Genomic DNA, 53,379 nt, shown 5'->3' with positions numbered 1-53,379 from the left:
GATGGAGCAATTTGTAAGGTTGGTATTCCACTCCTCCATAAAAGTTGGGTTCTCTAGGGCAAAAGAGGGATATTTCTTCATACGGAGTCCTCTTGGGACTTTGTTTTCAGAAATATATAAGTCTAGGAATTCTATGTCCCACCATAAATTCGTTTCCTTATATTTCAATTTTTCTAAGCTTGAAAATGCAATATCTAGGTTGTCTTCCCTTATGGATTCTAAAACTTCACTGTGTCCTTTCAGTGCAGTTGCCATAATTTGCTTTCTCTTTTGCTCATTTATTACCCCCGTGGGAACTAATGTAGTAGCCATAATTCCAGGCTAGTAAAGCAAATACGGTCTGTACTGAACTGAAGAGTAAATAAGTAATAGTACAATAAACAAGTAAGTTAGTATAAAGATCAGTATAAACAAATCTGTAAAAGCAGGTATACTTAAATATGCAGATCTACTAATTGCTAGCTTGTGTCTGAACACTAAGGACAATATTCAACAAATAATCATCAAAACAGAAGTGTGTTCAGAGCGAAAATCCCCAAGTGCTCTAAACGTGTATCGAAGCACATAAACATGGGGGATACAGGTCCCAATAATCTGTGTATCAATATTATGGACCTCGGTCAGTTAAGAAAGTCACTCAAATTGGTACAGAGTCCATTGTCCCATGGAAAAGGTGTAATCCCGTTCAAAGTGTTAAAGTATGTCCCAGAGCCTAATAGTCACGGGTGGAAATGCCAGTTCACAATGTAATTGGATCAACTCTTACCCTCCACTATGTTGGTGGGGTGCCCGGGAACACTTCCGTACTTCTCCTCGGATGGGTCGATGAAACCCCTCCCAGGGGGTGCAGTCTGTGTATCCCTTCTCGGCGTGCTTCAGAGAGATCCAGCGTAGAGACGTATCCTTGCTGCGTCACCCGTGACGTTACTTAGGCTGAACCAACTGGTATTTCCTGGGGGGGAGGTATAAGCCAGAGGGACAGGGAGCCGGTTCTGTATCCCAAGAGTGGCTAAAGCAGGTAGCTGGTGCAAAGAAGCGGTAAGCCCAACCGCTAAGGAAACATAAAGTCAAGAGAAAATATGCACCAATGAGGCGTAGTATCTGCTGCAGTAAAAAATGTTTATTGTACAATCCGAAAGTAATGTACAGACAAAGTCACAGTGGAAAACGCCTGACGCGTTTCGCGCATGCGTAGATGCGCTTCATCGGAGGCTAATTAGAATCAGAATGTGACAGCTTTTTAAACAAACATTCTACCAATCATATGTGAGTTTGAATATGAGCCAATGGTGTGATTGCCCGGTGTAGCTGATATAAGTATAAATCAGTTCAATAGTGAGCAGAATAAGTTATTTTTGTTTATTACCGCAAATTATAGCCGCACTGGGAATTCAGACCTTAAGGAATTCTTCTTCCTGGCTCCTATTTGACATACTTATATGCATATTAGATATTCAATATATTAACAAAAAATATATATACATTCTAAGATATCCGTAGTGACAGATAATGAATCTCTAAGTGAAATTAACATATAGGCTAAAAGCATATGTTGAACAATTGTGTATAGTATAAATACTTATACTTAACATAAAACACTTGATGTCTTAGATGGTTACTACATAATTTCAGCCTAAGAAATGACTAGTCACTGTTAATAAAACAACACGAAAAAAATATAAAGGATATCATGTCATAAAAAGTAAATAAAACTAAATACATGTGCATCGCTCATATTCATAATAAAAAATCAACAAAATACAAATAATATTCAAATGACTCACTAATTGGACATTCTATTCCTACTTTGAATCATATAATGCCCTGAAAGATGACGAAGCCCTTGTCCTATGTGGTTAGGGCAAAATTTATTCTGGTTAAGCCATTTATTATTGCCCATTAGTCTAATAGATTGAAACTTAGTCTAATGTCGATATCTAAGGTCAGCTAAACAAGGGGTCATGGGTAGTCATCTCATGTGAGTGTATGATCAGTAATAGAAGCTAATAAATAAAAAAATATAAAAATGATTATAGGGAATGGATAAAAAAGAAATGAATAATTAAAGATAAAGCAAAGTGGTCTAGGGAAAAGAATGGAGGAATAAAGCATATAGAATATGTCTTAAAAAATGAGGTTTAAAGTAAGACTCAGAATGGAGTTTAAAGATCAATTTCAGACTTCAATCTTCAAAGGGAGGACCCTTCACTGGCATTGAGAGAATTATAAATAATGCGAGAGGAGGGGACAAGACAGCCAAACTACTCAAAAGAGAAGTGTTTTGGATACTCAAATTAGACACTAGATACCCTCACGGTATAAATAGGAGATTAGATGTAGACCTATTTGTATAAGTAATACCTGAGAATACCACCATAAACACAAATATAGAATACATAATACACCACCTATCATATAATGTCATTTAATGATATTACCTATTGGATATAGTCTTGCTAGTTCAATTAAATCTTAGTGACCATAATCTCATCTCTATGACCCCCTTATTTCCACTCAATATAAGCTGAAAACACACAACACATTGATACAACATATTACAACCTAGGGTCCTCCCTTTGAAGATTGAAGTCTGAAATTGATCTTTAAACTCCATTCTGAGTCTTACTTTAAACCTCATTTTTTAAGACATATTCTATATGCTTTATTCCTCCATTCTTTTCCCTAGACCACTTTGCTTTATCTTTAATTATTCATTTCTTTTTTATCCATTCCCTATAATCATTTTTATATTTTTTTATTTATTAGCTTCTATTACTGATCATACACTCACATGAGATGACTACCCATGACCCCTTGTTTAGCTGACCTTAGATATCGACATTAGACTAAGTTTCAATCTATTAGACTAATGGGCAATAATAAATGGCTTAACCAGAATAAATTTTGCCCTAACCACATAGGACAAGGGCTTCGTCATCTTTCAGGGCATTATATGATTCAAAGTAGGAATAGAATGTCCAATTAGTGAGTCATTTGAATATTATTTGTATTTTGTTGATTTTTTATTATGAATATGAGCGATGCACATGTATTTAGTTTTATTTACTTTTTATGACATGATATCCTTTATATTTTTTTCGTGTTGTTTTATTAACAGTGACTAGTCATTTCTTAGGCTGAAATTATGTAGTAACCATCTAAGACATCAAGTGTTTTATGTTAAGTATAAGTATTTATACTATACACAATTGTTCAACATATGCTTTTAGCCTATATGTTAATTTCACTTAGAGATTCATTATCTGTCACTACGGATATCTTAGAATGTATATATATTTTTTGTTAATATATTGAATATCTAATATGCATATAAGTATGTCAAATAGGAGCCAGGAAGAAGAATTCCTTAAGGTCTGAATTCCCAGTGCGGCTATAATTTGCGGTAATAAACAAAAATAACTTATTCTGCTCACTATTGAACTGATTTATGCTTATATCAGCTACACCGGGCAATCACACCATTGGCTCATATTCAAACTCACATATGATTGGTAGAATGTTTGTTTAAAAAGCTGTCACATTCTGATTCTAATTAGCCTCCGATGAAGCGCATCTACGCATGCGCGAAACGCGTCAGGCGTTTTCCACTGTGACTTTGTCTGTACATTACTTTCGGATTGTACAATAAACATTTTTTACTGCAGCAGATACTACGCCTCATTGGTGCATATTTTCTCTTGACTTTATAATAATCTGTATAGTAAACAGTAAGGAGTGAACAGTCCATGAGGAATGTTGAGGGAGCAATGCAATAAGAACAGTGGCTGAATACAGGTGTGTGAAAGTGAGAACTGAATGAATGTATAGTCCGTGTCAGACAGCACCGTTCCCAGTCACACACCCCCATATGATCCTTCTTAACGAGGCATGTCAGACATGCAACCTCCTGCTTTGGCTTTTACACTGCCTACATCCACCTTCACTCAGTCAGACCAACAGCAATGTTTCTAGGTTTATGTTCTTTGAATCCACAGCCCATTAAAATGTGTTGAGCTTGTAGGGAAATTAGATATCTTTATTTTATTACTTTCTGTACACACACATGCTTCTTTATATTATTTCTGACTGTATAGAATAGCCTAATACTATGGCCTTGATGAAAAACGATTCTCCTGCTTGCAGATAAATTGTAGTGCAGAACTCACTGAATGCTAAAAGAAAAAGGGTGGAACTTGCCAGCCTAGACAGGCAAATTTTGCTATACTTGTCTAAGGGGTGTTTTCTGCATTTCTGTATGTGAAGCAGAGACAAGCCCAGTTCAATATAGCACACACTTACACTTTACGCTTTGTATTTTATATTACTTTACACTTCAGTTGGGGGCTTTCAGTATTATTACATTTAAAGGGACATGAAACCCATTTTTTTTTTCTTTCACAATTTAGAAAGAGCATGCAATTTTAAACAACTTTCTAATTTACTTCTATTATCTAATTTGCTTAATTCTCTTGATATCATTTGCTAAAAAGCATATCTAGATATGCTTAGTAGCTGCTGATTGGTGGCTGCACACAGATGCCTTGTGTGATTGGCTCACCCATGTGCATTGTTATTTCTTCAACAAAAGATATCTAAAGAATGAAGATAATTAGATAATAGAAGTAAATTGGAATGTTGTTTAAAATTGTATTTTCTATCTGAATCATGAAAGAAAAAAATGGTGTTTAATGTCTCTTTAAGCTTTTTGTGAATACATTTAGATTTAGATTTAGATCCAGCAGTGATTTTACAAATTATGATTATGTTTTGAAAGTTTATTTATTACTTTAGAATCATTATTTGTATATTTCTGTGTATCTCTTACAAATTAGATTGCACTTATATATTTATGCTTAAAATAATAGAAATAACAATAAAAAACAACTACATTTTAAATTAGAAACAATAATTAAAATAATTTGCCTCACCCCGGCGCAACCTACACTATTAACCCCTACTCTACCATAACCTAAAGAGCTAACCACCCGCTAACCTATTAACTCCTACAATGCCACAACCCCCAACGCAATAAGTCCCCTAACCTATTAACCCCTAATCCGTCCCAACGCAATAAGGCCCCTTACCTATTAGAAGGGCTTTTTGTAGGGCATTGCCATAAAGAGACTTAGCTCTTTTCACATAAAATACAACCCCACGCTACAATATAAGTAACCCCCCCCCCAAAAAAAAAACTTATCTAAAAATAACTAAACTAAAAAAATAACCTTATCCTAAAAAAAGATTGCCATGAAAAGGACATTTGGTTGGCCCATAAATAAATTACAGCTCTTTTGCTGCCCTAAAGTGATTTAAAGGGACAGTCTAGTCAAAATTAAACTTTTATGATTCCAACTTTTTTATTCTCAAATTTGCTTTGCTCTCTTGGTATTCTTTGTAGAAAGCTAAACCTAGGTCGGTTCATAAGCTAATTTATAAGCCGTTTAACTGCCTCTTATCTCAGCGCATTTTGTCAGTTTTTGACAGTTAGACACTGCTAGTTCATGTGTGTCATATATATATATATAACATTGTGCTCACTCCTGTGGAGTTATTTACGAGTCATCATTCATTGGCTAAAACGCAAGTCTGGCAAAAGAACTGAAATAAGGGGGCAGTCTGCAGAAGCTTAGAAAAAAGTAATCACAGAGGTAAAAAGTGTATTAATATAACAGTGTTGGTTATGCAAAACGGGGGAATGGGTAATAAAGGGATTATCTATCTTTTAAAACAATAAGCATTCTGGAGTAAACTGTCCCTTTAAGCTCTTTTTGCAATAAAAAAAATCAAAGCCCTTTTCAAAAAAAATCAGTAAAAGCATAACTTTGGGGGGTTTGGTAATGTTAGGTTTTGTTATTTTGAGTAATTTTAATGTTTGTTATTTTTTTGTAACTTAGGGGGTGCTAGTTTAGGAGTCTTGGGGGTTAGTTGTTAGGTAGTTAAGTAGAGATGGGGTAGGTTAGGGGGTATTGGGGTTATAAGGGTAAGTAGTAGGGGTATTTGCAGTGGGCTATTGGTGGTATAGATTATTATTATTATTATTATTATCGGTTATTTGTAGAGCGCCAACAGATTCCGCAGCGCTATAAACAAAGACTGAATGCAACAAAAAAGTATAGGGATCAAATGGGTAGAGGGCCTGCCAAGAGTTGCGCTGTTGTAGTCAGCTCTTAAGAAGGTGATCTACAAACATGCTAAGGGGGTTCAGGGGATAGCAATGGAGGAGAGGAACTGGTATAAAGAAAGGTTAGCGTAGGTTGTATGCATCCCTGAACAGTAGAGTCTTTAGGGAGCGCTTGAACCTTTCAAGACTAGGGGGGAGTCTTGTGGAGCAAGGCAGAGTGTTCCACAAGATGGGAGCCAGTCTGGAGAAGTCCTGTTAATGGAAGTGTGATGAGGTAACAAGAGAGGAGGAGAGTAGGAGGTCATGAGTTGCAGTAATTGAGGGGGGAAAGGATGAGAGAGTGGATAACAATCTTAGTTGTGTCTTGTGTAATGAAGTGTCTAATTTTAGAGATGTTTTTGAGGTGGAAGCGGCAGGCTTTAGCCAAGGACTGAATGTTAGGAGTGAAAGAAAGATCTGAGTCAAATGTGACCCCGAGACATTGGGCATGTGGGGTAGGGGTAATGATGGATTTGCCGACATTTATAGAGAGATTGGTGGTGAAGATTTTGTAAGAAGGGGAGAATATAAGGAGCTCAGTTTTGGAGAGATTTAGCTGAGGTAGTGAGAGGACAGGAAGAGATGTGAGAAAGACAGTTAGTGACACGGGTTAGCAAGGAAGGAGATAGGTCTGGTGCAGAGAAGTAGATTTGGGTGTCGTCGGCATACAAATGATATTGGAAACCGTGGGACTTTATTAGAGAACCTAGTGAGGATGTGTAGATTCAGAAGAGAAGGGGACCGAGGACAGATCCTTGCGGTACTCCGACAGAAAGTGGTGACGGGGAAGAGGAGGCCCCAGAGAAGACTTCACTAAAGGTACAGTTTGACAGGTAGGAAAAGAGGCACGAGAGGGTTGTGTCACAGATGCCGAAGGATTGGAGTGTTTGGAGCAAAAGAGGGTGGTCAACAGTGTCAAAGGCTGTGGACAGATCAAGGAGGATAAGCAGAGAGAAGTGGCCTTTTGATTTTGCTGTAAGTCGTTGGTAACCTTAACAATTGCTGTCTCTGTGGAGGGATGGGGACGAAATCCAGATTGCAGTGGGTCAAGGAGGGAGTTTAATGTAAGGAAGTGGGATAGGCGTGCATATACTAGTTTTTCGAGAAGCTTCGAGGCAAGAGGGAGGAGGGAAATAGGGCGGTAGTTGGATGGGGAGGTAGGATCAAGGGAAGGTTTTTTGAGGATAGGTGTGACTAGTGCATGTTTCAGAGATGAGGGAAATATACCGGTGCTGAGCGAGAGGTTGAAAATGTGTGTGAGTATAGGGGTAAGGGTAGCAGAGAGGGAGGGGAGTAGCTGTGAGGGGATAGGGTCAAGGGGACAGGTAGTGAGGTGAGAGCGCAGTATAAGTGCCGAAACTTCTTCCTCAGTAACTGGGGAGAATGAGCTAAGTTTAAGGTTATGTGGGTTGTGGTTGATTGAGAGCATTTGAGGGGGTGAGAGAATGGAATTATGTTGAGAGCTGATTTCGTTTCTGATGTTAATAGGTTAGGAAGTTTATTGCGGTGGGCTATTGGCTGTATAGGCGTTAATAGCTTAGGAAGTTTATTACGGTAGGCTATTAACGGTATAGGGGTTAATAGGTTAGTGTCAGGGGTTTTTCCCTGTTTTGTTTGCCATGTGCTGCTGGCAGCCATTTTACTCCCCTCTCTTGCTGACTCTGGTGCATACTGTGTGATGCTGCTCATTTCCTGCACTTCCTTTTATGGCCAGACTGGTGTACATCATCTATGTGAGACAGGATTCAGTCTCAGAATTGTGATGTCATCACTTATTATTTAAAGGGCCTCTGTTCAGTATGCTTTGCCCTTGCGTTGTCTCAGACCTGTTTGTGAGAGCTCCTGTGTATTACCTGGCTGTCTGACGTCCCTCCTGGTTCCTGATCCCTGTCTTGTTCCTGACTCTGCTGTTCTCCTTGTTCCTGATTCTGGCTCATCTGACTACTCGCTTTGGCTCCTGACTTGGCTCATCTGACTACCAGCTCTGGTTTTGATTCCTGGCTTGTTATTTGACTTGTGGACTTTTTATTATTTTTTGCTATTAATAAAGGTGTGATTATTTTTGCACTTCTCATCTCAGTCTGATTCCTGACTTCCAGACATTAAGCAAGGGCCATGAATCCTGATGGTGCTAATAATCCACCTTTACCTGACATAATTTCCAGGATGGATGAACAGGATCACCGCTTGGATCAATTAGCACTACCCCTGCAAACCCTGCTGACTCACACTGCACATTTGGACCAAAGTGTCCTGCAATTTATGGCTGCTCCTGTTTCCGCTGCTGCACCTAGTCCTACCAGGAGCATGTCTGGTTCTGCACCTCTACCTCAACGTTATGGAGGCAATCCTAATCAGTGCAGAGGGTTTTTGAACCAGGTGGGCATTTACTTTTAGATGTTACCTCAGGCGTTTCCCTCTGACAGAGCTAAGATGGGATTTCTCATCTCGTTACTCTCTGACACAGCACTTGCCTGGGCTAATCCCTTGTGGGAGACTAATAAACCTGTGATTTCAAATTACCCTGAATTTGTGGCCTCCTTTCGAAGGGTATTTGATGTTCCGGCTTGCTCCTCCTCTGCTGCTAAACTACTCATGTCCATTCAGCAAGGTACAAGATCTGTTGCTCAGTATGCCATTGAGTTCCGTACGCTTGCCGCAGAGGTAGGTTGGAACAATGAAGCCCTTGTTGCCGCCTTCTTTCATGGGCTTTCTGATTCGATTGAAGACGAAGTTGCTGCCAGAGATTTACCAGAAGATCTCAAGACATTGGTGTCTTTTTTTTATCCTAATTGACATCAGACTAAGTGAGAGGCCCTCTTTCAAGGAGCGCTTGCGGAAGCCTCCTGTTCCGTTGTCTCCTACGTGTTCGTTCCCACCCATGCCTCCCTCTCCTCCCATGCCTCCTCGTCCTGAATCACCAGGTACTGCTGAGCAGATACAGTTGGGATTCACGCCTCTCCGCAGCAGAGAGGGCCTTTAGGAGGAGGGAGGGGCTCTGCCTCTATTGTGGGTTACAGGGCCACCTTTTGAAGTCATGTCCCACATGGCCGGGAAACGCTCACACCTAAGGTCCTGTCGGGGGCAGGCCTTGGGTGGTTTATCCTTGTCCCCGGAAACGCTAAAGGAGAAACCTTAGGTCACGCTTGCTATTGAGGCCATTGATGGCAGGCCCCTTCAGCCCGGACTACTCTCGCTAGATTTAGAAAAAATATATTCTTTTTAATTTATATTGAAGTTTTGGGTGTGCAGCCCCTTTCTCAGACCAAACAGTGAGTATTAACAATTGTGCAGCTTAAATAAACTAAGCCCCACCCCCAATAAATTTAAAAATTGCGCCAAAAAGTGGTAACCAAGGCAACATAACAACAGTTGCTATGGTGTTTAGTATTTATGATAAAACACTTATCCAACACATAAATTTAGTGCATCCTTATAGCTTATATCCCAATCGTAGAGTGCAAAAATTTATCAACATTGTGTATTAGTGTTCTTATACATAATTTTATAATGTGCAAAATAATCATGTTGAGCAGTTAACAATCCTTATATTGAAGTAACATGATTTATACCATTAGAAACGGATCATCACATAAATAAGCCTTTTTCATCAAATATCAAGCATTTCATTCAGAGTATTAGGGTCTGTATCGTCATAGCCACACAGACCCCCCTTTTGCTGAAAGCTCAGCACAAGCCTAGCCTGTCACAGTACACAGAAAGAAAGTATGTTTACTCAGACCTCCTGCTGTTCAGACGTACACTAACCAGGACTTCTAAAGAGCAAATGTGATGTGTTTGTTCCAGAGAGCAAACATCTGTCCCAAACTGTAAGAGATAATGTCACACCTCAAAACCTTTGTTCACGGTCTCAAAAAAGAGGTAATTTCAATAGAGTTTTTGTTGTATGGTTTCCCCAGATTAAAATCTTTAAATTAATTTGGCCTAAGAAAACTATTACCTGGATCACAGGAACACCTGTGGATTGCAGCCTAGAAGTCAGCAAATGATAATTTCTTTGAAGCACAAGTTTCTAGGAAGGTAAACATTTGCAGTTAAGTGTTATTAATTCCATACTGAGTTAAATATACAAAACCCTAGACTCCTCTTCTGAGTTAAAGGTATCTAAGGAAGAAATATCTTCTTAACCTGTGTAATTTGAAAGCATAAGAGTTTGAAGATTTAAAGTTAAACCAATTGTCTATATTGTTTTCATATGAGTTAAAGAGACAGTCAACACCAGAATTTTTGTTATTTAAAAAGAAAGATAATCCCATTATTGCCTATTCCCCAGTTTTGCATAACCAACACAGATATATAAATACACTTTTTACCTCTGTGATTACCTTGTATATAAGCCACTGCAAACTGCCCCTTATTTCAGTTCTTTTGACAGTCTTGCTTTTTAGCCAATCAGTGCTCACTCCAGGGTAATTTCACATGCATGAGCTCAATGTTATCTATATGAAACACATGAACTAATGCCCACTAGTGGTCAAAATGCATTCAGATTAGAGTCAATCTTCAAGGTCTAATAAATTAGCATATGAACCTCCTAGCATTAGCTTTCAACCAAGAATACCAAAAGAACAAAGCAAAATTGGTGATAAAAATAAATTGGAAAGTTGTTTAAAATTACATTCCCTTACCATATGCATTTTCAAGGGCCAATGAGAGATAAGCTCAAACTAAAAGGGCGTACCCAGAGAATTCCATTGGTTGATTTAGAAATGAAGGCAAAATTGGTCTCAGAGAAAAAGACTATGCAAAGAAGAGAAGACACACAAAAACACACTTTGGTTTGGGGTCTGGTTTGGAATAATTCTCTGTGATTGTGATACCCTGTTTGCAAAAATACATTCACGTATGACTTTGGAAAATCTCTGATTGGAAAAGCTGAAGCTCTCTTATTGATTACTGGTAATGTATTAATGGTTGTTTTATATTTTTATAAATCAAAGGTATTCCTTAGCTATAGTTAAATTGTAGCTGTGATTTGTAAGTGTAATTTATAGTTATAATTTACATTGTAGAGACCTGTGTAGTATATAAAAATCATATATAGCATTAAGCAATTTACTATTAAGAGGGAAAGATTTTTGTATTTTGAAGTTACTGTGATATATTTTAGAAATTGCATTTATTATTGTGGCTAAGTTAGAATTATTTAATGTTATATTAAGTGGTATATGTTGAGTCGATAAATTTGTGTAAAAATCTCTGGTGGATTATTTAGTAAAGACTATTTTTGGGTAATATAGTGAATTGTATTCCGTGGAAATGAATGTGTATATGTTTGTGTGTGTATGTGTGTGTATATAAGTGTGTGTATGTGTGTGTGCATTGAGCTAGCTAGGTGTATACAGAGCTATGCTTTTCTGTACAAAGAGCTAGAATCATCTATAGTGTATGTGTATATGTGTGTGCGTATATGTGTGTGTGTGTATGAGTGTGTGTGTGTATATGTGTGTGTGTATGAGTGTGTGTGTGTGTGTATATGTGTGTGCGTATATGTGTGTGTGTGTATGAGTGTGTGTGTGTATATGTGTGTGTGTATGAGTGTGTGTATGTGTATATTTGTGTGTGTTTGTGTGTATGTATATATGTGTGTGTGTATATGTGTATGTATGAGTATATGTGTGCGTGTTTATGTGTGTTATGTTGGAAGAGTTTACAGTGATGTATCTATACGTAGTTATACAGTGAGGCACTATGGTATGGTGCTGACACTGTACACTGGCTTTATCTATGGATAGATGAGTAGAGGTGGCAACTTAAAGAGTGCTGTATCAACACTCAAAACTTATATACAATATATATTCTAGAACGGGATGTTTACACAGTGTATAGTCTAATCCATGCATTGAGCTAGCTAGGTGCATACTGCTGCATTTACATGTAATGGTGCTGGTATTGTATTCTTTGCACGTGTACACATTTCTTATTGAATATGGCTGTTATATCAATGTGTATACAGCATTGGCAATATGTAAGGTGCTAAGTGTGTATATTTGTAGTTCTGTGTCAATGTGCAGAGCCGGCTGTGTATACCAACTGCACTCCACCCTGAAATAGTCCCCCCCAGCTACCTCCACAGATGCCAACTCCTCAGCCCGCAACCTCCACCACTGGCTTACAGACTGCGCCAACACTCTCGCCCCTCTCAAGAAACCGTCCAACCGCCAACCCACCAACAAAACTAGTTGGTTCACCCTGGCCCTCCAGGACTCCAAACGCCACTGCAGGGATTGGAAAGGACTTGGATATCCAGCAAGACCCCTGCGAATAAAACAGCCTAAAAAGAAGCCATCACTACCCACCACCACCTCATCAAAACCACCAGCCATCCAAGATAGAATAAATGCCAACGTCCACAACAGCAAGGAGCTATTCACAGTCATCAAGGAATTTTACAATCCCAACAGCGACACCAACAACACCCCCCCCCCCTCCCAGGACCTCTGCGATAACCTCGCAACATACTTCCACCGCAAGATTGTCGACATCTATGACAGCTTTGCACCCCAGAACTCACCCACCACCGCCTACCCACCAACTCCCACTGATACCTCACCCAAATACACCACCGCCTATCCCCACGGACCATCTGGAGCCACCTCACCACAGAGGACACCATGAGAATAATGAGATCGATCCACTCTGGAGCACCCTCAGACCCATGCCCGCATCACATATTCAACAAAGCGGGTTACACCATCGCCCCCGAGCTCTGCAGCACCATCAACTGCTCCATCAAAACCAGCACCTTCCCGGATGATTGGAAGCACACAGAATTAAAACCCCTATTGAAAAAACCCACGGCTGACCCCAATGATCCAAAGAACTACCGCCCAATCTCTTTGCTCCCCTTTGCGGCCAAAGTCATTGAGAAGTCCATCAATGCGCAACTTGTTGACTACATTGAGGCAACCACACCCTGGACCCCTCCCAATCCAGTTTCAGGAGCAACCACAGCACCAAGACCGCCCTCCTCACCCTCACAGACGACATCCCTGACCGATGAGAGACCGCCGCCCTAATTCTCCTAGACCTCTCAGCAGCATTCAGCACTGTCTCTCACCTCACCCTCCACACCCGCCTACACGATGCCGGCATACGCGACAAAGCCCTGGAATGGATCACCTCCTTCCTCACCGGCAGAACCCCGAAAGTTAGACTACCACCCTTCACCTCCAAGCCCACAGATAAATTTGTGTAAAAATCTCTGGTGGATTATTTAGTAAAGACTATTTTTGGGTAATATAGTGAATTGTATTCCGTGGAAATGAATGTGTATATGTTTGTGTGTGTATATAAGTGTGTGTATGTGTGTGTGCATTGAGCTAGCTAGGTGTATACAGAGCTATGCTTTTCTGTACAAAGAGCTAGAATCATCTATAGTGTATGTGTATATGTGTGTGCGTATATGTGTGTGTGTGTATGAGTGTGTGTGTGTATATGTGTGTGTGTATGAGTGTGTGTGTGTATATGTGTGTGCGTATATGTGTGTGTGTGTATGAGTGTGTGTGTGTATATGTGTGTGTGTATGAGTGTGTGTATGTGTATATTTGTGTGTGTTTGTGTGTATGTATATATGTGTGTGTGTATATGTGTGTGTATGAGTATATGTGTGCGTGTTTATGTGTGTTATGTTGGAAGAGTTTACAGTGATGTATCTATACGTAGTTATACAGTGAGGCACTATGGTATGGTGCTGACACTGTACACTGGCTTTATCTATGGATAGATGAGTAGAGGTGGCAACTTAAAGAGTGCTGTATCAACACTCAAAACTTATATACAATATATATTCTAGAACGGGATGTTTACACAGTGTATAGTCTAATCCATGCATTGAGCTAGCTAGGTGCATACTGCTGCATTTACATGTAATGGTGCTGGTATTGTATTCTTTGCACGTGTACACATTTCTTATTGAATATGGCTGTTATATCAATGTGTATACAGCATTGGCAATATGTAAGGTGCTAAGTGTGTATATTTGTAGTTCTGTGTCAATGTGCAGAGCCGGCTGTGTATACCAACTGCACTCCACCCTGAAATAGTCCCCCCCAGCTACCTCCACAGATGCCAACTCCTCAGCCCGCAACCTCCACCACTGGCTTACAGACTGCGCCAACACTCTCGCCCCTCTCAAGAAACCGTCCAACCGCCAACCCACCAACAAAACTAGTTGGTTCACCCCGGCCCTCCAGGACTCCAAACGCCACTGCAGGGATTGGAAAGGACTTGGATATCCAGCAAGACCCCTGCGAATAAAACAGCCTAAAAAGAAGCCATCACTACCCACCACCACCTCATCAAAACCACCAGCCATCCAAGATAGAATAAATGCCAACGTCCACAACAGCAAGGAGCTATTCACAGTCATCAAGGAATTTTACAATCCCAACAGCGACACCAACAACACCCCCCCCCTCCCAGGACCTCTGCAATAACCTCGCAACATACTTCCACCGCAAGATTGTCGACATCTATGACAGCTTTGCACCCCAGAACTCACCCACCACCGCCTACCCACCAACTCCCACTGATACCTCACCCAAATACACCACCGCCTATCCCCACGGACCATCTGGAGCCACCTCACCACAGAGGACACCATGAGAATAATGAGATCGATCCACTCTGGAGCACCCTCAGACCCATGCCCGCATCACATATTCAACAAAGCGGGTTACACCATCGCCCCCGAGCTCTGCAGCACCATCAACTGCTCCATCAAAACCAGCACCTTCCCGGATGATTGGAAGCACACAGAATTAAAATGATCCGAAGAACTACCGCCCAATCTCTTTGCTCCCCTTTGCGGCCAAAGTCATTGAGAAGTCCATCAACGCGCAACTTGTTGACTACATTGAGGCAACCACACCCTGGACCCCTCCCAATCCAGTTTCAGGAGCAACCACAGCACCAAGACCGCCCTCCTCACCCTCACAGACGACATCCCTGACCGATGAGAGACCGCCGCCCTAATTCTCCTAGACCTCTCAGCAGCATTCAGCACTGTCTCTCACCTCACCCTCCACACCCGCCTACACGATGCCGGCATACGCGACAAAGCCCTGGAATGGATCACCTCCTTCCTCACCGGCAGAACCCCGAAAGTTAGACTACCACCCTTCACCTCCAAGCCCACAGAAATCAGCTGCGGTGTACCCCAAGGCTCTTCGCTGAGCCCCACCCTATTCAACATCTACATGGCCCCTCTCGCCACCATCGCCCGACGACACAACCTCAACATTGTCTCCTACGCCGACAACACCCAGCTAATCATCTCACTCACCAGGGACCCCACCACCGCCAAGAGAAACATCCATGAAAAGCTGACAGCAGTCGCCACGTGGATGAGATACAATTGCCTAAAGCTGAACACAGACAAGACTGAAGTCCTCCTCCTCGGTCCAACCACATCCGCCTGGAATAACTCCTGGTGGCCCACAGCCCTCGGACACCCTCCAACCCCCACCAACCATGCACGAAATCTAGGCATCATCCTGGACTCATCACTCTCCATTAACCGACAAATCAACGCCATCTCCTCTGCATGCTTCCAGACACTTCACCTGCTGCGAAAGATCTTCAAATGGATCCCAACCGAGACCAGGAAGACTGTCACCCATGCCCTCGTCTGCAGCCGACTGGACTATGGCAACGCACTCTACGCTGGCTCCACCATCAAGCACCAAAAGAGACTACAGCGCATCCAGAACGCCTCGGCCAGACTGATCCTCGACATCCCTCGTCAATGCCACTTCACCAAACACCTGCAGGATCTGCAATGGCTCCCCATCAACAAAAGAATAATCTTCAAGCTTCTCACCCATGCATTCAAGGCCCTCCACAACATCGGTCCCGAATACTTGAACCACCGCGTTACCTTCTACACCCCCGCCAGACAACTTTGATCAGCCGACCAAGCCTTCGCAAAAAATGAGCTAGCAAAACACTTGCATACTGGTGGTTTGAATTGCATGCATCTCATACCATTTTCTCCCTGAGAGAAGGGAGAGAAAAGAAGGGGAGGGTAGAAAAGGGAGGGAAAGGAAAGAAGGAAGGGAGGGAGAGAGAGAGAGAGAGAGAGAGAGAAGAGAAAAGTGGGGAGTGAAAGAAAGGATTGAAAGAAGGGAGCAAGGGAGGGAGTTGAGAGAAAGAAGGGAGGGAGGGAAAGAAGGGAGTTGAGGGAGGGAGTGAGTTGAGGGAGGAAGGGAGGGAGGGAGAAAGGGAAAGAAGGGAGAGAGGAAAGGAGGTAAAGAAGAATACACTTTGAAACAATCACTGCCCTTTAACATGCAACAATATATAGTAATTACCATCATTCAGGTAATGAAACTTTTTAAGTGTCGGTTTACTATTTACTCTGTCAGTTCATGAATGCAGAGAAAGCTAGCTATTAGTAGCTAACATACATTAGCACTGAAAGTTTATGATTAGACATCACAAGCTGATCTAACCAGTGCACAGGCACATCCAGTCAGTTAGTTACTAAGACCTGCAATAAGCACTGCGCTTGCAGACCCACCACAGCTGACAAGGGGAGGCAGCATGTCGGCACAAGGTCTTCTCCTCAAGCCTCACCTTGTAAGCATATCCCTGGGCAAGTTTCTCACCAAGAACGCTTCCACTGCAAAAATGACTGCGGCTCTAAATGAAGCAATGGTTTAAAGGAGCACTGCCTGTAAAGAGCGACCTTGACCAGCGCACGTGCCTTGTCTTCTTTGTAAAAGCCTGCACTTTATCGCTCACTGTACTGTGTGCTGGCTTTTAGAGAGAGGATAGGGCAGATGTACTGCCCCTCCCAAATCTGCTGCCCTAGACACCGGCCTTGTTGGCCTAGGCCATAATACGCCCCTGAGACTGACACAAGATGTCCTGACCCACGGAGAGAAAGAAGTCCTGGTGTGAAAGATTGTGCTCCTGTTGTGCCAGCTCTGTAGAGATGCTGCTGGTGAGGATTATGCTTCAGGAGGGGACAGAAGAGTTGACAGACCAGGGGACAGACCAGGGGATCGGCCAAGTGACAGGCCAGGTGACAGGCCAGAAGACAGACCAGGGGACAGACCTGGAAATAGACTAGTAGACGGAGCAGGGGAAAGTAACAGGGGATAGACCAATTTTGGGTGGTGGCAGTAATCTGGAAAATCTTCCATCAGGAGGAGCAAGAGCTTAGTATATATACTGAGCTTCCTTCCATTCAAATTTCCTTGATTTTTTTGTTATTCTTTAGTATATGTTCTGAGCTCTCCCCTGTTATCTGTTTCCTGAATCCACCTTTAACTTTGTAATATTATCTCCCCTTTAACCTTAACATCTACCATGCCAACACATTTAGATGACCTCAGCTGACTACTCATTTTAATATTGTTTTGCTCCACTGTGCCCCTTATCTCTTCTCTCATTTTACCTACATCTTCTCTATTTGGCACATATAAAAATCTCCAATCATTTTGATCCTTGTCTGATTTGCTGTGTGTACCTTAATTCACAATGTTAAGCTTTGTTTTATCCCATTGGTTAACAGATGGAGCTTTGCAAGTACAGAGCATAGATTTACTGAAGCAGCGCACGGGGGAGACACAAAAAGCCCATCACACTGATGAATTTGAGTATGAAGATCTGATTGTACGCAGGGGGCAGCCATTCCAAATCTGTGTTATCTTCCAGAGGGCAGTGAATAAGAGTGATCAGATTTGTGTTCTTTATTTCTGCATTAGAAATGTCTTTATTTTACATGGCACAATTTACTTGTTTTCACTGCATACCTTCAACAGCATGTCCAGAGACAAATAGGATGGGACATAGATATACTCTAGCAGAGCACAAGAAGATTTACTATAAAGTCAACTCAGCAGCCACTGACTGTAGGGTCTCACAAATATATTCACTGTTAGAGCGAGCCCTAAATGAGAAGTTGTCCTGTAATACAGAAAACATAAAAATATTTCACTTATATAGATCTTAAATTTCTTCATAGAGAAGAACAATGCTATTTTTATTTTATTTATTTTTTTAAAACATTTCCTTCTGAGTGTATTTCTATTCTAAAAACAAACAAATTGTATTATCAGCGTTTGAAAGTGATATGGTATATGACAAGGTGAATATATACGTGTACATATTTGTTTGTGTGTATGTATGTATGTGTGTATGTATGTATGTGTGTATGTATGTATGTGTGTATGTGTGTATATGTTTATGTATGTATGTGTGTATGTATGTATGTGTGTATGTGTGTATGTATGTATGTGTGTATGTATGTATGTATATGTCTATATGTGTATGTATGTGTGTATGTGTGTATGTATGTATGTGTGTATGTATGTACAGTGGGGCAAAAAGTATTTAGTCAGCCACCAATTGTGCAAGTCCTCTCACTTAAGAAGATGAGAGAGGCCTGTAATTTTCATCATAGGTATACCTCAACTATGAGATACAAAATGTGGAAACAAATCCAGACAATCACATTGTCTGATTTGGAAAGAATTTATTTGCAAATTATGGTGGAAAATAAGTATTTGGTCAATATCAAAAGGTCATCTCAATACTTTGTTATATATCCTTTGTTGACAATGACAGAGGTCAAACGTTTTCTGTAAGTCTTCACAAGGTTGTCACACACTGTTGCTGGTATGTTGGCCCATTCCTGCATGCAGATTTCCTCTAGAGCAGTGATGTTTTGGGGCTGTCGCTGAACAACACGGACTTCCAACTCCCTCCAAAGGTTTTCTATGGGGTTGAGATCTGGAGACGGGCTAGGCCACTCCAGGACCTTGAAATGCTTCTTACGAAGCCATTCCTTCGTTGCAGTATGTTTGGGATTATTGTCATGCTGAAAGACCCAGCCACGTTTCATCTTCAATGCCCTTGCTGATGGAAGGAGGTTTGCACTCAAAATCTCATGATACATGGCCCCATTCATTCTTTCATGTACACGGATCAGTCATCCTGTTCCCTTTGCAGAGAAATAGCCCCAAAGCATGATGATGACACCCCCATGCTTCATAGTAGGTATGGTGTTCTTTGGTTGCAACTCAGCATGCTCTCTCCTCCAAACACGAGTTGTGTTTCTACCAAACAGTTCTACTTTGGTTTCATCTGACCATATGACATTCTTCCAATCCGCTTCTGGATCATCCAAATGCTCTCTAACATACTTCAGACGGGCCCGGTCATGTACTGGCTTAAGCAGGGGGACACATCTGGCCCTGCAGGATCTGAGTCCCTGGCGGCGTAGTGTGTTACTGATGGTAGCCTTTGTTACGTTGCTACCAGCTCTCTGCAGGTTATTCACTAGGTCCCCCCGTGTGGTTCTGGGATGTTTGCTCACCGTTCTTGTGATAATTTTGATCCCACGGGGTGAGATCTTGTGTGGAGCCCCAGATTGAGGGAGATTATCAGTGGTCTTGTATGTCTTCCATTTTCTAATTATTGCTCCCACAGTTGATTTCTTCACACCAAGCTGCTTGCCTATTGCAGATTCAGTCTTCCCAGCCTGGTGCAGGTCTACAACTTTGTTTCTGGTGTTCTTCGACAGCTCTTTGGTCTTCACCATAGTGGAGTTTGGAGTGTGACTGTTTGAGGTTGTGGACAGGTGTCTTTTATACTGATAACAAGTTCAAACAGGTGCTATTAATACAGGTAATGAGTGGAGGACAGAGGAGCCCCTTAAAGAATAAGATACAGGTCTGTGAGAGCCAGAAATCTTGCTTGTTTGTAGGTGACCAAATACTTATTTTCCACCATAATATGCAAATAAATTCTTTCCAAATCAGACAATGTGATTGTCTGGATTTGTTTCCACATTTTGTCTCTCATAGTTGAGGTATACCTATGATAAAAATTACAGGTCTCTCTCATCTTCTTAAGTGGGAGAACTTGCTCAATTGGTGGCTGACTAAATACTTTTTTGCCCCACTGTATGTGTGCACATATACTGTATATGTACATATACATACACATATACATACATTGGAGCCCTTCCAATGACAAACACCTTGTTATATACCATATCCCTCTAAAACACTTTTTATACATTTATTTTACTAATAAACTTAATTTTACACTTAATATGTGTGTGTGTGTGTGTGTATATATATATATACAGGGAGTGCAGAATTATTAGGCAAGTTGTATTTTTGAGGATTAATTTTATTATTGAACAACAACCATGTTCTCAATGAACCCAAAAAACTCATTAATATCAAAGCTGAATAGTTTTGGAAGTAGTTTTTAGTTTGTTTTTAGTTATAGCTATTTTAGGGGGATATCTGTGTGTGCAGGTGACTATTACTGTGCATAATTATTAGGCAACTTAACAAAAAACAAAAATATACCCATTTTAATTATTTATTTTTACCAGTGAAACCAATATAACATCTCAACATTCACAAATATACATTTCTGACATTCAAAAACAAAACAAAAACAAATCAGTGACCAATATAGCCACCTTTCTTTGCAAGGACACTCAAAAGCCTGCCATCCATAGATTCTGTCAGTGTTTTGATCTGTTCACCATCAACATTGCGTGCAGCAGCAACCACAGCCTCCCAGACACTGTTCAGAGAGGTGTACTGTTTTCCCTCCTTGTAAATCTCACATTTGATGATGGACCACAGGTTCTCAATGGGGTTCAGATCAGGTGAACAAGGAGGCCATGTCATTAGATTTTCTTCTTTTAAACCCTTTCTTGCCAGCCACGCTGTGGAGTACTTGGATGTGTGTGATGGAGCATTGCCCTGCATGAAAATCATGTTTTTCTTGAAGGATGCAGACTTCTTCCTGTACCACTGCTTGAAGAAGGTGTCTTCCAGAAACTGGCAGTAGGACTGGGAGTTGAGCTTGACTCCATCCTCAACCCGAAAAGGCCCCACAAGCTCATCTTTGATGATACCAGCCCAAACCAGTACTCCACCTCCACCTTGCTGGCGTCTGAGTCGGACTGGAGCTCTCTGCCCTTTACCAATCCAGCCACGGGCCCATCCATCTGGCCCATCAAGACTCACTCTCATTTCATCAGTCCATAAAACCTTAGAAAAATCAGTCTTGAGATATTTCTTGGCCCAGTCTTGACGTTTCAGCTTGTGTGTCTTGTTCAGTGATGGTCGTCTTTCAGCCTTTCTTACCTTGGCCATGTCTCTGAGCATTGCACACCTTGTGCTTTTGGGCACTCCAGTGATGTTACAGCTCTGAAATATGGCCAAACTGGTGGCAAGTGGCATCTTGGCAGCTGCACGCTTGACTTTTCTCAGTTCATGGGCAGTTATTTTGCGCCTTGGTTTTTCCACACGCTTCTTGCGACCCTGTTGACTATTTTGAATGAAACGCTTGATTGTTCGATGATCACGCTTCAGAAGCTTTGCAATTTTAAGAGTGCTGCATCCCTCTGCAAGATATCTCACTATTTTTTACTTTTCTGAGCCTGTCAAGTCCTTCTTTTGACCCATTTTGCCAAAGGAAAGGAAGTTGCCTAATAATTATGCACACCTGATATAGGGTGTTGATGTCATTAGACCACACCCCTTCTCATTACAGAGATGCACATCACCTAATATGCTTAATTGGTAGTAGGCTTTCGAGCCTATACAGCTTGGAGTAAGACAACATGCATAAAGAGGATGATGTGGTCAAAATACTAATTTGCCTAATAATTCTGCACTCCCTGTATATAATATTGTATTTGTATATGTTTTATATGTTTTACATGTGTTTTGTTATACATTTATTCTAGCCATAACAATTTACTTAAGGTTTTGTCAGGGTTTTTTCCCTGTTGTGTTTGCCATGTGCTGCTGGCAGCCATTTTACTCACCTCTCTTCCTGTCTTGGTGCATTGTGGGGGATGCTGCTCATTGCCTGCACTTCCTTTTATGGCCAGACTGTTGTGCATCATCCATGTCAGACAGGATGCGGTCTCAGAATTGTGATGTCATCACTTATTATTTAAAGGGCCTCTGTTCAGTATGCTTTGCCCTTGCGTTGTCTCAGACCTGTTTGTGAGAGCTCCTGTGTTTTACCTGGCTGCCTGACGTCCTTCCTGGTTCCTGATCCCTGGCTTGTTCCTGACTCTGCTGTTTTCCTTGTTCCTGATTCCGGCTCATCTGACTATTCGCTTTGGCTCCTGACTTGGCTCGTCTGACTACCAGCTCTGGTTTTGACTCCTGGCTTGTTATTTGACTTGTGGACTTTTTATTATTTTTTGCTATTAATAAAGGTGTGATTATTTTTGCACTTCTCGTCTCAGTCTGATTCCTGGCACCCTGACATTACGCAAGGGCCATGAATCCTGGTGGTGCTAATAATCCACCTTTACCTGCCATCATTTCCAGGATGGATGAACAGGATCACCGCTTGGATCAATTTGCACTAGCCCTGCAAACCCTGCTGACTCGCACTGCACATTTGGACCAAAGTGTCCTGCAAGTTATGGCTGCTCCTGTTTCCGCTGCTGCACCTATGCCTACCAGGAGCATGTCCGGTTCTGCACCTCTACCTCAGCGATATGGAGGCAATCCTATTCAGTGCAGAGGGTTTTTGAACCAGGTGGGCATTTACTTTGAGATGTTACCTCAGGCGTTTCTCTCTGACAGAGCTAAGGTGGGATTTCTCATCTCGTTACTCTTTGACACAGCTCTTGCCTGGGCTAATCCCTTGTGGGAGACTAATAAACCTGTGATTTCAAATTACCCTGAATTTGTGGCCTCCTTTCGAAGGGTATTTGATGTTCCGGCTTGCTCCTCCTCTGCTGCTAAACGACTCATGTCCATTCAGCAAGGTACAAGATCTGTTGCTCAGTATGCTATTGAGTTCCGTTTGCTTGCCGCAGAGGTAGATTGGAACAATGAAGCCCTTGTTGCCGCCTTCTTTCATGGGCTCTCTGATGCGATCAAAGATGAAGTTGCTGCCAGAGATTTACCAGAGGATCTCGAGGCATTGGTGTCTTTTTTTATCCTAATTGACATCAGACTCAGAGAGAGGCCCTCTTTCAAGGAGAGCTTGCGGAAGCCTCCTGTTCTATTGTCTCATACGTGTTCGTTCCCACCCATGCCTCCCTCTCCTCCCATGCCTCCTGGTTCAGAGTCACCAGGTACTGCTGTGCCGATGCAGCTGGGATTCACGCGTCTCTCCGCGGCGGAGAGGGCCTTTAGGAGGAGGGAGGGGCTCTGCCTCTATTGTGAGTTACAGGGCCACCTTTTGAAGTCTTGTCCTACACAGCCGGGAAACGCTCACACCTAAGGTCCTGTCGGGGGCAGATCTTGGGTTGTTTATCCTCGTCCCCGGAACCACTTAAGTAGAAACCTTTGGTCACGGTTGTCCTTTCCTGGGTGGACTCATTGACAGTGCTTTTGTATCAAAGCACTCCATTCCTGTTTTGCCTCGGTCCGTTCTGCTTGCTATTGAGGCCATTGATGGCAGGCCCCTTCAGCCCGCACTCGTTACTCACAAAACTGCTCCGTTGTCCATGGCTGTTGGGGCTCTCCATTTTGAAACCCTCCAGTTCCAGGTGATAAACTCTCCGCATTTTCCAGTTGTTCTGGGTTATCCCTGGCTCCAAAAGCACAATCCCAGTCTCGACTGGCGCAGGTCCGAAATTTTGTCATGGTCCCCGCAATGTATTTCCACTTGTCTTCGGAAACCAGTTAAAGTCTTGTGCACTTCTTCGGTATCTCAATTGCCAGAGGAGTACCGAGAGTTCCTAGATGTGTTTGACAAGGTGCGTGCCGGTACGTTGCCTCCTCACCGGTCTTACGATTGTGCCATAGACCTGCAACCCAGAGCCATTCCTCCTCGGGGCCAGGTGTACCCTCTGTCTGTTGCAGAGAATTGTGCTAGGGAGGAATATGTTTCCGATGCTCTGTCGCGGGGGATCATCTGCAAATCCTGCTCTCCTGCAGGGGCTGGCTTCTTCTTTGTGAAGAAAAAGGGTGGCGAGTTAAGACCATGTATCGATTATAGGGGTCTTAATCGTCTTACCATTAAGAATGCTTACCCTATTCTGCTTATTACGGAACTCTTTGACCGCCTCAAGGGAGCTACGTTCTTTACTAAACTTGATTTGAGAGGAGCGTACAATCTCGTTAGGATTAAGGAGGGCCACAAATGGAAAACAGCATTTAACACCAGGAGCGGGCATTATGAGTATCTTGTAATGCCCTTTGGCCTATGTAATGCTCCTGCTGTTTTCCAGGAATTTATTAATGATGTCCTACGAGTTATATGTTGCAACAGTGTGTTGTGGTGTACTTAGACAATATCCTCATACACTCACCCACACTTGAGGCTCATCGTTCTGATGTTACACGGGTACTTCAGAGACTAAGTGAGAACGGCCTGTTTTGTAAACTCAAGAAATGTGAGTTCCATCAGACTCAAGTAACCTTCCTAGGTTATGTTATCTCAGTTGCAGGGTTCTCCATGGATCCTGACAAGTTATCTGCAGTACTGCAGTGGCCTCGCCCAGTTGGTCTTCGGTCTATTCAACGTTTTTTGGGGTTCGCCAATTACTATAGAAAGTTTATTAAAAACTTTTCTTCCTTGGTCAAACCTATCACAGACATGACCCGTAAAGAGAATGATCCACTCCATTGGTCACCTACTGCCATTAAGGCCTTTGATAGTCTTAAGACTGCCTTTGCTGCCGATCCAGTTCTGGCTCATCCTAACCCTGTCCTGCCTTTCGTTCTTGAGGTTGATGCGTCTGAGACTGGAGTAGGTGCCCTCTTGTCTCAACGTCCTACGCCTGACGGTTCTTTGCATCTGTGTGGTTTCTTCTCTAGGAAATTGTCTCCAGCGGAGTGCAATTATGAAATTGGCGACAGGGAATTACTGGCTATAATTTTGGCACTTAAGGAATGGAGGCATCTTCTCGAGGGTACTAGCGTGCCAGTGCTCATTCTTACTGACCACAAGAATTTAACTTATCTATCTGAAGCAAAACATTTGTCGCCCCGACAGGCCAGATGGGCGCTATTTTTGTCTCGGTTTAATTATGTGCTCTCCTACCTGCCTGGTAGTAAGAATGTTAGGGCTGATGCCCTCTCTCGACAATTTTCGCCTCTGTCCAAGGAGGAGTCTGTACCTACTCCTGTTATACCTCCTGACCATATTTTGGCTACCATACGTACTAATTTGACTTCTCCCTTGGGGGAGGAGATCCTGGCTGCACAAACCAATTCACCTCCTGAGAAACCTAGTGGTAAGTGTTTTATTCCTGACAATCTTCGAACTAAACTTTTGCACACTTACCACTATCCTAAAGCCGCAGGTCACCCAGGCAAGAACCGAATGATTTGGTCTGTCACTCGACAATTCTGATGGCCAGGTCTTCGTTCTGATGTTGCTGCGTATGTTGCCTCCTGCTCAGTTTGTGCACAGAATAAGACTCCTTGACGTCTTCCTGTGGGTCTTCTTCAACCTATTGCTAATGGTGAGCGTCCTTGGACACATCTTTCCATGGACTTCATTGTTGAGCTCCCTGTTTCCAATGGCAATACTGTTATCCTTATGGTGGTTGACCGTTTTTCTAAAATGTCACATTGCATTCCCTTGATGAAGCTGCCTACCGCTCAGGAGCTTGCTTCAATTTTTGCCCGGAAGGTCTTCCGTTTACATGGGTTACCCAAGGAGATAGTGTTGGACCGGGGTAGCCAGTTTGTCTCCAGATTTTGGCGTTCCTTTTGTGCTCAAATGGGGATCCAGCTTTCTTTCTCCTCGGCATATCACCCTCAATCCAATGGCTGCGGAATGGTCTAATCAAGCTCTGGAACAGTTCCTTCATTGCTATGTCTCAGATCACCACAATAATTGGTCTGAACTGTTACCTTAGGCAGAGTTTGCTCGTAATAGTGCTATTAATGCCTCCTCCAAGTTATCCCCGTTCATGGCGAATTATGGGTTTCAACCATCCTTGTTGCCCGATTCATTCATGTCTCAGGGTATTCGGGCTTTGGAGGAGCATCTCCGGCAACTCTGTTCCACATGGGTGCAGATTAAGTATTGCCTTCATCGTTCTATGCAGCGCCAAAAGTTCCAGGCTGATCGTAGGCGTCTCCCCGCACCTTCCTACCAGGTTGGTGAGAGAGTTTGGCTGTCCTCCCGCAACTTGAACCTTCGTGTGCCTTCCAATAAATTGGTTCCCCATTATGTTGGTCCTTTTCGAATACTCCGACGGGTTAATCCTGTGGCTTACGCTCTTGACCTTCCTCCTGCTATGCGCATCTCCAATGTTTCTCATGTCTCCCTCTTGAAACCATTGGTTTGTAATCGGTTTACCACTGTGTTGCCTCGTCCCCGTCCTATCCTTATTGACAACCATGAGGAGTATGAGGTCAGCAGCATTATTGACTCTCGTATGTCCAGGGGCCGTGTACAGTATTTGGTTCACTGGAGGGGCTACGGTCCGGAGGAGCGTTCTTGGGTTCCCTCCTCTGATGTTCATGCTCCTGCCCTCCTCCATGCCTTCCATGCCGTTCCCCCAATAAGCCTTTTGTCCTCCCGCGGGGGAGGGGTCGTTGAGGGGAGGGTACTGTCAGGGTTTTTTCCCTGTTGTGTTTGCCATGTGCTGCTGGCAGCCATTTTACTCACCTCTCTTCCTGTCTTGGTGCATTGTGGGGGATGCTGCTCATTGCCTGCACTTCCTTTTATGGCCAGACTGTTGTGCATCATCCATGTGAGACAGGATGCGGTCTCAGAATTGTGATGTCATCACTTATTATTTAAAGGGCCTCTGTTCAGTATGCTTTGCCCTTGCGTTGTCTCAGACCTGTTTGTGAGAGCTCCTGTGTTTTACCTGGCTGCCTGATGTCCTACCTGGTTCCTGATCCCTGGCTTGTTCCTGACTCTGCTGTTTTCCTTGTTCCTGATTCCGGCTCGTCTGACTATTCGCTTTGGCTCCTGACTCGGCTTGTCTGACTACCAGCTCTGGTTTTGACTCCTGGCTTGTTATTTGACTTGTGGACTTTTTATTATTTTTTGCTATTAATAAAGGTGTGATTATTTTTGCACTTCTCGTCTCAGTCTGATTCCTGGCACTCTGACAGGTCTCAAGTTGCGCTTTTTTAAGCACTCATATGTTGCACTTGAGCAACTTGTAATATGACAAATGTTTTGCACTCCACTTGTGATCTAGGCCTATGGGGCCGATTTATCAATTTCCGTATGGAGCTTGATGCCCCTTGTTTCCGGCGAGCCGAAACAGAATTTATGAAGACCGCTGCTCCATAACTTGTCCGCCTGCTCTGAGGCATCGGACAGAAATCAACCCAATCGAATACGATCGGGTTGAATGACACCCCCTGCTAACAGACGATTGGCCGCAAATCTTCAGGGGGCGGCGTTGCATCAGCAGTTCACAAGAAATGCTGGTGCAATTATAAATGCCGACAGGGTATGCTGTCGGCATTTATCGATGTGCGGCGGACATGATACACTACATTGTATCATGTCCGCTCGCACATTAATAAATATACCCCTATGTGTTAACATAAAGCTAAGCACAGCTAAGCACTCCTGAGACAGACTCCTGGCACAATTAAAGCATGGACAGAAAGCCAAAAACTGTAAATGTCCCAGGAAAACTGGGACAGTTCAAAAGTATAGCTTTATAATCATTTTGACCAATTTGTATTATTATATAGAAAAGTGTTTTCATGTTTATTATATATGGAAAAGTATTTTCTCTAAACTTACTAGTGCTGAATATTCTCTGTTATTCTGTTTTACCATGGACTTGTACTACCAGATAGTGCGCTAATCTTAGAGAGGTCCAGTGATCTTGATAGGGCACCCAGTCTAAGCAGCTAATCTAGGCCACGTAATCTAGGCCAATGTTTGTAAATTATTGATATTGACATATGACTTTCATCACGGAGTCTTTCTCTATTGTTTTCATCTATATGGCAACGCCAATTTTTAATATGTTTGTCTCTCTTGCAGGAAATTCACAGCCAGTCACATTGCCTATGGTCAGAGAATTTGATCAAGGTAATTGTGGGTGTCAGATAGCTGAGGCCAGTGGTCAAAAAGCCACTTTATGGTTAAATACTTCTGCTCAGGCTCCAGTGGGAAAGTATCAGCTTTATGTGAAAACTCAGAGTCCTGGTGGATCTTACACGCAGCCTTTGATAAAGCTCCCTGGTGAGTGAAACACGTCGATCTAAGTGACTGTGCTGCTCCTACAGATGATGACATCTGAAATCTAAACAATTCTAAACCAACTTCTGAGGTAACCCGGGTTATTTTTTGCTATTTTTGGACCTTTTATATTTGAGCTCAATCTGTCCCTGCGTGCATTAGCACTAGGTGCAGGGTGCTACATCAATTGCTAAATAACGAACTCATCTCCTAAACCACTTTTGGATATAACATATGCCCCAGCTGCAAGTTTTTTTCTGACAGCCGGAAAATACACTAATGACGTCAGACGCCAAGACACATGTGGCGTACTGACTCAGCTTGGAGATAGCCGTCGGATACCAACTCCAGAGGATCTCTTAAGAATTAAAGGCGGAGAGGAATCAGAATATACAAGTAAGCAATATAAATTGACTATACCATCACAAAAGGAAGTTTATGATCACTCCTATAGGGCATAACTCTGTTCGTAAACATAACCAATTACGGCACTTGCATAGCAACTTTGTATCATTTACCTGGATTGCTTTTGTGTTAAAGACTTTATTCCGGATATCAAATCTATCTTAAAAAAAGTTACCACCAGAGTTTATAACATAGCAATATACTGTGTCTCTGTGATATACAGTCCCTGGCAATTTGTTGATTACTACAGAGATCGTTTCATTTAATATTTTTATGTTGTTGTAATCTGGGGAGACGTCCCCTTGTGAAATTTTAAACCTTTTTATAATAAATAGATGAGATTTGCACACTTGTTTATATTTTTTTTTAAGGGATTTTTAGAACTTATTATTATATTATGTTTATTTTCATGCAACTCTGAACTTGTAAATATATATTATTAGATACCGCCACTGATATTATCACACACTTCCTTTTGTTATAAAGTTTTTTGGCTACTTAGCTTTTATTAATAATTTGCATCACCCAATGTGAATAGTTTTCACAAGTAATAAGTTTTTTAACACTAGTAACGAATTAACCATTTTTTCACATTAGTCCTTTTTTTTCACAGTGACATTTTCACGATATCACTCAGAAAAGTTTCTTTTAATTTTAAATAATCAATTACTATTTGAGTAATTCTAGCACATATAACCATAAATATTACACTCTATTCCTCTGACCACTGTTCAATGAAACAAAATATAAACAATTTTTAGGACGTCTGTTACAAAATTTTATATAAAAAATCTCTTTTTTTAAATTTCAAACTAAACGATAACTAAGAAGGAGTTAAACTTTATTTGATACCTTTAGCTTTTTTAGCGCACTTACCCCAACCCTCCTAACACTAAAACTATCCTGAAAAGAACGAAGGATCTTTTCATTTTGTAAGTTGTGTGGTATCCCCCTTGTACCAGCGCTCTACTGATACCCCTAGACTATAAATTATTGATATTGACATATGACTTTCATCACGGAGTCTTTCTCTATTGTTTTCATCTATATGGCAACGCCAATTTTTAATATGTTTGTCTCTCTTGCAGGAAATTCACAGCCAGTCACATTGCCTATGGTCAGAGAATTCGATCAGGGTAATTGGGGGTGTCAGATAGCTGAGGCCAGTGGTCAAAAAGCCACTTTATGGTTAAATACTTCTGCTCAGGCTCCAGTGGGAAAGTATCAGCTTTATGTGAAAACTCAGAGTCCTGGTGGATCTTCTACGCAGCCTGCAGATCCCAAGCTTAAGCTTTATGTTCTATTCAATGCCTGGTGCCGCAGTAAGTGTATCATAAACTCACTCTCCATGATAACTATACTTTTTTTTCCAATCTCACATCCTTTTCATTATCAGACCCTACTGTTTTCAGCCAACAAAAATAATTCTGTGAAACAAAAATGCTAAATAAATTTTGCTTTATTTGCACACTGCAAGCTCACAATATGCTTAATTCAGTTTTCAGCCCAAAAATAAATAACTATATACAATGGCAATTGTTATTTGCTGCTATCTTAAATTACTATCACCTAGATTACGAGTTTTGCGTTAAACAGGGAGCGAAATGAATGCAATAAAAGTTGCGTTATTTCACCCCCCATAGCGCTGCCATTGCGAGTTTCTGAAAAGCCTCCTTGTGCGTGCGATATGGTTGCGTTTAGCTCCATACCGCACAAAATCCAAGGGCTGCTTTGATGTGCTTATGCACGCTTTCCCCATAGACATCAATGGGGAGAGAGTGTTAGAAAAAAATCTAACACCTGAAGAGCAGAATGGCGATTGCCGTAACGCAACCTCATTGATGTCTATAGGGAAAAAAGTTACGTTTAAACACCCTAACATAAACCCCAAGTCCAAACACCCCTAAAATATAGAAAGTTATTAACCCCTAATCTGCTGCCCCAACATCGCCAACACTAAAAAAAGATATTAACCCCTATTCCGCCAATCCCCGACATCGCCGCCACCTAAAAAAAGTTATTAACCCCTATTCCGCCGCTCCCCGACATCACCGACACTATAATAAAGTTATTAACCCCAAAACATCTGGCCTCCCACATATCCGCAACTAAATAAACATATTAACCTCTAAACCTCCGGCCTCCCACATTGCCGCAACGAAATAAACCTAGCAACCCCTAAACCTCCGGGCCCCCACATCTCCGCCACTAAATAAACCTATTAACCCCTAAACTGCTGGCCCCCCACATAACAAAACACTAAATTAAACTATTAACCCTTAAACCTAACACCCCTAACTTTAAATTAAAATTACAATATACCTATCTTCAAATAAATAAAAACTTACCTGTGAAATAAAAAAAAACTAACTTTAAACTATCAATTAAAGGGACACTATACCCAAACATTTTCTTTCATGATTCAGATAGAGAATACAATCTTAAACAACATTCCAATTTACTTCTATTACCTAATTTGCTTCATTCTTTAGATATACTTTAATGAAGAAATAGCAATGCACACAGTGAACCAATCACACGAGGCATCTATGTGCAGCTACCAATCAGCAGCTACTAAGCATATCTAGATATGCTTTTCAGCAAAGAATATCAATAGAATGAAGCAAAATAGAAAATAGAAGTAAATTAGAAAGTTGTTTATAATTGTATGCTCTTTCTAAATCGTGAAAGAAACAATTTGGGTTTCATGTCCCTTTAACCTAACATAACTATTATACTAAAATTAAAAAAACTACCAATTAAAAAAAACTAAATTACACATTTAAAAAACCTAACACTACTAAAAAAAGTCTAAAATTACAAAAAATAATAAACAAAATTATCAAAAATAAAAACAATTACACCTAATCCAATAGCCCTATCAAAATAGAAAAGCCCCCCCCCCAAAAAAAAAAAACCTAGCCTACAATAAACTACCAATAGCCCTTAAAAGGGCCTTTTGTAGGGCATTGCCCTAAGTAAAACAGCTCTTTTACCTGTAAAAAAATACAAATTTTTAGGCTTTCCCCTTCAGCCTCTTTTCTCATTTATGAGGCTACTTTTATTCTTTATATTATTTCTCTATTTTAGTTTGTTTCTATGTTCTATTGCTCATTTTTTCCTTGACACAAGTTTATATCTTCTTTCTCCATACTGTCTTCTTGTCTACCCACAGTTTATGATCTTTAAGTTCCATTTCATTTCTGTGTCCCTGCCTTTTTTACCATTATTTCCTATTAATTCTGTTTATTTATTTCTTAGCAATATCTCATGTATGTCTTCCACAGTTTGACAGAGGAATCCTAGATGCAGTATTGTTTCTTTTTGACAGAGCTGGCCTCTCACCATCAGCACGAGGAGATCCCATAAGTGTCACTCAAGTCATACCTGCCATGGTGAGTATCATGACTTGGCAGATACACTACTAGATTATACTGGGATTATAATTGGTAAACCAATTTCCTCATCTTTTTCTTCACCACCATGCTTATCTTCAGTCCCTCACCCATGATGACAATCTTGCAATTTCTCCCTACTTTTGGCTTTTTAACATGTTTAGTCTCATTTTCTCTCTACCACCAGGTGAATTCCATGGATGACAATTGAGTGGTAGCAGGGAACTGGTCTGGAAAATATGCATATAGGGTGAACCCAGTTGCCTGGGTTGGTAGTGTGGACATCCTCCTCCGCTATCATCAGACTGGAGTGCCTGTCAAATATGGATAGTGTTGGATGTTTGCTGGCGCTACAACTACAGGTATGAGGAAAATAGGACGATAGAGTCATACAAAGGAAAGATAGGAGTAGAGCAGTGTTTCTCAACCGCGGTCCTCAAGTACCCCCAAAAGGCCAGGTTTTCATTATAGCTGAAGTAGTGCACAGGTGAAATAATCAGCTGATCAGTAACCATGGTAACTAACCAGTTCTCACCCATTAGCTGATTATTTCACCTATGCTCTAGTTCAGCTATAATAAAAACCTGGATTGTTAGGGGTACTTTAAGACCGCGGTTGAGAAACACTGGAGTAGAGCAATATAATAACACAAAACACTTTTGATGAAGAAATATTCTTCTTAGAGTATACCCTTTGTTCTCTCACTTCCCCAACCATATTTTCAAAATCTCTTCATTTCCACATCTAATTGATTCTTTCCTTTTTTTTTCTTCTTGTTTTTTGTCACCTGTTATTTCTCATACTGTCAAATTTTCTCCATCCAGTACTCCATTGTCTTGGGATCCCAGGACGCACCATCACAAATTTTGCTTCTGCTCATGATACTGATGGTAACTTGACATTCGATGTATACTTTGATGAGAACATGAAACCCATTGAAGAAAAGAACAGTGATTCAATCTGGTAAGAAATTCAACATGCATAGGTCTGTGTGTAAGATAGTTTACTACTTTGTGCAATTAATGTCTTCTTTTTTTTTTTGCACAATGCATGCTTTTGCTTTGGAAGTGTGTGTTTGTATATATTTATATATTTACACACACACAGTATATATAAATATATACTATATATATATATATATATATATATATATATATATATATATATATATGATGCTCAAAAAACAAAGTATTGCAGTATGATATAAGAAACATAAACTGGCCTAAAGCTGCATCTCAGAATGAATCTACACAGGCACTTGATCCAAAACCCCAAGAAGAATGAATATTGTACCCTGGTTGGTAATCACTTCACCCAGACTGGTCACTCCATCCTTAACCTCAGGATTAAAGTTCTTAAAGGGAATTTCAAAGACTCTCATGAACGAAAGACATTTGAGATGAAAATGATCACACATTTCAACACCAGAAATGAAGGACTTAATGTAGACTCTGGCTTTCTCACACACTACCATAACTTTCTATAATCTCTCATCTTATTGTCTTATATTGGTTTCTTTTTCCTTTTGTTTTTCCTCTCATCTTGCCTATTTACTTTCCTTTGTTTATTTACTCTTTCCGGCTATTCTCAGCTATTTTCTCCTTCAGACACATACTCTGCTTTTTATGACACCCCTCTCACCCTCCTCCCTCCCTTCCATTTGTTGTATGTGATGTGTATCTATATCAGATTGATCAGTATTGCTTCAGACTTGAGGAAGAGAGGAAAACTCTTGAAAGCTTGTCTTTAAAATATTATGTTAGTCCAATAAAAAAGGTATCACTTCATACTGCAATACTTTGTTTTTTGAGCATCTTAAAAAAATTGTATGTCCTTAGGAATTACCATATATGGAATGACTGCTGGATGACACGTCCTTACCTGCCTGCTGGGTACAGTGGATGGCAGGCTATCGATGCCACACCCCAGGAGACCAGCAATGTTGAGGGACCCAGAAAGTCTATCCTGTCTTTCCTTATATTCTTTATATGTTTTATGTTATTCTATTTAATTTTCTTTACTGTCCCCCTGTCTATTAGAATCTTCTAACCCTTCTCTCTTAGGTATATATTGCTGTGGTCCTTCTCCAGTACTTGACATCAAGAATGGACTGGTGAACATAAAATATGACACTCCATTCATTTTTGCTGAGGTGTGTATATTCTCTGACGATACTGTTTTCCCGTACATTATGTCCATTGTGATACTATGTATAATTCAGTCATCAAGTATGGGATTACTGCACACATATAAGGTGCTGTCATAGGTTTTATACGTCATTATGCACTTGCATGGCTTTTTTTGCTATTGTTGTTACGTTTTGGATTTTCTCTTGGTATAGTTATAAAACACTGTTTTTTGATACAGGTGAACAGTGACAAAGTTTTTTACCAACGAATGCCAAATGATCATTCGGAAGAGAGAGCAGTTGGACATCATATCAGCACCAAGGCTGTGGGATCTAATGCAAGAGAAGATATTACATATCTTTACAAACATCCTGAAGGTAATTTATCTGCACAATCACGACTTTTCTCTGTGTACTGCAAAATGTTTCTAATGTGAGTAAGATAGATAGACAGACAGTAAGACCGACAGACAGATAGATAAACTAAATAGCACTACACATAAAATATACGTCATTTGCAGTCAGATGTTAATAGGAGGTTTTTACCAGAACTAAAAGCTGGTGTTAAAGTCAAATGAATGACACTAACTGTGTTACAATATGATACCAGCACTTCCTTAACCTGATATAAGAAACAGTGATGTCTGTATAATAGACTATTAGGATTGAGGAGACGCTAGTCTGATGAACTGAGCAATGAATACATTCTTGATGTACTGCTGGTGCAGTGTCAGGTGTTAGATAGCAGGACGTTAATTGCTCAGTATGATGCTGATGTCCTCATTGAAGTTACTTTGTGCAAGTAAAAAATATGTTCTAAACTGGTTTAAAATTACTAAACCCCTGCAAGACTGAAATCTTGTAAATTACATTTCTAAGTCACATGGGTCTCTCTGAGTTTACTAGACTTGAATTCGGATACATTTGAATGCATTCATTTCGGATTCATTCGGATTCGAATAAATTCGGATGTATTTGGATGTATTCGGTTCGGATTCAATTCGTAAATTCGGAAGTTCGGTATGTGTTAGGTGGGATGTGCTGTGTATTAGACTAGTATTATGTACTGTAATATTAGGTGTAACCCATAGCAGAGTGATATAACCTAATATACTGTACAATACTGGTGTAATTGTGATTAGTCCATGGCCATCCGAATGTAACAAATAAATCCAAACTAATTCGGATTTATTCGTTCGTTTTGTTGCTACAGTAATTCGGAAATTCGAATCAATCCGAAGCTCCGAATTTGACAAATTCGTCTGAATTTCTATTCAGAATGAAACAAAATGCACGTGTCTAGAGTTTACTAAATCACAAACTTATACAGCTTAAGGAAGCATAGCTACATGCTGGTAGCTTACCATAGTGTTCCTCTTTAGCCAGCAACTATGTCATTATTTTTTCAGCCAGAGGTTTCATTATCGCCAACCATCTCTCTTACATGCAAATATTAGTTGAACAATTAATTTATTCATTTAAATATAACTGATGTTAGCCCACATCTAAAATGCTAAATTCAGTCAAATCCTATTTGTGCTGACAATCACACATCATGTCAGAATATCTGAGATTTAGGTCCTGATTTAATAAGCTAAATCTAAGGTTAGTGAATTCATATTGTCTATATTCTCAAAACATATGCCTAGATTATGAGTTTTTAGCACTATAGGGAAATTAATGAACGCAACAAAAGTGGTATTATTTAATACCCTATAGCGCTGCCATTACAAGTTTAAAAAAAAAAACAGGCTTGTGTGGGCGATATGGGGTTTTTAAGCTTCATACCACACCAAAAACAAGCACTGATTTGATGTGCTTGTGCACGCTTTCCCCATAGACATCAATGGGGAGAGCGGGTCACCTGCGATCGCGGAAAGAAAAGCTCTGTAACGCAGTCCCAATGATGTCTATGGGGAAAAAGAAAATACAGTTTAAGCCTAATACCCTAACATAAACCCCCAGTCTAAACACCCCTAATCTGCTGCCCTCGACATCGCCGACGCCTGCCTACAGTTATTAACCCCTAATGTGCCGCTCTCTATATTGCCGCCACCTAAATAAAGCTATTAACCCCTAAACCTCTGGCCTTCCAAATCACTACCACTAAAAAAAACTAACTTCTAAACTGGCAGCCCCCACATCGCAACAACCTAAATTAAACTTTTAACCCCTAACCCTAACGTAGCCCTAAACCTAACGTAACCCTAACCCTAACACCCAATAACTTTAACATAATTAAAATAGAGCTAAATTAAACGTACAATCTCCCACATCAGAACAACCTAAATTAAACTATTAACCCCTACACCTACCCCTAAACCTAACCATAACCCTACCCCTAACACTAACACCCCCTAACATTAACATAATTAAAATAGATCTAAATTAAATTTACAATTATTAACTAAATAATACCTATTTAAAACTAAATAATTACCTGTAAAATAAAACCTAAGCTAGCTACAATATAACATAGTTATATTGTAGCTATCTTAGGTTTTATTTTTATTTCACAGGTAAGTTTGTATTTATTTTAACTAGGTTAGTTATTAACTATTTACTAACTACCTAGTTAAAATAAATACAAACTTACCTGTGAAATAAAACCTAAGCTACCTTAAACTAAAAAAAAAAAAAAACCTACCATTACAAAAAAAACCCAGAAATTATCCAAAATAATAAAAACTATTCCTATTCTAATACCCTTTAAAAAAACACACCCCAAAATAAACTACCAAGGGCCCTTAAAAGTGCCTTTTGTAGGGCATTGCCCTAAATTAAACAGCTCTTTTGCTAAAAAAAAAAAAAAACACCCCCTAACAGTATACAAACCCCCACCCCCCAAAACTACCAAGGGCCCTTAAAAGGGCCTTTTGGGGGGCCCTTAAAAAGGCCTTTTGTATGGTATTGCCCTAAAGATAAAAGCTCTTTTCCTAAAAAAGAAAAGCAAACACCCTCTAAAAAAATACATTACACAAAATAACAAACAAATTATCAAAAATAATAAAAATGATTCCTATTATAATACCCATTAAAAAAACAGCCCAAAATAAAAAACCTAATCTAGAATAAACTACCAATGACCCTTAAAAGGGCCTTTTGTAGGGCATTGCCCTAAAGATTAAATATCTAAAAAACCTAAGCTACCCATTGCCCTGAAAAGGGCATTTATATGGGCATTGCCCTTAAAAGGGCATTTAGCTCTTTTACTGTCCAAACCCTAATCTAAAAATAAAACCCACCCAAGAGAAGTCTTCATCCAGGTGGCCTCTTCAATCTTCATCCCGGCGGAGAAGTCCTCATCCAAGCGGCGAGAAGTCTTCATCCAGGCGGCCTCTTCAAACTTCATGCAGGCGACATCTTCTATCTTTATCCTGACGGCGTGGAGTGGGTCCATCCTGAAGACATCCGGCGCGGAGCATCCTCTTCATACGGTCGCCGCGTATACTGAATCTGAATGAAAAAACATAATTTTTAAGAGTGTGGTACTGACGTTTTGTTACATGCTAAAAGGCTTGCGGTACCCCTATACCGACAAGACTTGTAATGGCTGAGTTAGGAAAAATTATGCGTTATGGGCCACAACGCTGCTGTTTGACTCATAACGCCAAACCCGTAATCTAGCTTATAGTGAATTGGTGCAACTCTGCATTACATTGTTCCACTATGGCTTTATCTTATACTATTGGATTGTTTTCTAGGAAAAAAAAGTTTTATTTTGATGGTGGTGAACATTAAATTATTTATAAGCAATGGAAAGACTAGGAACCTAATTAAAATGACAATTTAAAGCCACAGTCTATATTACACTGTATGTCTGTGTAACCATTTGGTATTTGCTTTCACTTAGGTTCAGCTGAAGAGCGTAATGCAGTACGTACAGCGGCACAATATTTTAACAAACCTTTGGCAATGGTGGACGTTGAGGAAACAAATAATGTGACATTGTCAGTTGAGACACAAGATGGTGTCATCACGGGCAATGACGTCAATGTTTGTGTGATGCTGAAATAAGAAAAATAAATAATTTAAGCAGGAGGCTTGTGAGGTGTCATTGAAACCAGTGGAAGGTGACCATTAAACACACGCACACATTGCTCAATGTGTTTCATCAAATGGTTTGCTACTAGGGTCTTACAGTTTTCAATAATGTTACTGTTACATTACATGTGGAAATGCAGATTACATACAATGAATACCGTAAACAGTTCGTGGACCAAGGAGCCATGATGCTAACAGTCTCTGGAAGTGTGAAAGACTCAGGCCAGAAACTGGCTAAACAGCACACATTTAGGACACGAACCCCAGACCTGATCATAAAGGTATAGTGTGATATGTGTATGTGTGGAACTGATCTGTGTCCTTAAGTCATAAAGGGTCAACATATGCTCCTGCCTTCTGTTGCGAGTCTATGTTGTAAACTTTCCAGTTTACTTCTATTATTTTATGTGTTTCTTTCTCTTGTTATCCTTTGCTGAAATGTTTATCTAGGCAAGTTCATGAGCAGCAGAGAACCTAGGTTCTAGCTGTTGATTGGTGGCTGCATATATAAATTGATTGTCATTGGCTCACCCATGTGTTCAGCTAGAAGTCATTAGTGCATTGCTGCTCATTCAACAAATGATACCAAGAGAATAAAACAGATTAGATAATAGAAGTAAATTTGAAAGTTGTTTAAAATTGTATTTTCTATCTGAATCATGAAAGAAATTTTTGGGGTTTTATGTCCCTTTAAGGACTACTGGATTTGAAAACCTTGTGACATTTAACTGATATAAAATAATTGGGCTTCTAATAAAGAAATTGCATTTGAAGTTTTTGCACAACAAATTGTAATAGACCCTAAGGGGCCAATTTATCAAGGGCCGAATGGCCCCTGATGCCCTTTTCTGCGCGAGTCTTCAGGCTCGCCGGAAACAGCAGTTAAGACCAGCGGTCTTAAGACCGCTGCTCCTTAACTGGTCTGCCGTCCTGTGGGGATGCAGACATCAATCCGCCCAATCTCATACAATTGTGTTGATTGACACCCCCTGCTAGCGGCCAATTGGCCGCTATCTGCAGGGGGTGGCATTAATACTGGGAAAATTCTTCTTCTTGTATTTTTGCCTAGGTAGTCTTTTATTGTCACATTTTATAAAGGTGTCTCATTATGTACACATATAGGACTTTAGTTGTGGTCTGAGGGTCCATGGTGGGTTGTGTGATATAATCTTTTAAGTAAAGTAACAAATTCATATAAAGGCTGGCGCTTGTGTTCTTGTAATGTCCTTGTGATACGTGTAGAACATATTTATGAAGTGTTTTCTTGCACTGCAGGTACATGGAGACCCTATTTTGGGGCAACAAAAATCCTCTACAAACAACATTACACAACGCTGCATTCCATGTTGAAGGTCCTGGATTGCAGAGGCCAAAGATTGTACCAGTTGGGTAAGTAACTAGCACTAAACACACACAAATTCATACATGAACTTATTTTTCTTCAGTGTCCCACAAACTGTATTCCTCCCTTTTATCCATCTAACATCTATATATGTATCATACTACAAGTCTGTCCTGTTTTCTGTTTGTTTTGCCATGTCAAGTTTTCAATCAGTCTTTTTTGTGTTTGTTTTACACTATTATTCACTCATTATACCTATTCTTTCCTTCCCTTATATACAGGCTCTCTGTCATTATATTACAATATCACTAAGCCAATATCTCATTTAATCTAACTTTTACCTATCATTTACTCTCTCTTCATCATGTAGCATCTCTCATTTAACACTTTCCATACCTCTCTCCTCTCATTGCACATATATAACATTGTGTTTTTTGTCAACTCCCTTTTTAAATATTTGATGTCTCTTTCTTGTAGGGACATTGGGCCCTTGAAGACAGTCTCTATTACAGAGAATTTCACACCTAGACGCCCAGGCCCTGGTCAACTGTTAGCTTCTTTGGAAAGTAATGAGCTGAATCAAGTTCATGGTACCACTGAGTTCATAGTGCGTGCCTCTTGAATTAACATGGACTCAATTCAGACCTGAACAGCATCATCTTACACCAGTGTTTTTCAACCAGTGTGCCGTGGCACACTAGTGTGCCGTGAGAGATCCTCAGGTGTGCCACGGCAGACTGACAACAGTGTGACATATTTTTTAAACTTTGCTTGTTTTTTACTCCCTGTGCAGGGGTAGTTTGTAGGAGGCATGGCATAACAGCACAATACATACAGTATGTGTGTGTTTGTGTGTATGTGTATATATATATATGCTGTATTAGGCTACAATGTGTGATTTTTTTTTTTTTAATTTTGGAATGGTGGTGTGCCACAGGATTTTTTAATGTAAAAAAGTGTGCCACGGCAAAAAAAAGGTTAAAAATCACTGTCTTACACTATTCATTCAGTATTATTTAAAGCCATAGGCAAATGATGACCTCTGGCCTTAAATTATTTAAATGCTGAATATTTTCCTTGGCGATCAACCAGGGATTAATATTCTTTGACATCCCACAAACCAATGTGACAAAGCTACGTCATATATGATATTCTACAGACTGATGAGACATCAAACTGATCAAAATGATATCCCTAATACCAATGTGACATTATGCTGACTGATAGATTAATGTGACAACAAGTGGATACCTTCTATAGACGAAGGTAGCAGTCAGACACATACTGCACCCAACCTCTCTTCCTCCCTCCCCTTGTGACCAATTAACCCTCTTATGGCAGATGAAGTTTACAATATGAAGGGAACTGGGACAGCTTTTCTTCTGACATATGGAAATAGCACATCGCATGTGGCCCCTGTATGTCCACAAGTAGAGCCCACATGCGTGCTTTGCTTTCTGTAAACAACCACTAAATCTATGTTATGAATGTTAAATTTGCAGACTGTGATTAGATAATGCACTAGATTTGTGTTACCACTTTTTATTCCCTCGAATACTCACAAATTTATTTTATTTGTTTGTGTCAATAAATAAATATTTTATATAATTCAACAAACAACTTACGTATCATCTTTTTTTTGGATTTGTGAAAACATATAGGCCTCTATTTATCAAGCCGTCAACCGCAAATACGCTGGAATTCCGCAGCGTATTTGTGGCGAGGCTGATTCGCCATAGTTATCAAGCCCTACAGACTGGCAAAAGTAGAATTTAGTGACGTAACATACGATCCGCCGGACTCAGTCTGACACAGATCGATGCTCACATCACTACAGATTTTCCGAACGCAAGTTCGGCACAATCTGACTACTTTTGGTAGTTATCAAAGAACAACCAGGTACGCTTGCCCCTATTCCGGCCCAGCGTACCTGGTTTTCAATCCGCCGCCTTGGAGGCGGCGGATCCCATAGGAATCAATGGGCGTCTGACAGAAGCGAAAGCTTATGTTCGCTGCTGCCCGATATCCCATTGATTCCTATGGGAAGTGTCTGCACCTAACACCCTAACATGTACCCTGAGTCTAAACACCCCTAATCTGCCCCCCCTACACCGCCGCCACCTACTTTATACTTATCAACCCCTAAACTGCCACTCCCGGGCCCCGGCACAACTAAATAAAATGTTTAACCCCTAAACTGCCACTTCCGGACCCCACTGCGCCCTACATTAAAGTTATTAACCCCTATCCTGCCCCCCTACACCCTCGCCACCTACATTAAAGTTATTAACCTCTATCCTGCCCCCCTACACCGCCGCCACCTACATTAAAGTTATTAACCCCTATCCTGCCCCCCTACACCGCCGCCACTATATTAAAGTTATTAACCCCTAAACCTAAGTCTAACCCTAACCGTAACACCCCCCTAACTTAAATATTATTTAAATTAATCTAAATAAAATTACTATTATTAACTAAATTATTCCTATTTAAAACTAAATACTTACCTGTAAAATAAACCCTAAGATAGCTACAATATAACTAATAGTTACATTGTAGCTATTTTAGGGTTTATTTTTATTTTACAGGCAACTTAGTATTTATTTTAACTAGGTACAATAGTTATTAAATAGGTATTAACTATTTAATAGCTACCTAGTTAAAATAAATATAAATAAACCTGTAAAATAAATCCTAACCTAAGTTACAATTACACTTAACACTATACTACAATTAAATAAATTAAATAAATTAAATACAATTACCTACAATGAAATAAAATTAACTAAAATTAACTGAAGTACAAAAACCCCCCACTAAATTACAGAATTTTTTTTTTACAAGAATTTTAAACTAATTACACCTAATCTAAGCCCCCTAATAAAATAAAAAATCCCCCCAAAATAATACAATTCCCTACCCTATACTAAATTACAAATAGCCCTTAAAAACAGAATTTATGCTTACCTGATAAATTACTTTCTCCAACGGTGTGTCCGGTCCACGGCGTCATCCATTACTTGTGGGAATATTCTCTTCCCCAACAGGAAATGGCAAAGAGCACAGCAAAAGCTGCCCATATAGCCCCTCCTCAGGCTCCGCCCCCCAGTCATTCGACCGACGGTTAGGAGAAAAAAAGGAGAAACTATAGGGTGCCGTGGTGACTGTAGTGTATAGAGAAATAAATTTTTCAAACCTGATTAAAAAACCAGGGCGGGCCGTGGACCGGACACACCGTTGGAGAAAGTAATTTATCAGGTAAGCATAAATTCTGTTTTCTCCAACATTGGTGTGTCCGGTCCACGGCGTCATCCATTACTTGTGGGATCCAATACCAAAGCTTTAGGACACGGATGAAGGGAGGGAGCAAATCAGGTTACCTAAATGGAAGGCACCACGGCTTGCAAAACCTTTCTCCCAAAAATAGCCTCCGAAGAAGCATAAGTATCAAATTTGTAGAATTTGTGCAGAGAAGACCAAGTCGCTGCCTTACATATCTGATCAACAGAAGCCTCGTTCTTGAAGGCCCATGTGGAAGCCACAGCCCTAGTAGAGTGAGCTGTGATTCGTTCAGGAGGCTGCCGTCTGGCAGTCTCATAAGCCAATCGGATAATGCTTTTCAGCCAGAAAGAAAGAGAGGTAGCAGTAGCTTTTTGTCCTCTCCTCTTACCAGAGTAAATGACAAACAAAGATGAGGTTTGTCTAAAATCCTTTGTTGCTTCTAAATAGAACTTTAAAGCACGAACTACATCTAAATTTTGTAACAAACGTTCCTTCTTTGAAACTGGATTCGGACACAGAGAAGGAACAACTATTTCCTGGTTAATATTCTTGTTGGAAACAACTTTTGGAAGAAAACCAGGTTTAGTACGCAAAACGACATTATCTGAATGGAACACCAGATAGGGTGGATCACACTGCAAAGCAGATAATTCAGAAACTCTTCTAGCAGAAGAAATAGCAACCAAAAACAGAACTTTCCAAGATAGTAACTTAAAATCTATGGAATGTAAAGGTTCAAACGTAACCCCTTGAAGAACTGAAAGAACTAAATTTAGACTCCAAGGAGGAGTCATGGGTCTGTAAACAGGCTTGATTCTGACCAAAGCCTGTACAAAAGCTTGTACATCTGGCACAGCTACCAGTCGTTTGTGTAACAAGACATATAAAGCAGAAATCTGTCCTTTTAGAGAACTCGCTGACAACCCTTTATCCAAACCTTCTTGGAGAAAGGAGAGAATCTTAGGAATTTTAATCTTACTCCAGGAGAATCCCTTGTATTCACACCAACAGATATATTTTTTCCATATTTTATGGTAAATCTTCCTGGTCACAGGTTTTCTGGCTTGAACCAGAGTATCTATCACTGAATTTGAAAACTCACGCTTGGATAAAATCAAGCGTTCAATTTCCAAGCAGTCAGCTGCAGAGAGACTAGATTTGGATGTTCGAATGGACCTTGTACTAGAAGATCCTGTCTCAAAGGTAGCTTCCATGGTGGAGCCGATGACATATTCACCAGGTCTGCATACCAAGTCCTGCGCGGCCACGCAGGAGCTATCAAAATCACTGAGGCCTTCTCCTGTTTGATCCTGGCTACGAGCCTGGAAAGGAGAGGGAACGGTGGAAACGCATAAGCTAGGTTGAACGACCAAGGCGCCACTAATGCATCCACTAGAGTCGCCTTGGGATCCCTGGATCTGGACCCGTAGCAAGGAACCTTGAAGTTCTGACGAGACGCCATCAGATCCATGTCTGGAATGCCCCATAATTGAGTCAACTGGGCAAAAACCTCCGGGTGGAGTTTCCACTCCCCCGGATGGAAAGTCTGACTACTCAGATAATCCTCCTCCCAGTTGTCTACTCCTGGGATGTGAATTGCAGATAGATGGCAGGAGTGATCCTCCGCCCATTTGATGATCTTGGATACCTCTCTCATCGCCAAGGAACTCTTTGTTCCTCCCTGATGGTTGATGTAAGCTACAGTCGATATGTTGTCTGACAGGAATCTTATGAATCCGGCCTTCGCTAGTTGAGGTCAAGCCCGGAGAGCATTGAATATCGCTCTCAGTTCCAGGATGTTTATCGGGAGAAGAGACTCTTCCCGAGACCATAGACCCTGAGCTTTCAGGGAATCCCAGACCGCGCCCCAGCCTAATAGACTGGCGTCGGTCGTGAAAATGACCCACTCTGGTCTGCGGAAACTCATTCCCTGAGACAGGTGATCCTGGGTCAACCACCAACGGAGTGAGTCTCTGGTCATCTGGTCTACTTGAATCTGTGGAGACAAGTCTGCATAGTCCCCATTCCACTGATTGAGCATGCACAGTTGTAATGGTCTTAGATGAATTCGAGCAAAAGGAACTATGTCCATTGCTGCAACCATCAATCCTACTACTTCCATGCACTGAGCTATGGAAGGCTGCAGAATAGAGTGAAGAACTTGACAAGCGTTTAGAAGCTTTGACTTTCTGACTTCTGTCAGGAAGATCTTCATTTCTAAAGAATCTATTATTGTTCCCAAAAAGGGAACTCTTGTTGACGGAGACAGGGAACTCTTTTCTACGTTCACCTTCCACCCGTGAGATCTGAGAAAGGCTAGAACAATGTCTGTATGAGCCTTTGCCTTGGAAAGAGACGACGCTTGAATTAGAATGTCATCTAGATAAGGTGCCACTACAATGCCCCTTGGTCTTAGAACCGCCAGAAGGGACCCTAGCACCTTTGTGAAAATTCTGGGAGCAGTGGCTAACCCGAATGGAAGAGCCGCGAACTAATAATGTTTGTCCAGAAGGGCGAACCTTAGGAACTGATGATGATCTTTGTGGATAGGAATATGTAGGTACGCATCCTTTAAATCCACGGTAGTCATATATTGACCCTCCTGGATTGTAGGTAAAATTGTTCGAATGGTTTCCATTTTGAACGATGGAACTCTGAGAAACTTGTTTAGAATTTTTAAATCCAGAATTGGTCTGAAAGTTCCCTCTTTTTTGGGAACTACAAACAGGTTTGAGTAAAACCCCTGACCTTGTTCCACAGTTGGAACTGAGTGTATCACTCCCATCTTTAACAGGTCTTCTACACAATGTAAGAATGCCTGTCTCTTTATTTGGTCTGAAGATAAGCGAGACATGTGGAACCTTCCCCTTGGAGGTAGTTCCTTGAATTCTAGAAGATAACCCTGAGAGACTATTTCTAGTGCCCAGGGATCCGGAACATCTCTTGCCCAAGCCTGAGCAAAGAGAGAGAGTCTGCCCCCTACTAGATCCGGTCCCGGATCGGGGGCTACCCCTTCATGCTGTCTTGGTAGCAGGAGCAGGCTTCTTGGCCTGTTTACCCTTGTTCCAGCCTTGCATTGGTTTCCATGCTGGTTTAGCCTGGGAAGCGTTACCCTCTTGTCTAGAGGCTGCAGAGTTAGAAGCCGGTCCGTTCCTGAAATTGCGAAAGGAACGAAAATTGGACTTATTCTTAGCCTTGAAAGGCCTATCCTGTGGGAGGGCATGGCCCTTCCCCCCAGTGATGTCTGAAATAATTTCTTTCAATTCTGGCCCAAAAAGGGTCTTACCTTTGAAAGGGATATTAAGCAATTTTGTCTTGGAAGATACATCCGCCGACCAAGACTTTAACCAGAGCGCTCTGCGCGCCACAATTGCAAACCCTGAATTTTTCGCCGCTAATCTCGCTAATTGCAAAGCGGCATCTAAAATAAAGGAATTAGCTAACTTAAGTGCGTGAATTCTGTCCATGACTTCCTCATATGGAGTCTCCATATTAAGCGACTTTTCTAGTTCATCGAACCAGAAACACGCCGCCGTAGTGACAGGAATAATGCACAAAATTGGTTGGAGGAGGTAACCTTGCTGAACAAAAATCTTTTTAAGCAAACCCTCCAATTTTTTATCCATAGGATCTTTGAAAGCACAATTGTCCTCAATGGGAATAGTCGTGCGTTTGGCTAGGGTAGAAACTGCCCCCTCAACCTTAGGGACCGTTTGCCATGTGTCCTTCCTTGGGTCGACCATGGGGAACAATTTCTTAAATATAGGAGGTGGGACAAAGGGTATGCCTGGTTTCTCCCACTCCTTATTCACTATGTCCGCCACCCTTTTAGGGATCGGAAAGGCATCAGGGTGCACCGGGACCTCTAAGAATTTGTCCATCTTGCACAATTTTTCTGGAATGACCAAAGGGTCACAATCATCCAGAGTAGATAGCACCTCCTTAAGTAATGCGCGGAGATGCTCTAACTTAAATTTAAATGTCACAACATCAGGTTCTGCCTGTTGAGAAATTCTTCCTGAATCTGAAAGTTCTCCCTCCGACAAACCCTCCCTCACTGCCACTTCTGACTGGTGTGAGGGTATGACAGATAAACTATCGTCAGCGCCTTCTTGCTCCACTGTATTTAAAACTGAGCAATCACGCTTTCTCTGAAATGCTGGCATTTTGGATAAAATATTAGCTATGGAATTATCCATTCCTGCCGTTAATTGTTGCATAGTAACAAGCATTGGCGCGCTAGATGTACTAGGGGTCGCCTGCGCGGGCATAACTGGTGTTGACACAGAAGGAGAGGATGATGAACTATCCCCACTACCTTCATTTGAGGAATCATCTTGGGCAACCTTATTAAATGTGACAGTACTGTCCTTACTTTGTCTGGACGCCATGGCACAATTATCACATACATTTGAAGGGGGGACCACCTTGGCCTCCATACATACAGAACATGTTCTATCTGAAGGTACAGACATGTTAGACAGGCTTAAACAGGCTAATAATGCAAAAAAAAACGTTTTAAAACAAAACCGTTACTGTCTCTTTAAATGTTAAACAGAGCACACTTTATTTCTGAATGTGTGAAAAACTATGAAGGAAATATCCAATCTTTACCAGATTTTCACCACAGTGTCTTAATGCTTTAAAACTATTGCACCCCAATTTTCAAGCTTTTAACCCCTTAAATGAGGAAACCGGAGCCATTTAATCAAATAACAATTTTTAACCCCACTACAGTCCCAGCCACAGCGTTTGCTGCGACTTCCCTGTCCTTAGGGTGTTATACGATACCAAATTAAGCCTTCCAGGAACGTTTTCAATGATCACCAGACCCTCTCACATGCAGCTGCATACACTGCATCCAAAAGAAACTGCGCAATTATGGCGCGAAAATGAGGCTCTGCCTACTATAGTGAAAGGCCCTTCCTGACTGGAAAGGTGTCTAAACAACTGCCTGGCGCCTAAAAACGTTCCCCCACAATAAAAGTTTTATAAATCACCTCAGATTTCTTAAAAAAGTTAAATAAAGCAATCGATTCAGCCCACAAGAGTGTCAACCAGTGTATAGCCCATAATAAGCCTTCATTCTGTTAAGAGTCTAAAAAAAATGGCTTACCGATCCCCAAGAGGGAAAATGACAGTCTTCTAGCATTACACAGTCTTGTTAGAAAATGGACTAGTCATACCTTGAGCAGAAAAGTCTGCTAACTGTTCCCCCCAACTGAAGTTCTCTGGGCTTAACAGTCCTGCGTGGGAACAGCAATTGATTTTAGTTACTGCTGCTAAAATCATACTCCTCTTTTAAACAGAACTCTTCATCCCTTTCTGTTTTAGAGTAAATAGTACAAACCGGCACTATTTTAAAATAACAAACTCTTGATAGCAGAATAAAAAACTACAACTAAACACCACATACTCTTCACCATCTCCGTGGAGATGCTACTTGTACAGAGCGGCAAAGAGAATGACTGGGGGGCAGAGCCTGAGGAGGGGCTATATGGGCAGCTTTTGCTGTGCTCTTTGCCATTTCCTGTTGGGGAAGAGAATATTCCCACAAGTAATGGATGACGCCATGGACCGGACACACCAATGTTGAGAAAGGGCCTTTTGCGAGGCATTGCCCCAAAGTAATCAGCTCTTTTACCTGTAAAAAAAATACAATACCCCCCCAACATAAAAACCCACCACCCACACACCCAACCCTACTCTAAAACCCACCCAAACCCCCCTTAATAAAAGCTAACACTAACCCCTTGAAGATCACCCTACCTTGAGCCGTCTTCACCCAGCCGGGCACATGTGGACCTCCAGACCAGCAGAAGTCTTCATCCTATCCAGGCAGAATAGGACATCCAAACCGGCAGAAGTCTTCATCCTATCCGGGCAGAAGAGGACATCCAGACCGGCAGAAGGCTTCATCCAGGCGGCAACTTCTATCTTCTTCCATCCGACGAGGAGCGGCTCCCTCTTGAAGATATCGCGGAGCATCTATCGATCCCGACGACTAAACGACGAATGACGGTTCCTTTAAATGATGTCATCCAAGATGGCGTCCCTTGAATTCCGATTGGCTGATAGAATTCTATCAGCCAATTGGAATTAAGGTAGAAAAAATCCTATTGGCTGATGCAATCAGCCAATCGGATTGAAGTTCAATCCGACTGGCTGATCCAATCAGCCAATAGGATTGACCTCACATCAACCAATAGGATTTTTTCTACCTTTATTCCGATTGGCTGATCGGAATTCAAGGGACGCCATCTTGGATGACGTCATTTAAAGGAACCGTCATTCGTCGTTTAGTCGCCGGGATTGATGGATGCTCCGCGTCGGATGTCTTCAAGATGGAGCCACTCCTAGACGGATGGAAGAAGATAGAAGATGCCGCCTGGATGAAGCCTTCTGCCGGTCTGGATGTCCTCTTCTGCCCGGATAGGATGAAGACTTCTGCCGGTCTGGATGTCCTCTTCTGCCTGGATAGGATGAAGACTTCTGCCAGTCCGGAGGTCCTGGTCTTGAGAAAGGCCTAGCACGGGCCGAAACGCGTTGACCAGCTGGTAAGCCTTATTTCATTATTTGCTGAACATTTAGGACAATCTACACTATATTTTGTTTCTCTTCTCTCTCTACAGGTTACTGTTCTCTGTTTTTCATTTTTACTTTTTATTTTTTTGATTTGTTTTTTTGCACTTATTTATTGTCTTTTGTGCATATTTTTTATTTTTATTTTTTACTGGATTGATGGCTAAGGATTTTCAGGAATAAAGGATTACTGACAATTTATTTTCTACACCTTTATTGACACTCCGATTACACTTTCCACTGGGATTTAGGAAACTCAGCAACTGGAACAATTGAACTATTTTAGACTTTTCTCTTCACTTATTCCCCAAAAATTTTTCTTTATTATTTTTCTTCACATTTTTTCACATTTTTTCACCGTTTTTTTGGAACACACTTCTGTGGAATATATATATATATAAAAATGTTTTTGAGAGCTATATATATTTTTTGAGATATTTTTTTCGAGGATTATGTTTTTGCTATTTTAGAGCACATTTTGAAGTTTCTTTCACCCACAATTAGAGGAGTTTTTTTACACTTTTTCTCTTCACACCTCATTTATCCATCAGAGACTTCCCAAACAAGATTGTCAGGAACTATATCATTCGCTGCTATTGTATTATTTAGCACTGCATTTTATTGGATTATTTTACTGTTTTACTCTATTTACTATTCGATTTTATTTCTCTGTTATTTATCATGGATCCATGAAGCATTGTATGTATACCTGAGACATTATATGTATATTTGTTTTATCTGTCAAACAATTTTATTTATGTATTAAAAACATTTTTTAGACTACACTGAATCTTAATTAGATTACACATTTTATACACCTAGCCTCCTTAGGGTAGGCGCCTTGGGTTACACCTTAATTTTGTTCCTGTATATTGGGTATCAGCTAGGATTACCCCTTCCCCGGGCCTATAGGTTGTGAATAGGCGCAGAGGACAATCTTTTCTAAGTTAACAACATTCCGCTGCTCGTCGCACCATACTTGGTGCGCGGCTTTTTGACAGCTTTCTTGATAAATTTGGCGAACGTATTCAGGTCCGCGGCTGCGATGTTACGCGAGCTTAGGCGAGCGTATTGGGGCCATCGAATGCAGGTAAGTAAACAGCTTGATAAATAGAGGCCATAGTTATATATCAAATGAAATAAATAGAAAAGAATAACACAAGTGTTAGCACACCCACTGCTTAATTTGATCCTATTGCAATAAGCTACTGTAACTGCTGTGTCTTAATTAAAGGCATTTCAGAGCTGCATATATAATTATTTATATATTCTCCCTGACTCCCTAGTCAGTATTCATGAGGTTGGAGTGCTATTTTCTAGATAGATTGAAAGACAGATAGATAGATAGATAGATAGATAGATAGATAGATAGAAATACAGATAGATAGATAGATAGATAGAAATACAGATAGATAGATAGATAGATAGATAGATAGACAGACAGACAGACAGACAGACAGACAGACAGACAGACAGACAGATAGATAGATAGATAGATAGATAGATAGATAGATAGATAGATTGAAAGACAGACAGACAGATAGATAGATAGATAGATAGATAGATAGATAGATAGATAGATAGATAGATAGATAGATAGATAGATTGAAAGACAGATAGACAGATAGACAGATAGATAGATAGATAGATAGATAGATAGATGATAGATAGATCAAAAGGCAGATAGATAGACAGATAGATAGATAGATAGATGATAGATAGATAGAAAGAAAGATAGAAAGACAGATTATAGATAGATAGATAGATAGATAGATGATAGATAGATAGATAGATAGATAGATAGATAGATAGATAGATAGATAGACAGATAGATAGATAGATATATAGATAGATCGAAAGACAGATAGATAGATGGATAGATAGATAAGCTTCTGGCTTAGTAATATTTTCTCTACATGCAACTCTGGTTATATTATATATGTTTGTGAGCCCAGCTTTAGTGTAAGAGGCATGAAATACATTCAGAGTGTGGGCAGAGTGTGAAGAGTACAATAATCTGTATAGTAAACAGTAAGGAGTGAACAGTCCATGAGGAATGTTGAGGGAGCAATGCAATAAGAACAGTGGCTGAATACAGGTGTGTGAAAGTGAGAACTGAATGAATGTATAGTCCGTGTCAGACAGCACCGTTCCCAGTCACACACCCCCATATGATCCTTCTTAACCAGGCATGTCAGACATGCAACCTCCTGCTTTGGCTTTTACACTGCCTACATCCACCTTCACTCAGTCAGACCAACAGCAATTTTTCAAGGTGAATATAGAATCTCCTAAAATGATTCCACTGGGAAAGGTAGAGAAAAAAAGTTAACCATTAATATCAGATAGAAACATATTACCCACAACTCCTCGCTTTATGAATGGTAAGAGACAGTGTACTGTAAAATTGTTTTCCCCTTAATGTGTTTCCAACAACTTGTTATTCCAGCTTCAGAATATAAAATGTATAAGAAATCGCTTCTTTTGGGTTTATTTTTGTATATGAAATAGCTATTTTTGTTCTTTAAATCCACAACCCATTAAAATGTGTTGAGCTTGTAGGGAAATTAGATATCTTTATTTTATCACTTTCTGTACACACACATGCTTCTTTATATTATTTCTGTATAACAAAGCCTAATATTATGGCCTTGATGAAAAAAGATTCTCCTGGTTGCAGATAAATTGTAGTGCAGAACTCACTGAATGCTAAAAGAAAAAGGGTAGAACTCTCCAGCACTGCAAGATCTCTGACAAGATTCTAGACAGGCAAATTTTGCTATACTTGTCTAAGGGGTGTTTTCTGCATTTCTGTATGTGAAGGAGAGACAAGCCCAGTTCAATATAGCACACACTTACACTTTGAGCTTTGTATTTTATATTACTTTACACTTCAGTTGGGGCCTTTCAGTATTATTACATTTAAGTTTTTTGTTAATACATTTAGATTTAGATCCAGCAGTGATTTTACAAATTGTGATTATGTTTTGAAAGTGTATGTGTTACTTTAGGATCATTATTGGTATATTTCTGTGTATCTTTTACAAATTAGATTGCACTTTGTATTTACTCTATTGTAAAATAAAAGTGGGAGTGACAGGGAAGTTCCCTGGGTTTAGTAGGGTAGTTCCCAGGGTATGTCTGAAGCTAGCTCACAAATCTTGTGAAATGCTTTAAGCATTTTACACAAGCTGATCTCACTGATTATCTCACCAGCTGTATGCAGGTGAAGTTTGCTCAAAATTCACAATACACTTAAACTGACAGAAAAGTAATATATACTAAACTAGTGGTAAAAAGAAGATAAATCGTAGTAAAAACATGTCTGTTTAATTTGTATTTGCCTCAGACTGAGACTTTATATCAGCCCCATGTGTTCTCTATTTAACCTCCTACTCATTACTTTCCATGGAAGGCATCTTTCATCTCTGTAGGACTGCCAGGCACCCTCCCTTTTCTTCAGGTTATGACACATTTAGAGCTGCGCGGTGCGCAGCATGATAATGTGGCTGTGTGCGCTCAGTGTGTCCTGCCTTTTCATCTCTGCGCGCTCAGCCGTGTCAGGTAGCATAGCTGAGTGCACAGAGTTAAAATATTTGAACTTCAGAAGCGATGCAACGCGGTGTGAAGCAGCCGCTTCATCTAGTGCCACATCGCTTGCAGTGTGTCACAGCCTTTATAGAATTCCGTAAGTTCAGCCTCTGTGAAGTCTGCACTGTAATTTCTTTAAAAACTAGAGAATATTTACTTATTGGCACCCTAGGAAGTAATGAAGCTCTCTGGGAAACTGAAGGCATGTGTCAGTAGATAGTGTATTAGTTGCATATAAACATAGCAGTTTTGAAATTTTGGTCCTAGTACGATGCAGATATCAGGTTGGGATTTTATT

At 40.7% G+C, this 53,379-nt stretch overlaps 1 pseudogene; it reads left to right on the top strand.

Annotated features, from left to right (window-relative positions):
* Positions 1–570: 570 nt before the first annotated feature.
* Positions 571–40,265, top strand: LOC128647171 (protein-glutamine gamma-glutamyltransferase K-like; annotated as a pseudogene).
* Positions 40,266–53,379: the final 13,114 nt, after the last annotated feature.

This window comes from Bombina bombina, chromosome 2 (assembly GCF_027579735.1).
Source record: "Bombina bombina isolate aBomBom1 chromosome 2, aBomBom1.pri, whole genome shotgun sequence".
NCBI classification, from domain to species: domain Eukaryota; kingdom Metazoa; phylum Chordata; class Amphibia; order Anura; family Bombinatoridae; genus Bombina; species Bombina bombina.
The sequence above is the reverse complement of the archived record's forward strand: the minus strand, read 5'-3'. Positions and strand labels throughout refer to the sequence as shown.